Source organism: Argentina anserina, chromosome 3 (genome assembly GCF_933775445.1).
Source record: "Argentina anserina chromosome 3, drPotAnse1.1, whole genome shotgun sequence".
Classification (NCBI taxonomy): domain Eukaryota; kingdom Viridiplantae; phylum Streptophyta; class Magnoliopsida; order Rosales; family Rosaceae; genus Argentina; species Argentina anserina.
The window spans coordinates 3,268,725-3,322,069 of NC_065874.1; the positions used below are offsets into that span (position 1 = coordinate 3,268,725).

Consider the following 53,345-nt stretch of genomic DNA (forward strand, 5'->3'; position numbering starts at 1 on the left):
AAAAAATTTGGATACATCATCTGTTTCAGAAAAAGAAAAACTATAATCAACATTGTGAACACAAGACGTGAACCAGTAACATATAAAAATGATGTTCCAAATTCGAATGGAGCTGCAATGCAAAAAAATGGTCAGGATCTTAGTCATCTTACTATAGGATGGGTCGTGATGTTCAACTGCAACAAATAACAAAATTACGTGAGACTGAACAGTACCAAAACGAAGACGCAAAGGAAGACACAGTACTTATTGGGTTCGTCTGGGGTACATCGTTGTACACCATACAGCAGGTGTTGAATGGCTGACAAGGGCTGTCACGTAGTGGTGGTGGTGTGCTTCAGCAGTTGGATTTGCCGGCGTATCCCATATAGCCGCGTATGATAGAATTTTCCGTACTTATTTGCAATCACATAAAGACAGAAAAAAGGGCATACCGAATGGCTTCTTTGGAGCACGTGGCATTGAACCTGTTTCACACACGCTGTCAGAACAAAAACAACAGCAGCAAAACAAACTTTTGACACAATCTTCACAAAAACCTTTGATGTACACATGCTTCACAGCTACAATTCATGCAGTCTCACTTGAAGAACTAAAACAAAAGATTCAGTGACAAAACTGAAAACAGATAAGAAATCTGTGATCCATCAACAGGAATTTGCTCTATCTTACATGTATAATACTAGTACATAGGCCACGCGCGCTGCAGCGGCTTTTGTTTGTGTTTTGTGACTTTTGTCAAAATCCAACCCGAAAGGCCAACAGTCTAGTGGCAGAAACATAAAAAAAAAACAGTAATCAAAGTGAACAGTACTATATCTTTAGGCGAAATGATATATAGGAAATGTATTGCTTAGTGTTGAAGGGTTCTTATTCCTTTTAATTATCTCCCTACTGTATATAACAACAAGTAAACTACTAGATAGAAGATGTCTCTTCAGAAACACCTACTAGAAGATTCGTGCAGTATTTATACACATACATAAATTCATCAGTACTGTATATTTATGTCGTAGAAAACACTTGCACATAGAAAACTACACATTTTCTTTGTTTTTATCATATACCAGAACAGAAAAAAGTATTGTATTATTCATACCACTTGTATACCTTCTTCCGTATGAATGATAATCCGGAGACATTTGAATATTTGATCGATATATGTGATAAGGCTCGTATCATTAAGTTTGAGAGAAATTATTATATATACCCGCCACATATCTCATATAGTGTACTTCCTTAATGTTATTGGTTCATTTTTCATTGTGATTGTTTCTAATTAGTTCTTATATTCAAATAAACTTTTATTATTTTCAATGCGTGCATGTTAATTATACCATGACATAATATAATTAGTTGGGTACACGACATGACAGTGACACGTGGTGTGGCGGATACACATAATAATTACTCGTTTGGTCCGAAAAATAGTTCATTTATATATCGAACGAATATCGATTCTAATAAAAACGACTATCGATAAGCTAGATCAAAACTTAACTTTTTCGAGATATTAGAAATCCGGCCAATGCATGTGGTCCGGTAAAATGGTTGCAATATTTGGGTGAAACAACTAGCTTCTGGTATCAGCTGACATCTGCCGACGGACAAATTAAGCCTGATCGATGATCTGATATATAGCCAAGTCAATCATATCTAAACTCTATCACACAGCTTTCCTTGTTGGCCCCGGATGGTGGGACTTGTCCAGAAACTTAATTCGATCATGTTTTGGGATCGGAAGGAAGATGGGGACTTGCTCATCAAAGCCAGTAGTGTATAGCTTATTAGCTAGGCTCTCGCAGCTCTCGTTCGACCAAGCATATGCTGATGATGCTGTATGCGAAAAGAAAAGGTCAAACCACACTGTGATAAAACCTTTACAGGATGCCATTGGCACCATCTATATCTAATTAATCATTCTCTCAAAGAGAACAACATGCTTAAAGACATACCATATACCCACTTGTTAGGGCTAGTGCAGCATAGATTTTGTATTATCCTTTTGAATATATGGAGGAAAAAGCTATCCATCTATCTATCTTTGTGGGCACTATGATCAGATCCACCACCTTAAATGTGTCTTTTGATCATCATATTTGTGCTCTGCTTTGATAAATCTCTGGGGGAGATGGGGTGGTTTGGATCAAAATTTGTTTCCGATTTTATCCGATTAGCATTATATTATGGTCTTCTATCCTCTTGGAGTAATTGGGATTTAGGATTTTCTCGGGTCTTATCAGTTCTTTGGTGTTTCTCTTTCAGATGATTAATTAAGTTTGTGCCCTTCTCCCCTCTTTTGGTTGTACGTCCCTTTCCCCGTTGATGGAATACAAAATGTAGGACTGACCAAGGAGCTCTTCCAATATATGGACATGGTTGTCGAATTGGCACTCGTTCGGAAAGAGATTGTTTTGAAGGAATGATCGATTATCAAGGTTCTAGATGAAACTCATTTACGTACGTACATAATATCTGAAGAAAGACCATGCATGTTACATGCTGGATCATCGATTAGCCTGAGTTCTTCCCTAAAAAAAAAAGTCTGGATCATATATAATTAGGAATATCGATTTTACTGTAATCCTTTTTAGAATGGGATCGAAAAAATTTACATCCAGATCATCAAGTACTTAAGTCCCCACTAATTAACAGAACTAATTCCTGCACGATGGGGGATCCAGTGTTGATGATACTTAATCATTACAATTCATCTGCCGATCCAGAACCATGACCGACACTCGATAAAAAATGAATCATTTCACATTTTGATGATCTTATGATAGAAAGTATACATTAGACTGAAATTGCAGTCGTGCATGTACTCCAACAACCATATCACAATCAACTTGAAATTCTTATTCACTCAAGCAGTCTAGCTTATATGATCTAGGTGAAGGCGCATGTGTAGAATTGCTGTACTAGTCTCGTTTCCTTTATAAGCACTATTCATCCTCAAATAAAATGCAAAGCTCAGCAAGTTTAAAAACAAATCGCACACCCACTCTGATCAATGGAGTAGTACTACTAGCCGCTTATGGCCTTCATATATATATATATATATGTGTGTGTGTGTGTGTATATATATATATAAATCAATATCCATGAGATCCCACCCCTTGTTTTGCATTATTTTCTTTTCCTAATAGTTCTCAATCTTCTCATATATACAAAGAAAAGAAGTGATGGAAAAAGAAGGGGAAAAAAGCCAGAAATTTAAAGAAGTTTAGGAAGAATAGAATAGAAGTACTTCAGTTGCAACCCTAGTGGATGATGCACCTTCAAAATGAATCATAAGATAGAAGAAGATGGATGAACAATCTCACCGGCCGGTATGGTGATCGATATTATGACAGATCACTTGGTGACTCGCAAATACTCTCTAAGTGAGGCCTCCACACTCCGACACGTCCTCGCCGCCGATCCCTCTGCGTAGAAACCTTTTCCGACAGTATCTCACTCAAGTACTGATCCGATATCAGAAGGTTGGTCATGGAAATACTGTTCATGACGACGTTGCTGGCGTTGTCGTTATTTCCCGCCTGGACTTTTCTCTTCTTCACTTTGTTCGACTTGGTCGTCTTCTCCGACGGAACTGGCATGAGAAAGTAAATCTTGCCGCGCTGGAGCTCGGCTTCAGGAGGAACAATCACAATCTTAGGGACGACGCCGCCGTGATCGGAAGGCGAGGAAGAGGGCTTCTTGAGTACATGCTTGGGGTGAGCCTTCATAATATCGCTGGCGCGGATGGAGCCGCTGATCTCTTCCACTCGGCCGTTGCAGTGAACGACTCGGATCACGTCGAGAGCTCCGCATGGCAGAATGCAAGAGATGCAACATCGGATTGCGTTCTTCATCTCTAGCTGAAGCTGATGCAGCTCCTCTCTATCTTAAGGTGGTCTCTCTCATAGAGAGGAGAGAGAGAGAGAGAGAGGCTGAAGAAGAAGAGAGAAAAAGTAGTATCTTTAACTATAATAAGCCTTTGTATAAGCTATTAAGCTGAATGAAAGTGGAAATCAGTATCCATCGGTTAGAAAAAGGCAGCTGTTGATATTTACTCCGGATGAGAGTTCATGGACTTAAAATAGTAACATCAGTGATATAATATTTTAGACAAAAATGGACATTCTAAGACTACTTTTGAACAACTGGAATGATTGCAAAAGAGTTATTATCATCATATATGGTAATTAACCAATTTCGATCTTAGATGTGAAATCTTAATTAACACTACCTTAACAGCAAATGATATGATATAGCTTTGTTCTCTTGCTCTGTTTGATCATATATATCTCGGAGACTTGGATCGGAGGTGATGATCGCTACGAGGGAATTTTGTGGTCATGACTTGCTTAATATTAGGAGGAAATTCATGGCATTAGTAATTGCACATCACCCTGTACTTCACCCTTTTGGGGATTCATCATTTAGGGTCCCCCATACCTCTTAGCTCCTTCTCCCAATTCGATCTCGAATTCTCGATCACCAAGTTCAATAATTATTAGGGGTTTGGGTTTCTCTTAAAGGGTTCGGGGGGTCCTTATGGGGGGGCACATGTTTATCAGTTTATGCCACGATTGGGATTGCCAGCATGTAAAGCTTTTGATGGTGCCCTAACCCTAGCTAGCTCAATTTCTTCAGACAATGAGTTACACGTGTCGAGGCAACATTGAATATCTAGTTACTATTAGCTATATATGAAGCTGAAATTAATTAATTGTGTGGGATTTATTCTAAATAATAGTAATTGTGTGGGATTTGATTGACAAGGACAGGAGGGATCGATTGGCTTTGAGCTGGAGACTTGGAGTGAACTGGGAAGTCTTCTTTTGAGAGATCAGGTTGTTGTGTAATCACCCCTCCTTTTTTTACATTCAAAGTTTCAATCGATCCCAAGTAAGATCATGTGGGTTGTGGTTTTCATTGGAAAGTGAGGTGTGATGGCTATCTGGCTAGATAGACTTTAGGCCTAGACTTTATCTCTTTGTGGTGTTTTTGGCTTTGTTAAGCGGTTTGACTCTAGTATAGTAATCCACATTTGTATGTTTGCCACTTTTGCTAGCATCAAGGTGACAAGGTGCGAGTAAATTACATCATAAATATAACTTCAAATAATTTGATGTGATCATTTACACATGAACCGCAAATGACTTTCTAAATTTAGGGTTTTCTAAATGTGATTACACATTATGTCAGAATGCTAGCTTCGACACCCTATCCACCAAAAATATATTGAGATTTTAACTCCACTTAGTGTCAATAAAAATCAAACTTGAATACGTGAATTCCACACCCAACAAATTCTGGTCAGCTCAACCGCCATGTGGTTGTTAATCCAATTATCTAACTTATGATTGAACTAAAAGTATGTGAAAGATAGCTATTAAATGTAGCGAGTCCAATATTAAGGGAGATGGGGGCATGGAGGTTGTTTGGGAATTTTTGGTTGAGTGCATCTTTTTCTTAATTGGTATACCGGTTTAGATATGTAATTTAGAAATGCCGTTGCTCAGAGATAGTAAAATTCCGAGTACCAGATCATTGAAGCTCACATTCATATCAATCTAGATCCAAATACCTTGGTCAGTTCTTCTTCCCTATCATCATGTTTTAGACCGAAACATTCAGACGTTTACGATCGAGATATTATACAAAATGAAGTGTAGTTTCATGGTGATTAAAACAGTTGATAATGTATAATTTATAGGTGTTGAGTTTATGTCCCATCAACAACATGTCCCGCCCATTAAATTTGTTGAGTGGGAACCATGTGAGGTATGGAGGGGAGGGCCATCATGCATCAAAGGTTTTGATTGTTGTATTTGCAGATTCTGAAAATTACATATCCATTATATTCAGGGTTCACCATACATATATTATAAAGCTCCTTCCTCTGCATGTGAATGTGTTCTAAATTTAGTGGATTAGGTGAAATTTATATTTAGAGCCCACAAAAGTCTACCAGAACTTAGGAGAAAAGGAAGAAGAATACTTTTCCAAATGTTAGCTCTGGATCTATATCGTTGCTTATAAATGAGAAAATCTAGAGGAACAAATGGTGAAGGTCGAAGAGATGTATCCAAATATTATTAATGAGTTAGTTCAGGAAACCTCCAAATTTGCCAACTTAAGTTCAACTGGAATCTAAAATTACGGGACCTGTTCATTGATGCAATAGCCCACGACCAACGCAAAGCTGTTGATGAATCCATTTATCATGTTTAAGGGTAATGATATTGTGTTTGGTGAAGAATTATTTATTTATGGTGACAAGTTTTCTTGGGTTTTCTTTCAGTTCTCAATTGCTATGTAAGGCGTACAGAATATGCTTTAGATTATGGTCTCAGAAACTCAATCGTGCATTGAAATAGATTTCTGTATCCGTTTGTCTGGTTGGGGCTAAAGTTCATCATGGTGGTTAATCACTCGGCTGTGTTACTAAGGTTAACTAACATCTAAATCAAACAAGCAAAACTTTTAAGGAATTTTTTGGAGCACAAGATATATGACTTGCCAGGATAAAGCAGCGTCAGGCCGAGAGCTCGATGAGGCTTGAACCGAGGGGTTCCATAGGGCAGAGCTCGAAACCAGCTGCAGGTGTATATCAATGATCAGAGGAGCTTGTGTGACTGCGTCTTCTTCCTTCCTACAACGATAAGAACACTGGGTACGTTACGAAGGATTTGTATACTACCCTATTAACTTCAGATATAACTAAATTTTCATTTGATATACGTGACAAAAAGTTGTACAGTCTTAGAAAGGGTGGACAATGATTCTTAATTAGTGAATGCATAAATCAAACTAGGTCATTACTTAAGTACATTATTAACTATGAACGAAAGGCTCAATGCATGAAGGGAAGATGGTCAAATATTACAAAAAAGAAAGTTTGTCAATTGGTTAATATAGAATCATAATCTTAACACGTCAAATTATATGAACAAATCAAAGGGAATGGAAGTGTTATAGTGATACGCAAACTGATTGTCCGATTCGATCGATTTAAAGACCAATAGAGGCATTATAGGGCCAGTTTGCAATTCTGCATATAGTCACTGAAAGAGTGCTCCTCTATGTCTCTATTGAAAGAAATGCCGAACCACACATAACTTCTCTTGCCAAAAGGTCAGCATAACAGGACATGATTTTATTATGTTTTTCTCTTAGAAGAAACGAAAATCATTCAATCAAGAAGATAAATTACAATCTTTCGATCAATAACTCCTCTAAGAAGGAAGGAGGGGAGGCAAAACTATCACAATATGGTATATTAGTTATATCCCCTTTTGCAAAATGATGCAATATTACTCCCCTGATAGATGAGTCTAAAGTGGGAAGCCCAAGCTCAGCAAGAATTGAATAGATGTCGTCATATAACACTCAATTGAGGATTAGTACAATGAACATCATATAGCCCCTTTACCAGTTGTAAGCAATCTTCAGGTGGGCAGGTGATATATATAACTGATACAACAGTCAGAACAAAACCAGCAACATATAAGTCATTTCCATCAAGAACAACAATGTCTACCTCAAGTAGCACTATCCCGATCCATACAAATACTAATAAGCCAGTCTTGAGGTGCTTTTGCACCATCTAGTTTAAACTCTTGGATATTTCCGAGGTCTCACATGTTATGCACGAAAACCATTAAGCCTTGCGGTAGCACCCAACCTGACTTAGGCCCAGTTTGGGATTGTTGTGCTGTGTGCAGAATTGCTTTTGAAGCTGTTGTAGGCAGAATTGTTTTTAAAGCTGCTGCAAGAAGAATCAACTGAGGTGTTTGGTAAACTGTTTTTGAAAAGAGAATTGAGATTGAATTATTTTGAAGGGGCTTGCTAAAAATAGTATTGTGGTTGTGTATGATTACCATATTGGACATGAATCAAATTATAGTTTGGATAATTCCAACTCAATTCCAACTTTACACACTATCCAACCTTTTTTTTCTTTGAATAAACACTATCCAACCTTTTATGCACCAACAAAATGATCTTTAACTAAATTTTATAAGAAATTATGTCGATGTCATAGATTTCCAAGAACTATTTGATATTAATGAAATATATATATATCGTAAATTTTCATTAATATTTAGATTTACTATAATTAAGTTAACATTTATTTTTATTTGTAAATAAATACAATTGTCCTCTGTACACCCTTGCATTACTTCTTTTTCCATTCTAATTTAGTTGATATTCAAATCATGATTCTGGAACCAGCGGACCTTGGTTGTATTAAAGAATGAGAAGTATCCGAATTGCTAGCAAGTAATCAAACCTCAATTCAACAAATATCTGCATAACTAAGATTTAATCAATTCTACGACCTCTTTTAAAGGTAAGAAAGAGGCTAAATAAAAAAATACAGATTCAAATTCAAATACCAATAAATTGAAGAAACAAAAATTCACAGGAATGAGAATCAAACCCAAAGATGGAAATTTTGGGATTGCAATGAAAATAACAAAAACTCATAGCATATCTAGAATTAGAGCAATAGTGCAACGAAAAGAAAAGCTTGAATTAGAGAGAGTGAGGACATAGTTGGTAGTTAGGTTCAAATTCATTTAAATGAGTTACTGTTGCTTCTTGTTTTCCAAAAGCACCTCCAAAAACAACCAAATGGCAGCTTCTCAAAATCAGCTGTTAGGAGAAGCAATTCTGACCAAAAGCTGCTTTAAGAGATTTTACCAAACACCATACTTTAAGTCTGAAAGCAGAAGCAGTCCCAGAAGCAGGTCAAGAATCAATCCCAAACTGGGCCTTAAGGAGGCTGAGAAAAAATATCAGACTATATATACCAAGTCATTATTGGCTTTCCAAGTAAACCACATCGACACTAATAGTCCAGTCCAACTTTTGGGTAAAAGCACAATAGAACATCTTTGCATCCAAGAATTTCTCTAGGAATAAAGAGAATTGATTGAGTTAGACTACCCAAAACACCTTGAGTAAAACAACAATCCTTGAATAAATGAGTAGCATCCTTTAATAATTCTTCGTTGCATACAACATACTCGGAAGGGATATATAAGAACATACCTGTGCATCACTATACTATATAAGCTAAAACAAGACACTCTTATTCAACTACTACATTTTCGCTTACTTTTAAATAGAATCCAAAATATCTTCATATGATTTCGATCCAAACACGAATAAAAAAAAACACTCCAAATTCCACATTACTCTGATTTTTTATCCAAACACAAACAAAAAAAACACATCAAATTACACATTACTCCAAACAATCTTAAACAGGAAGAAATGGAAAAATGTCTTGAAACCCTTCTGCTCACCCCGCCCCCAAACTCTTTGGAGAGGGGGCCATCATATGAAAACTCTCTCTCTCTCTCTCTCTCTCTCTCTCTCTCTTAATTGCCACTACTATTAGTAGTCTATCATCCAGCACCAACAATAGCACAGACCAAGTCGACCATGATTGAGATTCTCATCAAGAGTAGAATTATCTTTCTCATAGTCAACCACAACTACCCGCATAATCATCTTCACCTCTTCGGCTACTGAGATCATAAAGAGGAGATGACTGTACATTGTCGTAGGAGTGACTGTACATTGTTAGGCCACTAGGGAGAGGCAAACGTTCTTCTTTGCTAGGTCGTCGGCGACGGTGTCAAGGTTGGAGTAGGAGATGGCGGTACATTGTCGACAATAAATCCTAGTTTAAGTTTATCTTATTACTGTATATAAAGAAACAAAATAGTGCTAAATAAAATACAGTAATTGAATTAATTCACCCAAAAATCTCAATGATCAGTTTAGTGAGATTTGATCTATAAAATGCATTTGTCTAATTCATCGTGGTGAAAATAGGGAAAAGCAAGTAGCCACCAGAGAGCTCTGTTCGAAATATCAGTGATATCGCCGATATTTCGAATCTGATACATCGTTTTCTCGTTTACGATGTCGAGCCTCTCCGTTTTCGCTTATTTTTTTAATTGAATCCGATACATCGATACCGAATAATTAAAATATAGTGTGTTATGTTTCTTGCGTCCTGAATTTCTGAATTTCATTGATTTGCTCGTGAAGGAAGAGAGAGAATCACTATTAATATTATCAACTTAAAATAATAATATAAGATTTAATTAATGAGCTCTTTGGTTACAGTTAATCATGGTTAATATGACCCCCTAAAGCAAATTTGAATACGTAGTAACTCATGTAAACGTAAAACACGTTGACTTCATTTTTTACAAGAGAACGAAAAACTTGGATAGCGCACACCTATTCTACTCAAAACTCTCTGAATCCCAAGAAAGAAAGAATGAAGAAGATAAATCTCCCCCGCCCCTAAATCCAGCGGACTCTGTAAATCCCCCAAAATCTAAACCTTCAAATTTAGAGAGAGAGAGAGAGAGAGAGAGAGAGAGCCACCGGAGTTAGTTAGTTAGGGAATTACAATGCCGGTTTTCAAGACCCCATTCAACGGCTACTCCGTCAAGTTCAGCCCCTTCTACGAGTCCCGCCTCGCCGTCGCCACCTCCCAAAACTTCGGCATCCTCGGCAACGGCCGCCTCCACGTCATCGACCTCTCCCCCGGCCCCGGCCCCGCCCCCATCACCGAGCTCGTCTCCTTCGACACTGCCGACGGCGTCTACGACCTCGCCTGGTCCGAATCCCACGACTCCCTCCTCGTCGCCGCCGTCGCCGACGGCTCCGTCAAGCTCTACGACCTCAACCTCCCCCCCGCCTCCAACCCCCTCCGCTCCCTCCACGAGCACACGCGCGAGGTCTCCTCCGCCGACTACAACCCCACGCGCCGCGACTCCTTCCTCACCTCCTCCTGGGACGACACCGTCAAGCTCTGGACCGTCGACCGCCCCGCCTCGGTCCGCACCTTCAAGGAGCACGCATACTGCGTCTACTCCGCCGTCTGGAACCCCCGCCACGCCGACGTCTTCGCCTCCGCCTCCGGCGACTGCACCGCGCGCGTCTGGGACGTCCGCGAGCCCGGCTCCACCATGATCTTCCCGGCGCACGAGTTCGAGATCCTCTCCTGCGACTGGAACAAGTACGACGACTGCGTCATCGCCACCGCCTCCGTCGACAAGTCCGTCAAGGTCTGGGACGTCCGCTCCATCCGCGCGCCGATCGCGGTCCTCAACGGCCACGGCTACGCCGTCAGAAAAGTCAAATTCTCGCCGCACCGGCCGAGCCTGATGATGTCATGCTCGTACGACATGTCGGTTTGCCTGTGGGATTACATGGTGGAGGACGCGCTGGTGGGGAGGTACGATCATCACTCGGAGTTCGCCGTCGGAATCGATATGAGTGTTTTGGTGGAGGGACTGCTGGCCAGCACCGGTTGGGATGAGCTCGTCTATGTTTGGCAGCACGGTACTGATCCTAGAGCTCCTTGATTAAAAAACCTGAAGTGAGTCTTCTTCCTTTCTTTGTTATACTAGTTTTCGAATTGTGAAATGTGATTGCTGCAATTGCTTTAGTTTTACGGAATAATGATGATGATCATATGTTTGGAACATGTATAGCGAAAATTGAAATGAACAACTAAGATTTTAGCTGTTTACTGAGAAATGAGACTGCTTGTTTGGTCATCTTTGATGTGTGCTCTCTCTCTCTCTCTCTCTCTCTCTCTACTGTGTGCTGTATCTGTGCTAGTGTTGAACTGCTGATGGTTTGCTTCACTGAGTGTTGCTTTGCTTTTGTTTCCATCTAGCTAACTATGAATGTGTGTATTACTTGGAGCTTTGCCGTAGAGGTTTGAGAAATGATGTGTTTAGAGAAAGGAACATTCCGACTAGGGAAATTCTAACTACTATGAATGTGTATTACTTGGAGCTGGAGGTGTTCGTATTAGTAGATGCTTAGCAGGCGGAATAAATTTGGCTGCTTAAAAACTGTGGCTAGTTGTCAATTTATACCATCGTATACTGCAACTGAATAGCTTAAGTCTAAAACAGATTCACAAAGAGTTCCTTGTTTTAGCTCCACCACATTAAATAGAATTGCTTCTAGAGTGATGAGAGTTCCTTTTCTGTGTTGGCTGAGTGCATATTTAGACATCAAAGTTTCAACTACTTGGAAACATTAAAGCTAAAATTTTACTTGGAGATATCACTCTACCTGAACTAATTACTTTTACATTTCCTGATGTCTGTTTACGATTATGCTATTTAATGATTAGATGTTAGGTGTTTAAGCTTGTCTAGGTGCATTAAGGATGGTTGTCCAAAACCTGGGGATCTTCACCAGGTGGATTGTTGTAGATATTATTCTGTGGAGCAAGATATTTGCAAATATCTCATTTATAAAACAATAAAAATAGTCAAATAAACTGTAGATATTATTCTTAAGATAGGTATGAAGATGATTGTTGAGTCCATGTGAACAGGAGTGGTAGTGACACTGGAGTCTCAAATAATATCTAACCTGTCAAGCACAACTCCCAATCAATTTAATGCAGGAGATTGTGCTGAGAAAACAAAGGTGGTTGTGATACAATATATCAGAATTATGACTTTATTATATGATATTTGTCTATGTGTATATCATATATCCATGAATTGCAGGATAAGATAAGATCATATGATGTAGCTAAATAAGGAAACCCTCCCTATACTAATAGTAGATGAACTCAACGCAGCTGCAAAGGTACAGGCGTAACTGCTCTAAAGCAGCTGCAAAGGTACAAACGTAACTGCTCTAAAGTTTCAACTCTTGTCCTTTGCCTGCTAGAGAGAGATTATTTTGTCTTTTCTCTATGCCAATCCACAAGCCCTTTATGTAGCATAACCAACATGGTCTCCAATTCACCAAGAAGAGTAGGAACAGTTCCCACCAAGCCTCAGGTACCCGATTATCAAACCCAGAAAACAAACCCATAATGGAGAGCTACCATTGCCATGCCCTCTTACCAAACCAGTGTGGTTCAAGCCTGGTCCAGACCATAAATGCACCGCTTCCTCTCGTTTGGTCAGTTCTTCGCCAGTTTGATAAGCCTCAAGTCTACAAGCAGTTTATAAGCAGCTGCAAGATGTGCGCTGGAGATGGAGGCATAGGAAGCATACGTGAAGTTGAAGTCCACACCGGCTTACCAGCCAAAACCAGCATGGAGAGGCTCGACAGGCTTGACGATGACAAGCATGTCATAAATTTCAGCATTGTTGGTGGAGAACACAAGCTAGTGAATTACAGCTCTACTACGACAGTGAACGAAGATAAGGATAGAAAGACTCTTGTGATTCAATCTTATGTGGTGGATGTTCCTGCTGGGAGTAGTAAAGAGGATACTTGCTTGTTTACTAATACTATCATACAGTGCAACCTTAGGTCCCTGGCTAAAGTTACAGAAAGGATGTCTGCTCTTGATAAACTAGTTTGTAGAATTGAAGGGTCTATAAGATAGTTAAGAGGTTATGAAGGTTGTTCCATATTTTTCTGTGTAGCCATTGTTTTAGCTATGCTGTTGTAGCTTCTTTTTGTGGTTGTAATATGCGCTTGCATTTTTATTTTATTTTTGGAATAAATCTCGCAGTCATTTTAATTACAAGAAATTTGTTCCGTACTTCCGTTACCCAGTTTTTGGTTAAATTGAAAGAAAAGAATAGAAAGCAACTTCCTTTGGTATGGTCCTGGCTTCTTGGTTTCGATGGCTACCAAGAAGACCAAGGCCGTTTCTCATTTCATTGATTTAGTGAAAAGATAAATGAAAGCAGCAGGTGCAACTGAAAACAAAGTGTTCCATGCAATTCAACTTCATTTGCACCTTTGGTAGTCATCTTCGATCAAAACTAAGAGTTGGCATGTAATTTAAAATGAAGGTACAGATTGCTCAGTGGCGATGCAGTTTTCTCGGAAAATTAAGATTCGGCCAACAATTATCATTAAGTTGGCCAGAACATAATACATACATGTAAATATGTAAAAACTTAGCAAATAGAGGGATCTGTCTTGTTGTGTGTTTTATCTCTTGGATTACAAGGAGTCCGAAACTTAACCAAGAGGGCAAGCACTGCTGAGCAACCGTTAACTGGTGTGGAAGCACAAGACGGGAAATTGATACCTTCAAACCCTTCCGCTGAACTGTTATAGAGCGGAAGGCTGGTGATTTGAATCCATGTCATTGTTGAATCAAAGAAAAGGGTTGGCTTTCCATAACTTGGTTCCGATATGGATCATGAGAAAGCTGCCTTCATATGCTGCGCTGTTTCTCTGGTGCTTTAGTAAGGCATGTCAGAAGAGAAGTTCATAGCAGGTGAGGATTTATTCTGTTTATTCTCTGTTTTTTTTTTTGAGAAAGCAGCAGTTGAGGATTATAATTTTGACTAGAAATTATAATTTGATTAATTCATCCCAAGTTACTAAAAAGATGAATCAGAACATGATGTTCAGATGTTCTGCAGAGTTGGCCTCTTATTTAGTACTTTTACCGTGACTTGTTTCATATGCTCAGCCTTTTGATATGTGTGATACAGTGGCCATGATGTGTGAGATTTGGAAATTTCTGAGATTAGTGTTTATATGAGGCAATATTGTGCCTGTTTTTCTGTTTTACTATGATGGGGTAATCTAGGAGCATATCAAGAAGGCTGATGAATTGATGTTCAAACTTCAAACAACAGGTGTGTATTCTATAAATTCTATTAGTTGTTGGGTTTATGTTGAATCTAGGAAGCACTGAATCTCAGTCATTAGTTAGAGAAACAAGAGACTGGTTTTGATCGTAACTTTAGAAGACAATGTATTCTGCTTATAATGCAATATGAGTCATGGTAACAGTTGACTGCATCTATCATAAGAATTGAGAACTTGTATTTCTCTTTTATGACATCAATCCGCGTGCTATGAGGTTTAAGGGAACACACAGATAGGGTTTAACTCGGGAACTGGAAACCCAAGTTCCAAGCATTCTAGCCAAATGCATTGAATTTAATCAACAACTGCATAAAGCCTCAATCTCTTGGTTCTTTTTGGCCTCACCAAAGTGAATTCTATGCCAATCTACAATCCCTCTATATAACCATCAGTACAATTGTCACCAACTATACCAACAAAGAAAGCAACAGCAGTTGTCACCTAAGCCTAGCTGGTACATGATCCAAATGAACAGCTACCATATTCATGCTCTCTTCCCAAATCAGTGTAGCTCAAGTCTGGTGCAGATCATAGATGCACCACTCTCTCTGGTTTGGTCAATCCTTCGCCAATTTGATAAACCTCAGGCCTACAAGCTCTTTGTAAAGAGCTGCATAATGTTCTCTGGGGACGGAGGCGCTGGGAGCATTCGTGAGGTGATAGTTTGCTCTGGTTTACCTGGTAAAACCAGCGTAGAGAGGCTTGACAAGCTCGATGATGAGAATCATGTCCTAAATATTAGCATCGTTGGCGGCGAACACAAGCTTGTCAACTACAAATCTACGACTACGGCGCATGTAGAGGAAGAAGGTAGGAAGACTATTGTGGTTGAATCTTACGTGGTGGATATTCCTGCTGGGAGTAGTAAAGAGGATACTTGCTTGTTTGCTGATACTATCATAGGTCACAACCTCCGGTTACTGGCTAGAGTTGCAGAACGGATGGATTGATTAATTATTATGTTTTCGTTTTACATTGGTTTGCTGTTTTGTGATTGTTGTTTTCCTGGTATGCTGTTTTTCTTGACTTCTTATGGTAGTGGTCAACTAGTCATTATGTGATAACTATCATACCTGCTGTATACCTTCTTAGGAGGCTGGTTTAGTTGGTGAGATTTTGCAATACTTCTCAGACTTTTCTAGGTAGAAGCACAGGGTTTACCATCGTTTTTTTTTTACTGATCTTGTAATCCTTTGTACTCCTCCGACCTCATGATATCAAATTCTATACCATCTCTGGGTTTCTGGCGTTTTCATGCAAAAATAACACGAAAAAGAAGTACAACAGACGAGTAATGTTCAACAACTATCGACCATAGTTGAGAATCTGGTACAAAATATCTGGTCACAAGGAGGGAAAATTTTAACAACAATACATGAAATATAACCCACTATTAATATAGGTGTCTCATGTTTTAAATCATTAACTTTGATACATTACCTTAAAAATTCTAATTATAATGTATGCATGCGGTTAATAAATCGTCAAATTTATGTTGGCGTCCATTGTTGTTAGGGATAAATTGGTAATATATTGCTCTCTCTAACAACCTCCATTGACTCCACCATCTTCAAGACATTGATGGGTTATGGATATGACTCATATGAGCCCAATGGGAAGCTTGAATTCATAAAGCTATTTAAGAAAAATATAACCTTATCGACATCGCCGGAACCACAACCCATCTCGCTCTCTCTCGCGCTAAATCAAACCCATCTCCTTCTCCCGACCTTTCTCTCGACCTTGGGCTCTTTTTCAACCATTGTTTTCGCTTACTCGTCGTCTATGGGGATTTCAGTGGCTTTCTGGTTTAGATCTTTGAGAAAGATGAACTATTGAATTAGATGCGAAGAAAGGATCAGGAGAGGATCTTCCTGACCGGATTCAGATCCTCTCCTCATGGCTATTTTCCTCACATTGTCTCATAGAGGTATATGGACCATCCAATTAAATTTGATGGCCATGATTATTTTCCTTCACTTAAAATGATATTTTCAGTTTTACTTCTTCTCTTTCTCAATATCTCCTTATATATATATATATATATATATATATATATATATATATCTCTCTCTCTCTCTAACATAGACTCTTCTTTCTTTATTTTTTTTCTCTCTAAACCCTACGTCTCTCTCCTTCCCTTTTTTAAAGCCCAGACACATACACCAAAGAAAAACCCAATTCCAGCAAATTGAAGCTCCTCAGGTACTGATTCATCCCCATTTCGACATTTATTTAATACCCGATGTTTGGTTTATTGTTTGGATCGAACTAATCATATTTTACCGTATTATGTTTTTAAATATTTATTTTGTTCGGATTAGTTTGTGATTCATACTCCACCATGTCTAATTGCAATTGATTTGAGTTAATATTTGTCATGATCGATCGAATCATGAACTTGGGTTAGCTATCCTAGTTCAAACTTTTGGGAAATAACATATTGGCATGCATGCATGGTTATTGTGAATGATTAGGAAGTTATATATTATTTTTCTTGCTTTATAACAATTTGGGTGATGAAGATTGTTTTTAGCTAAATTACTAATACACTCTTCCAATATTACTTGCTTTGTTTTGGTTCCTGCAATTGATTATTTTTGGCAATTTTGAATATAATTTCAGAGCATGGTAGAGTATGAGGAAGAAACAAAGTGTAATTTGGAGCAATCAAAAGAAGACTTGCTTTGGAAACCTAAATATGATATGGAGTTTGATTGTGAGAAAGCGGCATATGACTTTTATAATGAGTATGGACGCCATGTGGGCTTTAGTATTAGAAGAGATGGTTGTGGCAGAGGTAAATCTGGTGTACTTACTTCAAGAACTTTCATTTGTTGTAAGGAAGGTGAGTGAGGGAAGGATAAGAGAGACGATTTGACAAAAAACCCAAGAGCACAGAAAAGGACCAGATGTGGAGCGCTTATGGGCATTAAGTTGGATAGACCTACATGTAAGTTCTGGGTTTACCGTTTCTCTGAAGAGCACAATCATCCTCTTGTTAAAAAAGAGTGTGTGCATATGATGCCCTCTCAACATGGTGTGACAGAGTTAAATGGTGCATTTATAGACTTGACCGTAGATTCTAGAGTTCCATTGAAGTCTGCACTTGAACTAATGGGCAGACAAGCTAGCGGAAGGGAGTCATTAGGATTTACAAAGCAAGACCAGAAGAACTATCTTCGAACAACCCGATAAAAGAAAATGAAATTTGAGGAGGCTACCTATTTGTTTGAATATTTTTCAAAACAAATGTTGGAGAATCCATCATTTTTCTATGAGGTGCAGTTGGACGCTGAGGAAAAAATTATCAACGTCTTTTGGACAGATGCTAAAATGATTATGGATTATGGTATCTTTGGAGATGTTGTAAGTTTTGATACAACTTACAAAATTAATAAAGCAAATCGACCATTAGCGGTGTTTGTTGGACTAAATAACCACAAACAGCGGTTATATTTGGAGCTGCTCTGATGTATGACGAGACAACTGCATCCTTCATATGGTTGTTTGAGACTTTCTTGAAGGCGATGTGTGGGAAGACCCCACAAACTATTTTTACTGATCAAGATGCACCGATTATCAAGGCTGTACTACATGTGATGGCTGACACGTACCACCGTCTTTGTGTGTGGTGTTTGATGAAAAATGCCCTGAAAAAAATTGGCTTTTTATTTAAGAAATTTGATGGTGAAAGTGAGACCAATGTGCTCAATAGATTTCTTTATTAGATTGATGAAGAAAATGAATTCCTATGTGCTTGGAGTCCATGCTTGATGAGTACAATGCTCATGATGATCCTTGGTTGACTGCGACATTTGCAATAAGAAAAAAATGGGTTCATGCATATGTTAAGTGGACATAGTCAACAGGTATGCAAAGTACTCAACTTAGTGAAAGTTGTAATGCTAGCCGGAAGGGCTATTTGAAATCAAACATCCAAATGCCTGAGTTTTTCTTTCAATTTGAGTCAATGGTGTATGACAAGCGATATAAGGAATTAGAAGCCAAGTATGATCTACTATTTTGGATTGTTCACTGCAAATTGGACGTTGATATATTGATACATGCACGAGATGTTTATACAAAAGCGATATTTAAAGTATTCCAAGCTCAATTTGAAGCCTCTTTGAAATATTCCATTATGAAGTGTGATTCCAATGGTGAAAATGTTATCTTCGTAGTTGTTCGAGATGGATTCACCAAGGAACGGATAGTAAAAAGAGAAGGAGAATTCACTGTATCTTGTAGTTGCAGAATGTTTGAAATTGAAGGTCTCTTGTGTAGACATGCTATCAAAAGTCATGCTAGAAGGTAGAGAGACTACACTCATCAAAACAATTCCTGCTCAATATGTCTCAGAGAGGTGGAGCAAAATTGCAAGAGTTGATTATGTTGTACAAGATATGCATGGGCACCAGATTGTAGAGAATCCAAGACCATATAACAAATTTTGATATAGAAATTTATGTTCTAAACTCATTAAATTAGCATCCAGAGCATTTGAGAGTGAGAAAGCATATAAGCTAGCAACTACGGAAGCTGATAAATTAGCAAAGATGGTTGAAGATTTGTTACGTTTAGAAATAAATGGTGAAAAAGTTGTGGAAGACTCGGAACAAAATGTACATGTTGGTTGCTCTAACAATGTTAATATTGTGAAAGCAACAGGTTTTAAAAAATAAAGAAGCTACCCATCATGGAAAATGCAGAGCTAAAGGAGTCTTAGAAGCTGCATTAAGCAAAAGCAAAAAGAAGCTTGTGCATGTATATTGTCCTTCACCATTATGTTAATTTGGCTGATAATAAGCATTATTGAATAATTTATACAATGATAGGTAACCGGAGTTTCAAAACAGAGTACAACAGTTCACCAATCTCCTGTAACTTCTTCACATCAATCTCAGGTGACCATTTGCTATATTTGATACATTGTGGTTTTCTCTTTCTTATATGGTGCTAAATTTGGTAAATATATCATGATAGGTCATTGGAGCTTCAAACAATACTCCTCACAAAGATGTGTGCAATCAATCTTCGTTATCTCTTTCACAGTCATCTCAGGTATATTATTTGTTGACGATAATGAGTATACAAATATTAAGGGATTCTATGATTCACTATTTCATTACATCACTTAGGTACCTATCTGCTATCCTATGGTTGTTGCTAATGGTAACTACATGCCAATGATCTATCATCCATATAACGTAAGTGTGTGTTTGCTATATAGCTAGGCATGATATATTAGTTGTATATGTGGTTTTTTTTTTTTGCTATCTAATTATGTTACTGCTAATACACTATAGATGCATGACCGGAATATGCCAAATCAAATGTCTTGGATGCCTTATCAAGAATCCTCAGGCCAGCCAAGTTCACGAGAATATGTTCAATTAAGTATGATGGGATTTTCAGGATCCGTATTTTCATTTCCATTGCCACACCCAGGAACATCAAATGATTGGGAGAAATAAATGTACTCATATCTTAGAGAATTATGGGTTCGTAGAAAGTTTGCATATGTGAAAATTAGATTGAGAGCCAATTCATAGAACTCCCTTGCATTTGTATCAGTTGCTTTATTTTGTTTCAGTTACAATACTACAAGTGTTTGATTCTATAGATACATATTGCTAAATGGAAATAATGCACATTCATTGTTGACTTTTTTCCTTGCATTTTGTGATTGTGTTGGTCATTGGTGCTGAACAATATGACAGTACAAAGAGATATAAGGAGATATTGAGAAAGAGAAGAAGTGAAACTGAAAGTATCATTTTAAGTGAAGGAAAATAATCATCTCCATCAAATTTAATCGGATGGTCCATATATTTCTATGAGGCAATATGAGGAAAATAGCCATGAGGAGAGGATATGAATTCATTCAGACATTCCTAACCTTTCTTTATGATTGTGACACATATACAAAGTACTTCATCTGATGGTTCTTAATTTAGTCAGGTTCTTACTCCAATTTTTTTGCCTCTCCCCAGCTCTCTCAATTCTCACTACACTTCAACTAATTTTTTGTCAACTCTCTCTCCATCTCTCTCTCAACTTTCCAAGCTCTAACATGTTAGCTACTACTCCTCTCTTTCTCTCTTTGGTTGCCAGTCAAGAAATATTGCGGATTTTATTAAACCTTCCGTGTTTCTTGTAAAAACCAATATCATCTCTGCACCCAAAATGGATAGTTTTGATTTGAATTGTGAATTTGTATACTTCTTTATCTCATCTATGAGATGGAGGATCTCTATCAAGTTTATTGACATAATCCATAAGCTTGGAGCCTTGAAGACAAACCGGAGAACGACATACAAGAGCTAAACAAAGGGGTACTAAAGGAAAAAAGAACAAAAGAGAAGAAGAAAGAAACTAAAGTAGATGTGTTAGGGAATTATAGACCTTTAGTTGCATTGTATCCAAGTGTTGACATCTCTTTCCACCTCAAAGGTCAGGAAAAAGCTCAGGCCACAAAGGGTCAAGAGATGATCCTCTTCCGAGGAGAAAACTAGAAATGAAAGGGGGTGGGTGCTGCAAAAAGGGAGTCGGGTGCCTAGTATAATTTTAATAGACGAAAATAACCCTCAAATAAGGCCCATGACATCTTAATAACTGCTAGAAATGAAAGGGGGGGGGGGGGGTGGGTGCTGCAAAAAGGGAGTCGGGTGCCCAGTACAATTTTGATAGACCAAAATAACCCTCAAATAAGGCCCATGACATCTTAATAACGGCGTCATTGACGTCGTGTATGATTAGTGAGTTAGAATTCTAAATTTGAGTACTGAAATCTATGATTTATAACTTGATGTACCTAAATTATTAGTGAGCTATATTTCATGCACTATTTGTAAAATTTAGCCGGACAAATAATGAATATGCAAATGGTTGCACCAAGATGAAGTTGCAGATATTAGCCAATTTTTTTCTAATCCTTTTGGAATTTATCTGGGACAAAATGACAGCAACAAAACAAAGAAGCATAGGGGAAATTAGGGGTGGATTAATAGGTATACCAACATCATTTTTCCAATACCATGTACTAACCAACATATAATTGGTATGAAAAATTCACCACTTAAACCAATCAATAACGTTGGTATACCAACTAATTGGTATGGTTGGTACTCGGTTGGTACGGTTGGTAATGAGCTTCTACCAATATGTTTATGACCCAAAAATTTATAGGTCCAATCCAAATAAGTAATAGCAAATAACAACACAAATACAAAGTTTTATACAACTTTAACCAAATTACCAAGTACAAAGTCATAAATTAAACATGTTAAAGTCCAAAAATTATAAATTTAACAAAAAATTACGGTTGAGATTTATTTTTCATTAAATCTACGGCTGAAATATTTATGGATATATATAGTTTTTAAGAATATATATATATATATATATTGTTTTACATGAGTTGTTGTAATTGTAATGATAACTTAGTGGTAGTTGGCTTCTTCTTGCATGGAAGAATACCAAGTTAGACTCACCATGGATGCATATATTAGAGTTTTTTCATAAAACTTCTATTTCGGTTGGTACGGCATACTATGGTACACAAAAAATTTGTACCACCTACCAACCATTTTTTAAAATATGGTACGGTATATTGTACCGTATACCATGTACCAATTTAGTGGTATACCAATATATTTGGTACGGTTAGTATATAAATTGGTTAGAATAGAATTGTGTACCATTGCCACCCCTAGGGGATGATAAAACTTAGAAACACAAAGCTTTCATGCTCCAGACCATAATTTTAAGTGACAGTGGATAACTTATCTTTGGCAGATAAACTTTACATTATAACGATAAATTTGTGACGGTTTGGATAGTGTAGTAATTACCAATTACATTTCTTCGCAGCTGGCATAATCAATTTGTTCCAAGGCATTATAAGCATGTGCATTGGAATTGAGAAATAAAGTTGAAGGAGGAGAGAAATAACTAACGGATATAGAATGTGATAAAAGAATATCGTCTCCAGTAATTTTATCCATACAGTTACTGGTCCGCTTATTTTATACAAAGTTATACTAATGTCATCTCTAACAGTAACATTATTTTACATAGCTAAAATAGCTAAAAATGATGGTCAAATATCACTTTTAAGACGTGTATTCAGCAAAAATTATATTTAATTTTAAATAGTTTTTTTCTTGTCTAGCTAGATTTAGTTAGATTATTTAGCTAAAACTATATTTAGCTTTTAAATAGCTATTCTATTAGAGTTATAAGTTATCCTAAAAATTGTTAAATTTAAAAAAAAATTCAAAATGGCTAGGTTGTTAGAGATGCCCTAACAAACATGAAGTGGCAGATATAAATCAATTATGTCCAATCCTTTTGCTATTTATCTGGGATAAGATGACAGTAAGAAACAAAGAAGCACAGGGAAAATGTCAAATGATCAACTTTGAAACTAAGAAGTTCCTACTAGACACCAAAATTTTGCAGGACAGTGATACACTTTGGTCCATAGTAGAGATAATATGATAAACTTTACAATATTGTGATATTATTGGGTCTGTTTGAATTGTGAGCGGACTAGTAATGAACCAATTATATGTCCATTTCGTTTTTATATATATACTCTTATAACTAAAATTGGGCTTACTAGCCAAAATAGATTTTTTTTACTTTTTTATCCTTTAAATATTAAATAACTTTCAAAAGTTAAGGACAGTGAAGAAATCTAATCTCATTTTACAACACAAATGTCTGCTTTCCACGTTTATTTCTGACACACATCTACACTTTCCTCTCATCTCACGTTAATTGCTAAATTTTATTTTTCACACTCATAGGATGCGAGATAGTTTAATTTGTTCAAAGGCAACATGATATGTATTATAAGTTGTTGACTAGAATTGAGAAGTGCAGTTCAAGAAGATAACTGACAGATACTAGTATGCGATTAAAGAACACCGTACCATCCCCAGTAATGTTTTCTCTAAAATTGCTGGTCCACTTCGTTGATACAAAGTTATACTAACAAAGATGAATAAGAAACTCTTGTTCTACTCTGTTCTTGTTTGAGTTAGTAAGAAACAAGGTTCTAAAAAACGCTAGGTGTTAATCGGGCGAACAGTTAAAAACCAGCGCTTAGAGGATTAATCGGGGATTAATCGGCCCAAAATTGAGACGGTCAAAGATCTCCGGGCGCCTAGGCGGTCATAGGCGGGGATTTTTAGAACATTGAGTAAGAAGGTACATAACAAGAGCATCCCTAACGAATCACAAAAAAAATAGTAATATACATTTTTAAGTGGAAGCATCCTCTATACCCATCGGCACTCAACATTTTCACATACGCACATAATAGTAATTAATTAAATTCACTTTTTTCCCGACCTCAAAGTCTAAGGCCTTAATTCCTAAATCAAATCCCTACCTTAGCTCCACTCTCCACCACAATACTACCATCTTCCATTAACTACTCAAGTGTGGTTTTGTGGCGTTACTCGGCGAGCTCCCTAGATCGAATTGGAGATTTATAGTTTTTATTTTTATTTGGTAATCTCAAGTGAAAGAGGTGATGGAATTGGAATTAGGATTTAATTTTACTTTGTTTAATTATTTTGGTTATTCTGATTTTAAGTTTGGATTGAGTTGAATTCTAATTGCTACTTTTTGGAATAGTCAAGGAAGATAATAAAGAAGAAGCAGGTTTTTGTCCATCCACTTCATCGGTTCAAGCTGCTTTATTCATTCAATTAACATAATTAAGTATTTTTGATGTATGAATTAATTGAATAGAATTATAAATTCCCGGATTGTTTTGTGACTTTTGTGTTCTACTATTTTATCGAATTGTTTGGTTATATATGTGCACTTATCAATTTTGGTAGTTAGATGTCATGTCACATTGTTAGTAGTTGGCTAATATAAGTATTGTTTTTCAATGATTATAAGTTATTAGACTAAGATCATGTAATATCAAAACTTCAGCCAAAACGAAGCGTTCGAAAAAAATTACTTCATGGTTTTTAAACACCGTCCAAATTCTTACTATTTACTTCTTCTTCGATTTAGAAATTAGAACTTCAAGCATCCCCTGTGACTATTCAGGATCCGCCACTAATTGAGGGGTATCATTGATCATTGTTTTTCAACTGCATATAATAGATATTATAAAATGCATTTCTTTATCTGTTAAGTATACATTGAATTCATATATATATATTTTGATTGTCTATTCAATTCCTTTGTCTGATTTCGTTGGCCACATACAGTATGATTATCTGAGATATTGTTGGAAACTACTGTGTAGTATGAGCTAATGTTGCTGTTTTTGTCTCAGTATTATAGGGCTATGTTGGAGCAAATCTAATGAAATGGCTTTACAACAACATTGTGTTTTTCATGAATTCTTAAGTACAAGAAATTTGGTTAAATCATTCATCTATACTTGACCAACTGACTTCTCTAAAAGATGAACAAACTTCTATATTGTACGTCTTGGTATGGCCTGGTGGGATGTTCCTCCAGCGTTTATTTTATCATATTGTCCTAATGACCAATTGGGTTTTCCTCAATTTCATTAGTTTGTTGGCATTAGTCCTCCATCTATCCCTCTTTTGTTGTTTTTTTGTTCTCTTTAATAAATTCAAACAAGGGCAAAGACTGCGACTAGACCCTTATTTGTTTCCGCAAAAAAAAAAAAACCTTGTATATAAATTAATATGAAAGATTGTCAATAGCTTAGAATCCGAAGCAGACTACATGAAGTTTATTAGCATACACTACTGGAATCTCACACAATTAGTGGCAAGAAGTCAACAAACAGCAGCATAAGATTCAAACAACATGAACAATCACAAAATGGATTCAGCAAGTAAGAACTCTGAGATCTCAATAAAATGGTAATTATAATTATTTACCAGCCATCTTTTCTGTGACTTTGGCCAACGATCTCAGGTTACATCCCACAATAGTATCAGCAAACAAACAAGTATCCTCCTTGCTACTCCCCGCCGGAACATCCACCACATACGACTGAGTCACCACCGTCTTCGATCCACCCTTTTCTTCTTCACCGTCTTCTTTATGCAGCGTCGTCATAGAACTATAGTTTGCAAGCTTGTGATCACCGCCCACAATGCTGAAGTTCATGACATGCTTATCGTCGTCGAGCTTGTCAAGCCTCTCCATGCTGCTACTCCCCGGCAAGCCGGAGCTGACGATCACCTCACGTATGCTGCCGGCGGTGCCGCCGTCGCCGGCACGCATGGTGCAGCTCTTGATGAACTGCTTGTGCGCTTGAGGGTTGTCGAATTGACGAACTATGGACCAAACTAGGGGGAGCGGTGCGTCTATGATTTGGCTATGGCTTGAACCACACTGGTTTGGCAAGAGGGGCTTGTCATGGTGACCATCTTGCTTACTCATTAGAGAAGTTTGATGGATGAATATATTTTCAAGAAGGGATTCTAGTTTCTAGTTCTAAAACCAATCAACAACCAGGGAAAAACAAAAAATTTGATAGAACTTGGCAAAAATTAAGGCTTTGGAAGATATTTATATGAGCAAATATGATTGGTTTGGTTCTTATAAATAATCTTGGGACTTGATGAATACGATTCGATCTGATGCCTGGGCGGCATGTCTATCGGTTTTGATTGGACAAGGCGGCTCTTTTCCTGACTTGCTGGTCCTCACATGACCTGTAATTATCAATGAATATGAATTGCCGTAGTGGAGCCAACTCAGCCAAGTTGTAGGATGGATCAATAATAATGCAAAGTATTTTTCACATTTGGGATTATTGGAAAAATTATTTTATCGTCTTGGGATTAATAGTATGGAAGAATGCACAAAATATCAGATAGAATAGTACTCTATCTTGTTCGACACTGCTGAAATTAGTGAAAATCTAGAGTAACGACGTTGCAGACATTCTACAATTATGTAATTTCAATAATTTTAAATTGACACGTTTTTCATAATTTGAGTTTTGATTGATCTTCATTTTTTTTTGGCATCTAAAAGCCCTTAACAAAGAAAATGAACTTAATCAGCATAGCTGGTTCTAAAACTTCTAAACTTGGGAACTCCAATAATATCATCCAGCAAGGCTTCGACAATCAAAGCAGAAGGCTCAAGTAAAGTTCAAATTTGAATTTTAATGATCTTCATCCCATTTATCATCTTGTTCTCATATTTCAAGAAACAATGGCTGCAAGAACCTAGTATTGTTCAATCCAACCTAACTTTGATGCTTAGGAGCATAGGACTAGTAGATTTGAAGTTTTCAACTCTTTTTTTTTTGTTCCAGAAGTTTTCAACTCTTTTTGAATCCTTATCCACACCCACATCTTTCCACACACAGCCTACACTTTTTTTTGTTTTTGGTCGGTTAACCTCTCAAGTTTTAAATACAGCAATGAATTGTCCAACTAATACTATTCAATTAGCTTACACAACTCCATAAATGGGTGATGTCTACTGTTGAATATCTACTCCATAAATGTCGTTTTTTTTATAGAAGAAACGACAAATAGTATATAGTGACTTAGTGAGGCTCCATATCCATTTATAATCTAAAATGCACAAGGGCCACACATGACACACCTCTATATTGTGAGGTAAATAATTCTATAATTTCTATATGATATGTGATGCTGAGTTTTGAGAGTTGTATTAGAAGGTTCATATGGTAGGAGACTTACTAGCATTGTTTGTTCATGGCTGTCCACACACCGTATACCACCAAAAGAAACTATGGGACACTTTTGCTCCCATATCAAATGATCAGACATATCCTCTTGGAAAATGAAAAATGTGCTCCAAATATCTCAATTATTGGGCTTATGTGCGGGCCCTAATGAGTGGATCGTTAACGTGTTCATAACTTTCTTAATGAGCATGATAAATGGCGCGTTAACGTGTTATGGGTGAACTATTAACGAAATAGGTAGTTATAGGGTTTCCCAAATACAAACATTGGCCTGGCCCTGGCAGATTCATTGGTTATCGAAAAATATTAACAAACTATATAAATAATCCGTTATGGCTCAATATGCTACAAGTTAAATCCCGGTGTGCATGACCCGTTATTAGGGGTGGGTATAAAAAGTTGAAATTTCGATCCCGTCCCAAAATTTATAGGGATGAGATTGGACGGATGTCTAAAAAATTTGTATCATCATAATCCCGTCATGTTTCATAATAATGAGACGAGACGTGAGACGAATAATTTATATCACACTCGTCATGTTCCGTCTCGTTTTAAATTTCATTTGAATTTCAACCATCAAATATTTCATCATCATCATACATTTATAATTTATGAGAACACCTTAGATGCATTTTATAAGGAAATGACTAATTTCAAAGAATGAATCTTTGACCTTTGTTCATTTCCTAAAGATAAACAAGTCCCGGTTAATTTTCTCATTAATATATAGTTCGAGTTATATGATATAAATAAAGACGATTTGTATATTGAAAATTTATATGAACTTAGCAATCAGAACATATATAATCTTATATACAATATATAATTATATATGTTTCTCTTGTACAATAACACTAGAATTTCTATATACAATATCTATAATGCTATAATTCGAATGATTAATTTAATTTTATAATAATTAAACTCATGGTATCAAAGTAGATGATGAAGAAAATTTAGAACAATCTATATGTTATTCTATTACAATAATTTGTACTAAAATTTATAGTAAATTAAGTATTTATTATTTAAAGTCTGAGAATGTGGGATAAACTCAGTCACATCCCGACGGGATTGATCTTGAGTGAGACGAATTTTTAAAAACACAAATCTCGTCTCAATCCTGTCTCAAATTTAATGAGTGAGACATGACGCGGGATCCCGTCTCATCCCGTCCCGTGCTCACCCCTACCCATTACGACTTGTTAAGGTGAAAGGGTAAACGCTAGTAGGGTTGGCGGTACGTTCTACCCTGCTTGTAGTACCATGGGCCTAAATGTGAGGCCCATTATTCTATGTCCTATGTTTGTCGTCCACATATTGAGACAAGTCCATATTGATTTGGCCAATTTATTCGTCCACATAAGGAGGGTTGAAAGGTAGGTCACCTGCTTCTTCTTCCAGTCTATGACAGGCAAGTCAAAGGGTATGAACTGCAGACGGGTACCAACGTTCACCACTAGAACCACCTACAAATATTGGTACTTAACAAACAAAAAATATTAGCACATTTACAAGTTACAACAAGTTGCTTTCTCGTCTTTCTGGGATGATAATACACGATGAGACTAAAAGAACCAACAATGATTATAATACCAAAATTTGACTGGTAGGCTTGGATCGCAAGCTGGATAGTTAGTTGTTTCACCTTATATACATTACAATGCAGATGGATCAAATCAAACCCAACTTTCACCAGTGGAAAACCCTGTTTAGGAAGTCATGGGTTGCCACAGAATCGAACTAGCTCTTGCCTTTGTCATCTGTGCAGCACTAGCATGCTTGTGCTATAGTCTCCCTAGTGAGTACTCCATAGTGGGAAGTGAAACTGCAGTGAACTTTCCAGCTGAGGAGAGAGTGGTGGAGCTCTTCAGGTTGTGGAGGGAGAAACACAGAAAGGTGTATAAGTATGTTGAGGAGCATGAGAAGAGGTTTGAGAATTTCAAGAGGAATCTCAGGTTTGTGCTGGAGAAACACGCACAGAAAAAGGCTGCAGCTAATAAGCATGATACTCAGAAAGTTGGGTTGAACAAGTTTGCTGATTTGAGCAATGAGGAGTTCAGGGCGATTTATATGCCGAAAAAGATCCAAATGCCGATCAGCAAAAAGGAGAGACTGGCGAGGAGAATGCAGCAGCAAGAGAAAGCAGAGCTGCCGCGAGATGCTCCTTCAAGTTTGGATTGGAGGAAGAAGGGAATCGTCACTCCTGTTAAGGACCAAGGCAGTTGTGGTATGTTTCAATCACTAGTTTCAGTGGCTAGTCTATATATTTTGATCACTTAGTTATAAGAATTTATCCTTTCCTCTTTAGATTGATTTTATTGATTTTAAGGGTCTGAGGACAGATGCATATGCATATTTAGTGTCTCAAGAATAGGCACTGTCACATTCCTAAACTTCATAATGAATAATGAACAGCAAAGATTAACAAAAGAGGAACAGAAATTCTCAATCTTCCCCTGAAGGGAAGACTTTAAATTCAAGCAATTTAAAAAACTGGTTCTTAGAGAAAGCCAAAATTTTGATTGGTGTTTCGTCCTTCATTGACTTTTTTCTCTGTGGAAGGTTTCATTGATTCTTTTGGTATCTATCACTTCCGACAATCTATTCATGATCAGAAAAATATGGTCAGATTCAGAATGCTAAAATTGCTTTGGATAAAAAAATTCTAAAGAATTTTATGTGTTTGAAGAAGATAAAAATGTCCTAGACACCTAGTAATACAAGATTACAAGGTCATTGACAACGGAGAATATAGCTTTCAGTCCTGAAAATATTTGGCAATTGACTGGTTTTGTCTTTCTTTTCGGCCGTCTCTACTGTTATATTGAATAAGTAAATTTGTTAGTCAAGTAATTGTGTCTAATGTTTTAATCTCTTCTTTCTTTTTCTTTTTCTGTTTTTGAGAAGAATCTCTCTTTTTTTCTTTCAATTTTTCAGGAAACTACCAATTATAGTTGTCTAATTAATCAGCTAACTCTCTTATGATCTGTTCACAGGAAGTTGTTGGGCATTTTCTTCCACTGGAGCCATTGAAGGAATAAACGCGCTGGTCACCGGAGACCTCATTAGCCTTTCGGAGCAAGAACTTGTTGATTGTGATACTACCAACGATGGCTGTAGTGGTGGCTACATGGACTATGCTTTTGAATGGGTTATTAGCAATGGTGGCATTGACACAGAATCTGATTATCCTTACACCAGTACCACAGGGTTTGATGGTACCTGCAACGTCACCAAGGTTAGCTTATTACTTTGCATATTGTAGTTGTCTGAGTCTCTGAGACATTGCTTCATTCATTTTGCTCTGTTCTTATTTGGGTGTTTCCTTATATCAGGAGGAAACCAGCAAAGTTGTGACCATCGATAGCTATACAGATGTTCCAGAGACAGAGGCTGGTCTTTTCAGTGCTGTGCTTCAGCAACCAATCAGCGTTGGTATAGATGGCTCTACTTGGGATTTTCAACTATATTCAAGTGTAAGCCTAATTTCTGTTCATCTCACTTCAATTGTTGGCTTTGATATCTGATGTGTTATCAAAGACATTGTCTAAAATTCAATATCGTTTAATCAGGGTATTTATGACGGTGATTGCTCCGACGATCCAAATGAAATTGATCATGCTGTTCTAATAGTAGGATATGGCTCTGAAAGCGGTGAAGATTACTGGATTGTAAAGAATTCATGGGGAACTAGTTGGGGGATAGAAGGATACTTTTACCTCAGAAGGAACACTGATTTGACGTATGGGGTTTGTGCAGTCAATGCCATGGCTTCATATCCTACCAAAGAGTCATCTGCACCCTCTCCTTATCCATCCCCAACTCCTCCACCACCACCTCCTACACCTGCCTCTCCACCACCACCACCACCTACCCCAGTAACACCACCACCACCACCACCCTCTCCTTCACCAAGCCAATGCGGAGACTTTTCCTATTGTCCGGCTGATGAGACATGTTGTTGCCTCTATGAATTCTTTGGCAACTGCTTCATTTATGGTTGCTGTCCATATGAGAATGCAGTTTGCTGCACAGGAACTGAATACTGCTGTCCAAGTGACTACCCCATTTGCGATGTCGATGAAGGCCTGTGTCTTAAGGTATGGAGATACTTATGTCCCTTTGATGCAATACTTGAAAACTATGTAGTTTGCAGTACATAGTAGATAGTTATTAAAAATCAGCCTCTGGCTAGTTGAATAACTTGGGGCTCTCTTTTTGTTATATAGAATGGCAGAGACTACTTGGGAGTAGCTGCCAGGAAGAGAAAGCTTGCCAAGCACAAGTTCCCATGGACTAAAGTCGAGGAAACCGAGAAGACATACCATCCTCTACAGTGGAAGATGAACCGGTTTGCTGCAATGCGCTGAGAATGGGCACCGTAATTGTTGTTCGGTGAGGATTGAAGGTTGTTGCTACTCTTCCCTATTTAAATTAATGTCAACCAGTCATTTGTTGATACTGCTTGAGACAGTGTACTCGTGGACATCGATTCATTGAACATATATGCTGTAAGAAAAAACCAGAAACGGAAACATATATCAAGGGAAAATGATTTTCTCATCATGGTGCAATCGACAGAATAATTTGATTGATTACAGCAGAGTTTGGTGGATTCTTTTCAATCTTGTACCAGGAAGTTGAAACTGGTTGTTATCATGTCTGTGTAATATACTGGAATATAAGTAAAATCTGTTCTCATTTCATAAATAAAAGTAAAATCGATTCTAGTAAGACTAGAGTATTCATTTGAGTCATTCCCATTCTTCTGACTCAACTAAAATACAGACCAAAACTTTAAGCAAACTGCTAAATAAAGCTGAAAAGGGACTGGTTCAAGTGCTTTTATATACAGCAAACTTATATGTGACTAAGAACTCCCTGTTGGAAAACACCTTGGACTATGTATCAGTATTACCTAAATGTATCAACTAAATGGCTTTGATTTAATTCGGATTTAATCAATAGAAATACATATGTGAAACTCCCGTTATTTAGTTCGGGTAAATATCACCTAATAGACTATTAGGTGGAGAATTATCAGTGAATGAACCTGATTAATCTTGAGAATATGTGATAAACGTCTAGCCACCTATCTGGAAAACATCAAGTTCAACTCGCCTTCTATCTGCGCAGAACATTAAGCATTTCGTCACATTCTGAGAGTTATAGTAGCATAGCATTGAATATTTGCTGTGTTGCCGTGTTGGTGTTGCAGCGGAGTGCTGTAGGCCTGTGGTACTGGCTGTATTGCGTTGGATCTCTAGCTACTAGAGTGAAGTGTAGCTGTTGAATCAGAAGAAGAGATGGTAGGAGTTTGAAGCTAAATTGATGAAGTATGATCACTTCCTAGAATCCTAGTCCAACTAGGAAAACTTAAAACTCCTTTTTTTTTATAGAGAAATTGATATAGTTCATCGGGCAAGTCGCCCATATGACCGAAGCCTATAATTACCGGTAGTTATACAGGAGAAAACTCCAATACAAACTATACACCTGGTCAAGCGAGATATAAACTTATATTCAAGCTTAATCTAGACTACTACGCTTAGATCAATAAAAAACAACATAAAGTAACCTAGTAGTATATTTGTCTAAGACCTCATTGATGTACATCAATACTAGTGCAATGAGTTAAATCATGTGCTACATAAGGAACAAATATACAAGACAAATGTCCACTAAACTACTAAACTAACCTGCAGGTAGCATTATTAGACAATAGATATAAAAAAAAGTAAAAAGGCATAAGGGAGTTAGCCCATGAATGGAAATCCACCAGGCTCACAAAAAGCAACCTTAGACTAACCTCAATCCACACGCCGACCTAGCTTATACCGCCGCCTAACCGACACTACGAGCCTCTTATTGCTGCGTTGCGGCCAAGTTTTGCCACTATTGCCGCCATTGAGCTTTGCACCCTCACCGCGAGCTTCGCAAGATCCCACTATCGGGAGCCCGCAAGCCCCCACCACCGAGGACTCAACAAAGGACGCATGCAAGCGTCCCAAAAACCCTCCTCGATGAGTCGGCAAAACTTGTCATTGAACCCAACTAATACAAGCAGGAGCGGATCTAGGGCATTGGTAGGGGGGACTCAAGTCCCTCAAAGAATTTGGGAAATACTTACCTAAGTACATGCAATATATTCATATGGTGTAGTTTTGCATGCTTGGTTTTAAAGTTTTGTTAATATCAAGCCCACCTAAGATCAAATTCCAATAAATGCATATTTGTGTGTCTATTTTTCCATTTACTTCCAATCTTTCTTGATTTCTTCAACATGTAATTAATCTATTTTATTTTCATTGTGTATTAATTTTGATTAAGGTTTTTGATCAAATCTAAAAATTTCCTTTTGCAATAATTGACTAAACTTATGATAATTTTGAATGGATTGCTATTTTCACATCAACAAGGTATACATTTATTATATTATAGTTGAATATTTTATGCACTATAAAATTTTATCACTTCGGCCGTTGAGGAAAAAATTCAAGTCCCCCCGAATTGTGAATCTTGGATCCGCTACTGAATACGAGCCCCCACAACACCGTCTCCACGAGGTCAGAACGAGATCAGAGATCCAAGCGGAGCCATTTTTCTATGGACGTTGAAAGGATCCCTCACATAGCCCATTTGAGAGCTATTTTAAATGAATCCCCGTCCGGCAAACAAACCACTTGACATTGGTGAGCTATCTTGTCATCGCTTGGGTTGCTACCATACGAAGCTATCTGGTCTAAGAAGGAAACGCCGCCTCTATGTGGAGAGAGAATTCTCCCTTGCTAGGGTATTGTACACGACGTTTGAAGCATTGGGAAAACTTAAACTTGATTTTGTAGTTTCTGCAGAATTGTTTTATGTGCTTTGTGACATATATGGTCTTTATCTTTAGCAGTACGTAACGCGATCCTTTCAGGACTAACTCTCCCTGCAGGCAGATTGGGAGTTCTCACCAACGAGCTGCTGCATGGAAATGACCCGAATCACCTGATGGTCTTATTTCACAGATGCAGCTAATGCAGGTAGTGGCCAAAACCCAAAAGCCCAAACCTTTTGAAGGCCTTTTGAAGCTGAAACAGTAACTATACATCTGAATCCAGATTCCAGAGAATAGTGGTGATGCCTATGATAACCTGGTCTCTATGTTCAGCAATGTAATTGTCGCCCCCCTGCTACTCTACTAAGTCTGATTTTACACGAAGCTCAAATGGAAATCGTAGACTTTTGTTCACAAGAAATACAGAGATAGAAAAATTTAATTATTTTGCTAACACAAAGGCATTGGAAAATGTGATGCCCCATATCCTTTGTATTCTATACCTTGTTGCCAAGGAAAATAGTCGACACAAGTCAAATTGCCCCAATAACACTATCATAGCTTTTGCATGTCATAAGTTTGCTGGTGCTACTGCTGCTGCTGCTACAATAATACAGTAATAGGGGAAGTAGGGCAAGACTTTTAGCCGATCAAAGCTAAATTATCATATAGACCACAGACTTTGCCGACAAAAAAAAATAGAGAACATGCCTTTTATTAACAAATTGTTCGTCCGGGATTAGGTGTAAACATAGTTTTTATAGAGCAAGGTGCAGAACGAAATAAAATATGAGAAATTCCAAATGTTCACAGCCATACGCAGCAAATCTACTGTACCCAATATTATGAGTTGAGAACACCTAGTTATGAGAAAACAAGTTAGGCACCGGACCTGCTAATTAAGTTCCTAATGAACCTCCTAGCTAGCCTCTTGCTATTATGAGTTGCTCTTCTAGATTTGAGTTGGTATTATGAGTTTTTGCTTTGAAGCAAACTTTTTCAGTTTCCACTGTCCAGATTCCCTGAAAACCAAAAATGTATTAGGATTATAGGAGGACTGAAAGCAGCCTAGCTAGTTCGGTCATCTCCTGTTATAAATTAAGCTAGCTGTATATAATCTTGTAACCTACCTTTATAACTTAATGAGAATAGCCACAATGTAGCCTTCAAGCCTCTCATGCTTTTTCTGTGATTCCATTTCATCAAAGCTTAATGTTATAGCATATAACCGATCAGCAACTGGGAAGAGTTTTCATTTTCCGTTTTGGTTTTGTTACCATGAACTTAGATTCTGGATATGAGACTATTATCTAATGATTCTAATCCCTTGTCTCGTGTGTGAAAACACTAATCCGACCAATGAATCAGTTGCATTAGGTGATTATATGAAACTGGTAGCTCAAAACCATGAATCATCTGGCATGATGATGTGACAAACTCTGATTATTCTTCCATGTCTTGAGGAATTTGTACAAATACAAATAGTCCAAAGTGCAGAGAATAATCATCTAGTGTCAGAGGCACAAAAGGCCTGAATCAAAGCATTATCAGTCAATCAAGGTAATCAGAACAAAATAACAACCATTTTATAATTCGAAGGTTTGTTATTTTATAATTGTTGCACCTAGCTACAAAAATGGAAAAACAATCAAGACTGGCTTTCAGGATCGAATAAAGCTTATAAATGGGGATCCCCGCAATTAGAGGGGCACTTTATAGGAAAGCATTCGTGTTATTTAGTTGATTGACCAAACTTTTTTTTTTCCCCTTGAATAAAAATGACCAATCTGAATATATCGGGGGAAATCTCAATGTTTCAATCTTTCAAATTCTGCAATCTGCGGAAGAAAATCTGCAGTCCCTTTTTTTCCATCCCCTTATTTGTTTCCCTTTCAAAATCTGACATTTGACATTTGCATCCAACTCAACTTAACAGCCTCTAACCCATCCTAACCCCGTTTAACTATAGAGTTAGGCTAATCTAAAACTCAACTCTAACTCATCTCTAGTTTATGATTTTAATTATATTATATAAAAAAAGAATATTAAAGGTCGACCTAATCTAAAACAACGACTCAAAACGTCGACCTAGTTGGAAAACAAAGACCGTGTTCCTCTTCTTCGTCTTCCCCTATGGATGAAATTATGTGTAATGCATTTGAAGTTTGAGAGATGAGAACCAAGTTGCAAAACAGAATTCCTCTTCTTCTTTGTCTTCAATTTTGTGTTTTGTTCTTTGTATGAACATTGCCGAATGTGTGTTTAATTATCTTTAATTACTTTTACTGAATTTTATTGTTCTAAATGTTATCAAAATTCAGCACTCATAATTGATTGAAGGCAAAAATATCGATTTGCACCCTAAACTTGGCTGAAATTGTCAATTTGCACCCCGAATTTGCATTTGAGTCAATTTACCTCCTCAACTTGGTAAAAATTGCCGATTTACACCCCGAACTTGTATTTGATTCAATTTACCTCATAAACTTGGTAAAATTGCCGATTTGCACCTCATCCGTTAAATTTAACTGTTTTTATCCAATTTTGCGTCACATGTCATGCACATGAGGGGTAATGTTGTCATTTTCTATTTATATTTTTCTTAAAAACAAATAAAAATATTCTTTAAAATGAGGATTATTTTGTTAATCAAATTATTTATTTACATCTTTTTTTCTACCTACTTAACCCTACTTTGAATTATATATTCAATATACCCACCCATTCAAATATAGTGTGTTGTGTATAAATATATTTTTATATGTACACATTGTTGGAGGATGAACAAAACGAGAATAATAACGACGTAATAGAACAGAACGTAATCGTTTATTGATTGATAATGAGGCCAATATATAGGCATTACATAACCACAATCCCGTAGGATTCTGAGTCCTAATCTATTACAGAGATGCGAATCTATCTCTAACAGGAAACCTAATAAGGCTAAGATACACACAATGGTAGAATAGTAATTCTCTTGGAACACACATTTATTTTTAATTTTCAATGTATTTATTTATTTATATTTTTTCTAATATCTTTTAACATACCATATCACATAAAATAATAAATATATAAATCAATAACATGTTTCGAAAAAACAAACATTGTAGCAAATGTTCCTCTTAAGTAATTTTATTAATTTATTTCATTATTCAATATGAATAAATATATAATGACAATATTACCCCTTAAATGCATGACATGTGACGCAAAATTGGATAGAAACAATTAAATTTAACGGATGGGGTGCAAATCGGCAATTTTTACCAAGTTTAGGAGGTAAATTGACTCAAATACAAGTTCGGGTGTGAATCGGCAATTTTTACTAAATTTAGGAGGTAAATTGACTCAAATGCAAGTTCTGGGTGCAAATTGACAATTTCAGCCAAGTTTAGGGTGTAAATCGGTATTTATACTTGATTGAAATGGATCAAGGAGAGTGAGTCAAAAATAATCAGCAGTTCAGCACATGCTAATGGGGCCAAAATGCTTCACTTTCACAATCTCTTTCATGAGACCTTGCATGCTTTTCCTTAATTTTTTTCACTACTTAGCTTAGACTCTTAATCCCACTTCGTTAGAAAACAATCACAGTCTAACCATAAAATTGATTTAAAATGATTCACAACTAGTGTGTGGAGATGGACTCGTGGACTTAAAGTCTTCGGGGAAAAATCATTCAGTGTAATCGATACGTTGGCTGAATCATTCAACTCAAATGCTATTCTGTATCAAGTTCGAAACAATATATTCCAAAGATATTTGCATGCTTTATAATTGATATGTAATGTCTGATGATAATTAAGTGAAATATCAATGAGAAAATATATATCATTTAAGCAAAAGTCTCAAAAACATGATAAATAGATGAGTTTTTGGTCCACCAAATATGTCAGATCTGAATAGTTTAAGACCTTGGATCAGCAACCGTCTTTGTACTCCCAACTGTAATGTCCGTGACAGCACCTCAATGCCCTCAATAAATAGGACTTTCATAAATAACACAGCAAGAATCAAAAGGGCAGATAATCCATTGCTAGAAAGAAATAATCAAAATGGGACCACACTTTGGTAGAATTAGGAAGCAAAATGATGGAGGCTTTCCTCTGCAACTCTGCATGTGTTTGGTTTTTGGTAGTGGACTCAAGTTAAAAAGAACACACTGAGCTTCTTCTTCCATCTCTCTCTCGGCTTTCCTTTGTCTCCACTCATTCCCTTACTCCACGGCTTCATTCTTGGAGTCAAGCATCATCAGCAACAGTACCCCACCTCTCTCCCCATAGCTTGAGAGGTATGCCCTTTTATTTTCTTCTTCTTATTCCTCAGTTAGTTTTGATGATTTCATTGATGGTGTTGAACTGTTGATTGTACATGAAAGTTTGAGCTTCATACACTATTTGGTTTGTGGGTGATTCTGGGTTCTTCTGGAATTGCATTCTGGTGGTTGTTCTTTGTTCTGAATTGGGGTGGTGTTAAAATGAGGGTAAAACCAATTTGGAGTTCTGAATTCTGTTTTTGTTAGATTGTGTTGGTGGGATTTTGTTCTGAAAAGTATGAGTCTTTTGTTGAAAAGCTTCAATCTTTTGTTAACCTGGAGTAAATCTTAGGTCTATGGCAATTTGCTAGAGTTTGTGAATCTCAGCTAGCCTAGTAGATGAGGTGAGATGAGATGAGATACACCAATTTTGATTTCACAATTTGTTAGATTGTATTGATGAGATTGTTATGAGAGTTTCAGCTTGTTGTTGAAAAGTTTCAATCTTTTTAACCAGGAATAGTAAATCTTTGTTTATGGCAATTTGTGAAAGTTGGTAAAATGAGCTAACCCAGTAAATGCATTGCTGTTAGTTATTTTGGTGTAGGCAAATTCACTCTCTATACTTGCTTGGTTTTTGAAAACATACATGCTTGGTTTAATGGAGGAAGATAGAAGAAAAGAAAGAATATGAAAATTCTGTATTTCAGTTTGGATTTTGTCTTCAATAACATCTTAAATAATGAACTTTTCGAAAGTGTTTTCCTTTGCTCAAGAACAAAAAATGCTTATTTGAGAAATTGGGTGACCTTTCTAGTAATAATGTGTTTTCCATTCTGGTACTAATTCCCATCAAAGTTTTGGCACGTTTAGAAATCTAATAACGCATTGCTAAATCAATAAAAAGCAGATTCTATGGTAATTAGTAATTACAATCAACTAAAAAAGCTAATTGGCCATGAGGCCATGATCGTTTCAATTTTTATACTTGGACACCTCATAGATTATCCAAGCAGAAAATTCATATTTGACTTAATGGAATTCATTTCCTATTTCAAAATGAATTCTGAAACTTGTTTGTGAAGTATTTGGTATTTACTGTCATGTTTTCTGCCCTGTTGTCAAATATTGTATTTTGCCTCACACTTGCTGAACTTTGAATGAATATAGAGAGGTCTGCAGAGTTGCTTGAAACCGAGTTTGGACATGGAGAGGAGGAACCTCAATTTTAGTGCACCACTTCTATCAGTGAGACGAATTACTGCATCTCCAGTGTCCACAAGTTCAGACTCTGGGAGGGTGACTCCTAGGTTGGCTAATGGAAGACATACACTTCCTCTTCCCAAATCAGATTTTTCTTTGCAGCAGGTAACGAAACCAGTTGCAGTTCCTTTTCATTGGGAAGACATTCCAGGAAGATCAAAGGATGAAGAACCAAAGATTCAGTCTCGAGAAGAGCCTTCTGTTACACCAAGACTTCCCCCTGGAAAGCTTGTAGAAGTTAAAAAGAAACCTTTAGGAAAAGAGGAAGCTGATCAAAAGGCTATGAGACCCTCCTTGAAATCATTTTCTTCGAATGAAACTGCAACAGAAGCCAAGTGCTCAAAAGAGGGAGGGAATGAGAGAAGAGCCTCAAAATTTGAGGATGAGAATGACGTTTATTCTGATGCACATGAGACACTGTCCCCGCCTACTGAGTCTTTCTCCATGAACTGCAGTGCAGCTGGCACATGCCAATCTCATTCTGCAAATGTGAAGCCATCTATTGATCCACAAACTCGAGACTTCATGATGAAGCGATTTTTACCTGCAGCCAAGGCAATGGCGTTGGAGACACCTCACATTTCTATAAAGAAGCAACAACATACAGTACCACATGAACAACCAAGGAAAGTCACAAGGGTGATCAGACAGGATACAAGTCCCTTACCTAATCAACAACGGTCTCACATGGAACTAGTTCAGTATGGCCAATACAAAGAGGAAGAAGAGAGTGAAGCAGAGGAGGATGAGTATGATGACCCTGGTTATATTGCACCAAAGGGTTGTGGCCTGTTTCCTCGTTTAGGCTTGAGAAATTCTCTGTGCCCTTTACCTGTTCCTGCGATGAAAGCTAGGGCCCGGGCTCTCATATCTTGCTCTTCTAATGCTGCAATACCAGGAAAAACTACTCATAGTCGGTCTCACAGTCAACCACTGAAGCAGGGTATGAAGATTACCAATAGTCAATCGCATAGCCAACCACTCAACAAGGCTATTAAGCCTGCTAATAACCAGTCTCATAGCCAACCACTCAACAAGGTTATAAAGCCTGCTAATAGTCAGTCTAATGGCCAACCACTCAATAAGGTTATCCAGACAGTCTCATTCAAATTTCCAGTTTTATTTTTTTCATTTTTCAGTTACTAGAAGAAAAAAATTGATTGCTGACAGGGTTTTTTGTTTTTTGTTTTTGTTAGCGTGATCAGGATGCTGCTTATTATCTCAAAGCAGACCGTAGATGTTTTTCAGGTGAATTACCAAGATTGGTGAACAATCAGGCTGCTCACTCCAATCTGTTTAGGCTCTCTGGTGAGCAACCAAAAGGTAGGGCATCTCCCTTCAGGCAATCAAGAAGTCCTTGCATATCCCCTTACCGAAATGAAAGACCTAAATCTCCCTTTACTGGAGGGGGGTTTCTTGGTGTTCCCAAAGAAGAGAATGTCAAAGTCAGTAGTAGTAAGTTCAATATGAATGACAAAGTTGGCCCCAAGTCTCAGGAGGTACTAAGCCATCAAAGAAATAAACAAGGGTCATATACTGTGATCCCTATGATTGAGAAGACACTGTATGTTGATACTGTAAATACTACCAAAAAATCGTGTCTGAATTCAAGCTCTTTGTATACCAAAGAACGAGTAGACTCTGCTGTTGAGGACATTCGGACCCTATTAAAGAGAAGTGGGATGGAACAAATGTCTACAGATGAGTCTTTGTTTCAAGATATCAAATGCCTGACTAATTTTGAGAGCAATGGCGTCTCAGAACCTGCAGTATTGGAGTCTGTTGAAGATAGTTCATCTTCATTTTCTGACATATCCCATATCAAAGGCCAAGTAGTTGCAGTGGAGGACTCCCAGCTAGGAGTTGATACAAGGAGTGATGACATTATAAAAGAGGATCCAGGAAATGCTAGCATTATTGTAATACAGTCTCCTCTTCCCCCACCTTTACCAAAATCACCTTCCCAGTCTTGGCTCTCATCGACACTCTCTTCAACTCCTTCAAGCAAACCAGTCTCCACTGGTACCAAAAGGCATTCTAAAAGGTCGAGTTCCAAACCTTCCTCTGCTGGTACCAAGTGGGAAACCATTGTAAAGACTTCCAATTTGCACCATGATCATGTGCGCTTCTCCGAGGTAATCACAACATCCTTATTTGCCACTTTATTTCGCCTGCGCTAGAAGTCATTTGTGACATAAAGGAGCTCTAACTTTTCCTCCCCTTTACAGGAATTAATCACTCATGTTTGTCAGCAACCTAAGAATTAGAATGTCTCAGTTCTTCAAAGCTTCTTCCCACTTCCTGAATAATAGGGTATGGCCTTACTCTGGAGATTCTTGTCCCCTAATCGTTTTCGCTCATGAGATCTCTATAGAGCAATATATTTTGGTGTTCTTAGTTTTTGCTTACAACTGATACAGCTTATAGAGTTATAGGTAAGAAACAGATCGATGAGCCAAATTTTAGTGTAATTGGCATGTATATATCTCAATAGTCAATTCTAAATTGTTTGGCTTCCTCTGATGCTAATGAGAAAAGAATCACTTGTTATTTTCTTATTGATATGACATTATGTGGTGTTGAAACGTTGGTAAGGTTCAGATACATCGCACCAGAGATCCATCATAAAAATGTTTGTGCAATATGCAGTTTCAGATCAGCAACATTAGGGAAAGGTTACTTCACAGCTTCACTGCAGTCATAGGACTTAGTTTCTCAGTTTCAACTCTGAATTCGCTCTCCATAGTACATACAGAAGAAATTTCAGTAGGATTTTGCATGTGAATTTGGTATGCTAGGACTTTCTGAATCAGTATTATCAACCCCAAGACGGCTGCTACTGAGATTTTTGATGAACCGTTTTAAGGCCATCAATAAAACCCTGTAGAAGATAGTATAGTGTAAGTAAGGGTATCGTTATAGGCCGGGGATTGAGGGTACTCTGCAAGATAGAGCATTAGAAAAATAATAATAATTTACCGATATTCACATATTTACAACATATTTACAAGAGATAAATTGTTTGAGAGATGTGTTTATTTCTAAATTCCTACGAAAACAAAATATACTTATGTACAAGTGACCCTCCTTATTGCACACACACATATGTAAACACAAAACAATATTACATTATCTCAATCCTAGCAACCTAAACATGCAAGTTTAACGTCGAATCAACTCCTTAGATAAAGACAGCCAACACAGCCAAGTAATTATCTAAATGCTTCTAAACCCTCATAAATATCAGTCGACACAGCCAAGATACAAAGAATATTTCATATAGAAACAGCCGACGCAGCTAAGTAATTACATGAATCATTAAGCACGAAAAATATAAAGTCGAACATACTAATACAAGAGTATAGCCGACGCAGCCCAATACCCTATATTAATATGCAATTTATGATTTCCCTACCCACTTATGTTAACCAACGCAGTCCAAACACAAGCAAGGTACATATGTATGAAGAACAAGAATCATAGATCAAAAACCAATAAACAAGCATGAATCAAATAGCTAGAACATCATATGATAACGTAAGAACAATAAATCACACATAAACATTGACTAATAATCAAAATAAAACAGGAAGAAGGAGAATAAGATGATGAACAATATAAAGATTGAATTAAAATAAAAATAAGAATTCATAGAGTTACACTTTTTGTTCGTCGAAACTCCGAGCACAACTATTATGATCACACAAGAGGGAAATCACTAAGGAGAAAGAAAAAACCTAAACTATTATGGAGTATAGAAAGAGGGGCAGGAGATGGAGAACTGCTGCAGCCAAAAGGAGATCCCCCTAATTCATTTATTAAGTCTCCTATATATAGGGAAGAAACCCTATAAAATTGAGCTAATCTTGGCCCTTCTTTTTTTATGATGATAAACTGATCCAAGGGCATCAAATAACTCAACTTTCTATCCATAATATATGCTCAGAAAAACCCTAATAAAAGTCCAATTCAGCTGACACCTTATTTCCTTCCTTAACTAGGATTGCTTCATCTTTTCATTCTCGGACAGTTTGACCTCTGCTTAGTAAATCAAGCATAATTTACTCCAGAAATATGAGATTTCTGTGATTCCAACGGATATGAAAACTAGACTCATAGGGCTTTTCATCCATATATTATGCATAATTTTCGTCCATATCGTTTGTCCGCTATAATCCGTCGAAGTTGACTGTTCTGCAAAGGCAAAATCCTGATTCCGGGTTTTATTGCTTCTTTTGATCCTTTCAACACATCTTTTTCTTGTTTTGTTCCAATAAACCTAAAAACAGTAAACTAAGTTAAAATTAACATTATTAAGTGAATAACTAAACTAAATGAGAAAGATGATATATTAAAAACGTCGCATTATATGCTCCTATCAATTTTCGAGACAATTCATCAAACCTTGTGAATTTTGAAACCCAAAAACCACAGAGGGTTTCTAAGACTCGTATAGACATAGTCTTGCTTACTGTCTTACACTTGAATTATGTTCCAATTAAGTTGCAAACTGAACTTTATAAGTCCTGTTTGTTACCACCAAAAATTTAGAATTAGAATTAGAAACTTCGATATAAAATGGGTGCATTGGACTTGTAGGATTCTTGGCAAAGCATGGCAACATTGCTGATTCATTTTCTCGGTTATTTTTTTAAACACCCTAAACGTAACACAAAAAATCGTAGTATGGATGTATGATGGATAAATGAATCAATGATACCATGACAAACCCTACCTTGTGTTACAAGTTAACTCTACCAGATATCTCGCTCATACCCCGGAGTCTCCGACTATACTTGCTACCCTTAGCTAGCGTAAACAATTGAAGCTGAATGTAGATGGGATCTTCCTAGCTACCTCCCATGAATATTATTGGAGGAGTACTACAAGATGAGGACGGCCATTTTCTTTGCTGGAATTGCTAGCCTGCTAGGTGCATTAATTCCATTTGCTACATGCATCAGCTAGCTAATCAAGTGAAGCTAATGGCCATAAGGGAATAGGAGTAGAGCTGCGCTGCAGGCTACGCATGTTGATCGATAACATGCATTATTGTGGAAAGTGATGGTCTTATATTACGTTGGTCCCTGCCTACTCAGTTGAGTAGTATAATCACGCTCCAGAATTAATTGTGGATACACCAACTCACTTAATTGGCCAGAACGAAAAACATAGAGTAATAGAGATATATAGCATAAGAGTTATACTTTCATAACAATATTTAGTTGAATAGCTCAAGCTAGGTTGTTTAATTACATTTATACTTTTATGATTTTGTTTGATTATTTCAGCTATGTAATATGTTGAGGGATAGTCGACAACTTGGGTTGGGGCCGGGTGACTACTAATAATTAAAGAGAAAGGGAAAGCTTGGTGCTAATAGTTTCTTAGCTTGTTTGCTATTCATGTCCTCGAATCGATGATCTTTGTAATGGTGTAAAGTCTCTATAACTCCTCGCGCAGTTACATAAGGTTCTTCAGCATGACTAACCGTCTGATTATGCTGAGCCTCGTCATTGATCTCCTTCCCCTTACCAACTCTTTGGCTTTGCAGACCCAACTCCAAATCAGGCATCCATTTCATGTACTTCAAACTTTTTCCTTCGTTCCACTGAGAAACATTAATCACATCATTCAAGAACAGCCTTAAGATGTGTGTGTATAAAAAAGTTATACTATTTGCATGATAGAGAAATGCAAACCTCAAGCCTATATGGCGGTTCGGATTCTTGTTTGTAGTTACTGGATTTGCTTTCACCTTCAAGGTTCCAACGCTGTAGATCATGATCTGTTGGTCTTGTACCTGGTCTGTTGCTAATCATATGATGCACAATATCGGATCGGGATGAGCAATTATGATTATTTGACCTGTTGAAATGGTTGGAAGCAAATCTTCTGCCTCTCCAGCTTTTGCTAATGCTTTGTAATGGAGGCCACCTCTTTTCCTCACGTAATCTGCTAGGGTTTATGGGAGTGCTTGTATGATGCAAAGCTTTGTCCAAATTGTTGCCTTGTACGACATCGATCTTTGTCTGAAAACTTGACCTACATACAACAGCATTAGAGACAAGCATGCACATATATATACGTACAAGATAGACATCAATTAGAATGAGGATATCTAGATTAATGCATGCATGCATGTGTATATATACCACGAAACGAAGTTAGGTATGTGATCCCCTGAATCCCCTTCATCCATGTAGTCGTAAGTTGTATCAGATACTACTGCATATTCATAAAGCAAAGTTGAGTGAAACGTAAAGAACACAAGAAGAACAATAAAATCATACCGGCCAGCAAAGAGGGGCTTAGTCGATCGTGATGTCAAAACACTCTATATGACTATATGTCACAGCACTCTTTTTCGCTTCAGTTAGAATTCATGAAGATTAAAAATCAGGTACTAACAACTACAATATATATGGCCAGTAAAAGTTCATTAGAATTTGCCGTCTTGCCGATTTGATAACCAACTATTTTAATTATGTGTATATAAGTGCAACTCTTTGTTCATTTTTTGTGCATGGGTTGATCTTTATGTCTTAAAGTACGTCATATTCTTAATCTTAAGAATGTCTTTTTTAGAACTTGAACTCCAAAATGATGTATTTTATTTTCAATTTAAGAGTACAAATGCAACAGTAGACTGGAGGAATACGAGAGAGATCAAACGTCACCTTGACCATCTGCATCGAGCTTCTTACTTCGATACATCTGAAAAGGATAATACATGAATATTCATAGAGTTAAGCTGGGAATTCGAAAATGAAGGGAAAATTATCATAAAAACCACCTGCAAGTGACTCTTTACGTGGGAAATGCTCAGTCCTCTCACATTCATGAGCTGAAGAATTAACTTGGGAGTTGCTCCTGTATATATATGTATGACCACCAAAGGGAATCCATGTAATAATTAAGAACGGCAAGTAATTAATCTTTCAAATATGCAAATTAAGTAAACTTACTCTCTTGCCCTCCTAGTAATTCCACAGCATGCAAAAAAGAGAGATGGAGTTGGGGTGTCCACCGGAGCCGAGGTAGTTTGGATCGTACATATGGCCTTGCTTTAGCCCTAGAGCTAATAATACTAATATCATTAGCTGCATTACTACTAATGTTTTCCTGCTCTAGGGTTCCTCTGTCATCATTTCTAATTGTATTAGGTTCGTGACCAGCCAGGTTAACGTTGGAACTACTAATACCATTGTCGCTGGTATCGCTAGCTTCTTCATTTAAATCAAAGGATGACCATTTCTGGTAAGGCCCTAACGATATGCTTTCTGCTTGTTCCTCACTAACCTGGTCGGTCTTTCTTTTTTTATCATCAATTGACTCCATCTCATTGATCATGGCACGGCCTGGGGTGCAACTACACGACTTGTATATAATTCCCAAGACACACAGAATGATAAGTTTTTCCTTCTTAATCAGCTCATCAGCTGGGTTACAATTGCTGAAAATGAAAAAGATTAAGTACGTTATCACTTATCAGTAGATCTTATCACACTAATTACAACTCAATTATTGTGAAATCTATGTTATGATCGATATCCCTACTCTACTATAGGTATACCGATACTGCTTCAGCCATGGCGAACTTATTAATTATTGGTAAGATTGTAAAAGAGGCTACATACCAGAAGACATTTAGATTTAATTGCGAACCACTGAAAAAACATATATATACTTGATGAATGGAAAATATTCAAAACTCAAGAATGGAATTTATCCTTTCAAAGAAACAAAAGTTCGTTCACCAATATATTATACAAAATTAAGAAATCGATTTCGTATCATCTGTCAGTTTCACGATGGTCGGACTACCAATGGTGGCCGGATCGATAACATGAACTTAAAATTATCTTTTATTGTTTCAATTATCACTACAATTATATATACGCTTTAGCAGGTGAATCTGAATTGAGAGAGCTGGAGGGAAGAAATTAGCCCTAATTGATTTGATATAAGAAGAATTTCAATAACATAGCTGGATCGAATTTCAGAGATGATCAGAAAATATAGCAATATATCAATTATCAAGGGACAGTTTCTTATTTCCCCAGTTAGCTCAATACAAACCAGTAGGGGTGATAATACCTGCGTGCCTAGCTCAATCCTTGCTGCAAGTGATCAAACATTTTGCTGGCCAACCCAATTCTTCCATGCGGTACGTACACGTACAGCTGATCGATGAGAACGAAATCGATCGGTCAAGATGGAGATAAGGTCTATATGTTTCTTAGTAGCTAGCTACTAGCTAGGTTTATTGTTGACAGGGTAAATAAAGTCCTCATATTGCAGATACACCCTATGACTTTGATGGTATAATTATGAAAAACCAAGGAACTTTGGTGCTCAAAGTAAATACCAGCATGCAAACTGAGAAATATACTCACATTATTTTTGGTCTGTATGGGTAAAACTAAGATCATATTGTTGGAGATCATGTGACCACACCTTAGCTTTAATTCTTCATCTTCTCCTTCTTCTTCTTCTCTCCTTTTCAGTTTTCACACTTGAGTTGTCCTTTTAAGAACCTGTATTCTCTGTCTCTGTGCGTATAATGCTCGTGATTATCTTAATTGTTTTGTCCTTGACCACTGCGGAGACTCCTCTGCAATCTATTGGTTTACTGTATTGTTTTGAGCAGCAAGTTTCTTTCATCTTAATTAGTGTAATGATCAAATTAACAAAGAGTAGGGTCTTCTTTGTCATCTCTCCTCTCCAGTCTCAATTTCTAATTCCCAAGTGGATTTTGTTTTTGTAATACCTGTTTTTCTGTACCCGTCTCAATGATTTTTAATGATAGAGCAAATTATTTTGTGGTGACTCTAGCTACTCTATGTCAACGTCTACTTCTATATCGATTCTTTTGCACATTACAAAGGCAACTTCCCAAAACTACGGTATGAAATTATTCATCATTCGTTTGAACATATGTAAGTATCGATCTTTTATTTTTATTTTTGTTATTCTTTTCTTGCAAGACTTTGTTTTGTTTCTTTTTAAATAATATTTGGAACCGGATAGGAGTTGAGCCTTCCAACTAAGCTGGGTTAGGTTTGGAAAAAAATGTAAGTATTGTATTGATATGGAGGAAAACGACTTTGTATTCCTTTGTTTAATTTTTTTGGTAAAATTCAAATTTTATGTACTTAAATTCGATACATGTACAGAATAATCACCAAAAATTTCTTCATTTCGATATAAGATGTTTCAACGAGGCACTAATTTGTGTAGGGCCAATATACGCATGATTGATCTTGAGTGTGAATTCTTGAAGTTGATTATTCTCGCTCGAGAAAGGAAAAATTCTGTGAAAAGGATTAGTCAATTTTGGTGGGACTTCGTCTGCATGGGGTACCTAATTATTTACTATATATAAGAAATACGTACGCATGGATCATTCTCATACTGTCATATTTAATTAACGTATTTCGAACTGCAAGCTAGGGCAAATTATTGATGATTTCAGACTCATCTGTCTCAAGATCAACCGATCATACAAACCTACCTTACTAGCTACCTAGCTTTAAACGAAATGAATGATCGAAGAATTACATATTGAACAATTTTATGACTCAATTTGGACACGTACTTTGCTATACTACGAAGTAAAAGACAGTAGTAGTCATACTGCTCTATATATATGTAATCGGAAAAAAATCATACTGCTCTATATAATCGCATTTCATGATCATCATGTGAGACTGTGAGTCTGATATAAATGACACCTAGCTACCAATTTGACTAACGGCACTAATTCCTCTAAGAAGACATCTTAATCTGTTCGAAGCATTATAACTACCAACTGTGTTGACTAGTTACCCCAATTAGGCATTTCGTTTGTTAAAGTCAAATTTGTCCCTATTTCGTATCTTTAACGTGCGAGAACCAATTCTCGTAGCATTTATAAATGAATCACTTACATGCAGATGGCCAGGGAACAGGAACCTTGTCTCCAATAAATTTTAAGAATACTTGTTCTTTTAACCTTTGAAGCTGCTTAGCACGTATCTTATGCAACAAGTTCTATTCACTATAGCAAAAAAAAAAACATCAGTCCGTGGAAATGCATTCAGCCGGGGCTGCATATTCCGCCAACCTATACATGAAATTGCATTCAACCAAAATTTAGAGGGTGATCGAGAAGAAATAAATCAATAGCTCACTCAAACCCAATGGCGGATCCAGGATCCCGTACCCGTCTAGACTAATGATAAGTGCTAAAAAACATTCTTCTATACATATATATTTTTGAAAGGCCTAGAACCTAACGGAATGATCATGAGAGGAATTGAAGTGTAGAACTATATTATAAGGAAATATTTTAGTTTTTTTGTTCTACTAAATGCTAATAAAGAGTAGAAATATAGAACAAAAATGAGAGAAAAATACTTTAACCAAAAGAGGAAGAGGAAGAAAGGTTTGAAAATGGCAAGAGTTGTACAATAAGGAAGAAAGAGATGAGAAAAGGGATAAAATGAGAAAAAAAAAGTTTGCTTCTAGGAGGATTTGAACATCCCACCAGGAAGGTACATGTTTGGTTATATGGCCAATGAACCAAAGCTCCAACACTCTATACGTAAGCATTTAGAAATATATAACATTTTCGTATGGGCTTAAACTCATATAGCCTCCACATGCATCCGTCACTGCTCAAACCCTTATCTTCTCGATCGTATGCATGAGAAGTTGACAATTTCAATTTCTTTTTGAAGTAGGAATTAAGAATATTTCGATTACTATTTACTAGTTCTCTATGATTATTCAACGTATAATGTAGACGTCCAACCTATCTAGCATCTGATCACACTATGCAAGATCATGGTGTTTGCAATCAACTGGGATAGATTATAATTAAATTATTTAAATAAACGGTAACGACCCCAAAATTTCGAGCTTAAAACTCAAAATTCTAAAGTCGTTAAACACAAAATAATCTCAATAAATCGAAATCATTAAAGTGAAACAGCGGATCAATTTTGAGTTCTCAATACAACTCAGACAACCAATTATTACAACCCAAATTTATAATCCATACATAAAATGGAAATGTAATAATCCTCACAAATCACTCACAAATCTCGCAATAAAATTACACAAATTCTCACACACAAATCCACACTAAAAACCTCACCGCAAGTAGGATATGAACGACTTCGAGCCTCTGTAGTCGTCACTCAACCTCCACTAATCAGCACCTGCGAAATTATCCCCTACACCATCGAATTGGTGCACCGGGATTGTAAACACAAACCCGGTAAGCTTATAGCTCGTATGAGTAAAATCAAAATATAATTCGCATATCAAAATATACGAAATATCACAAAACAACAAATATAAATGCCCTCATGAGTCAATGGACAGCCCATCTGGTTGTCCCAAAGAATATGAAATGAAACGCTCATGAGAAAATTAAGTAACCCTTATGGTTACCCAATGCATTTATAATACGGGTACCAAGAACGCTGGTACACATCTGTTACCCCTCTCGTAATACACCGCTGATATTGGATAGCCACCCGCTACCCAACATCCAAATAAACTGAGTACCCATGAGCAGATAACCACCCATTACCTCACATGCAGTACTAAGGCAGACAGACTAGAGCTCTAACTGTATCGTAACTTTCGCCCGGCCAAAGGCTAGGTTCCGACTTGCCAAACACGTACAATAATCTCACATCATATTGTACCAATCACGTCCGAAGACAAATCAACATTTTAACAATCTCAATGTTAAAAATCACGTACAATAATCTCACATCATATTGTACAATCAAATCACATGCTCAATATAATCACAATAAAATCATAACAGTATAATATATAACAAACTATATATATTCGTACTTATTTACCATTTATACAATATATATATAGTCCACTATATCTTATACATGTCATATTTCACAACCCATGCTCAATACACAATCTTCCGTCATCGAAATGACCATTTCTAATGAATTAATAACAGTATATAATATAATGAATTATATATATATGCACTTATTACCATTATACAGTATATATATATAATCCACTAAATTGTATACATGTTGTCATTCATTGTTAAATACTCTTGCAAAAATCTTGAATCACCGCGAGGGTAGATTCGTAAATATGTGAGATTTTACTCACCTTATCGACTCGAGCGTAATTCCACAATTCCCGATGATAATTCCTTTCCTCGATTTAATGATCACCTTGAAAAGATAAGAAAAGAATTTAGAATCGTTTCGTAAACCTTTAAATGCCGAACAGTAATAATCTGTTACTGTTCAGCAATTTTCGGTTTTACGAAATTACTGTTCAGTGTTACTGTTCACTGTTACTATTCACGGTAAACTGTACATTTACACAATTAATACGGATTTCTGTACGTATAAATACTATATACGTATTTCTGTACGTATAAATATTATATACGTATTTATGTACGTATAAATATTATATACGTATTTCTGTACGTATAAAATACTATATACGTATTTCTGTACGTATACGTACCATTTAAATGTAAATACAATCTCAGTAAATAAAATTTACTAATTACCTTTTACAAATTACTTTTTACATTTATTGAAAGTAATTTATATTTACATTTACCGAAGGTAAAATTTAATTACATTTACCGTAGTAAATAAAATTTACATTTACATTTAAGTAAATTACCAAAATACCCTTCTGTCAAAACTATTCACTCTGCCGCACGTGGCGGCGCGTGTGACACACGCGTCATCTCCGACAGGCCGCGAGTGGGGCCCACGCGCCGACACTCCCAACAGCGCGTGTCACACCACCGCCGCCCCAAATCTCTCCCCTTCCTTCCTCCGCCCTTCCCACGGCCTCACGCCGCCCCTAGGCTACTCCACACACTCACACGCGCCGCCTAAGGCGGCGGTGCTCCACTCTCCTCCACACCTCCGATTCTCCTCCGAAACCCTTCCAAATCAATTCCTAAATCCTCCCAAATACTCCGAATCATCATACAATCACACACAAACGTCAAATTCATCAATTCATACCTAGATTAAACCGTGGAGGCTTCGATTCGTCGTTGGTGATGCTTGAGGCCGACGACGTCGATTTCGAGCAGAGGTGAGGCCGCGCGGTGAATGGAGGTTCAGCCCTTGTCGTGGAGGGCTCCGGAAGTAAGAGAAAGAGGAGGCGTGCCCTCCTTGAGCACAGAGTCGGCGAAGGAGCTCGGGGCGAGCGATGAAGGTCTCGGCGGCGAGTTCGTGTGTCGCAAGCTCGGGGGTTGGAGAGGGGAGCGGTGCGGTGCTTCCTGGCTAGGCGGTGACGATCACGTCTCCCTGTGAAGGGAGATCAGTGGTGAGGCCGAGAGTAAGAGGGAGAGGGATCGAGGAGAAAGAGAGAGAAAGAGAGAGAGGGAGAGGGAGGCGGCCCGAAGAGAGAGAGAGAAGGGTTTCCACAAATGGAAACCCTAAAACAGAAAAGTTCTTTATATACTCGTTTCCAAATCGGAAACTAACTTCCGACGTTAATAACTTCTACATACATCGTCCGATTAGAACGCGTCACATATCCACGAACTCGTATTGACGAGTTCTACAACTTTCGTGAAGGAAGTTTTCGCAAACGATCGACAGAATAAAAGTCGATATAAACGTTACGGAATTGTAACGTTTTTCAATTTAAATGTTCCGAGA

The 53,345-nt window shown here is 37.2% G+C and overlaps 8 protein-coding genes across 9 annotated transcripts; 5 read left to right on the forward strand and 3 right to left on the reverse strand.

The window, feature by feature from the left end:
* Nucleotides 1–3,188: 3,188 nt before the first annotated feature.
* On the reverse strand, nucleotides 3,189–3,909 carry LOC126786153 (uncharacterized). The gene has a single exon (XM_050511892.1). The coding sequence runs from the start codon at nucleotides 3,855–3,857 to the stop codon at nucleotides 3,348–3,350; it is 510 nt and encodes a 169-aa protein (XP_050367849.1). The 5' UTR covers nucleotides 3,858–3,909; the 3' UTR covers nucleotides 3,189–3,347.
* Nucleotides 3,910–10,209: 6,300 nt separating this feature from the next.
* On the forward strand, nucleotides 10,210–12,766 carry LOC126786144 (peroxisome biogenesis protein 7). Its single transcript, XM_050511882.1, has 2 exons — nucleotides 10,210–11,407; nucleotides 12,638–12,766. The coding sequence occupies exon 1, from the start codon at nucleotides 10,434–10,436 to the stop codon at nucleotides 11,391–11,393; it is 960 nt and encodes a 319-aa protein (XP_050367839.1). The 5' UTR covers nucleotides 10,210–10,433; the 3' UTR covers nucleotides 11,394–11,407; nucleotides 12,638–12,766.
* On the forward strand, nucleotides 12,667–13,548 carry LOC126786156 (abscisic acid receptor PYL12-like). The gene is made up of 2 exons (XM_050511895.1): nucleotides 12,667–12,777; nucleotides 12,816–13,548. Exon 2 carries the CDS (start codon nucleotides 12,878–12,880, stop codon nucleotides 13,397–13,399), a length of 522 nt encoding a protein of 173 aa, XP_050367852.1. The 5' UTR covers nucleotides 12,667–12,777; nucleotides 12,816–12,877; the 3' UTR covers nucleotides 13,400–13,548.
* A 1,526-nt stretch (nucleotides 13,549–15,074) lies between these two features.
* LOC126785733 (abscisic acid receptor PYL11-like) lies at nucleotides 15,075–15,578 on the forward strand. The gene has a single exon (XM_050511359.1). It carries the CDS (start codon nucleotides 15,087–15,089, stop codon nucleotides 15,576–15,578), a length of 492 nt encoding a protein of 163 aa, XP_050367316.1. The 5' UTR covers nucleotides 15,075–15,086.
* Nucleotides 15,579–25,306: 9,728 nt separating this feature from the next.
* Nucleotides 25,307–26,177, reverse strand: LOC126786150 (abscisic acid receptor PYL12-like). The gene has a single exon (XM_050511887.1). It carries the CDS (start codon nucleotides 26,026–26,028, stop codon nucleotides 25,513–25,515), a length of 516 nt encoding a protein of 171 aa, XP_050367844.1. The 5' UTR covers nucleotides 26,029–26,177; the 3' UTR covers nucleotides 25,307–25,512.
* A 2,803-nt stretch (nucleotides 26,178–28,980) lies between these two features.
* LOC126786136 (low-temperature-induced cysteine proteinase-like) lies at nucleotides 28,981–31,880 on the forward strand. Its single transcript, XM_050511866.1, has 5 exons — nucleotides 28,981–29,546; nucleotides 30,316–30,557; nucleotides 30,655–30,795; nucleotides 30,892–31,419; nucleotides 31,549–31,880. Exons 1-5 carry the CDS (start codon nucleotides 29,039–29,041, stop codon nucleotides 31,687–31,689), a joined length of 1,560 nt encoding a protein of 519 aa, XP_050367823.1. The 5' UTR covers nucleotides 28,981–29,038; the 3' UTR covers nucleotides 31,690–31,880.
* A 6,261-nt stretch (nucleotides 31,881–38,141) lies between these two features.
* LOC126786134 (uncharacterized) lies at nucleotides 38,142–42,497 on the forward strand. 2 transcript variants are annotated; one of them, XM_050511864.1, is made up of 5 exons: nucleotides 38,142–38,439; nucleotides 39,574–40,752; nucleotides 40,863–41,801; nucleotides 41,895–41,979; nucleotides 42,316–42,497. In XM_050511864.1, the coding sequence occupies exons 2-4, from the start codon at nucleotides 39,610–39,612 to the stop codon at nucleotides 41,931–41,933; spliced, it is 2,121 nt and encodes a 706-aa protein (XP_050367821.1). In that variant the 5' UTR covers nucleotides 38,142–38,439; nucleotides 39,574–39,609; the 3' UTR covers nucleotides 41,934–41,979; nucleotides 42,316–42,497. The 2 variants fall into 2 exon arrangements, with proteins under 2 accessions (XP_050367821.1, XP_050367820.1); XM_050511863.1 differs by lacking the exon at nucleotides 42,316–42,497 and having other exon boundaries at nucleotides 41,895–42,269.
* A 2,346-nt stretch (nucleotides 42,498–44,843) lies between these two features.
* LOC126786142 (uncharacterized) lies at nucleotides 44,844–48,103 on the reverse strand. The gene is made up of 8 exons (XM_050511878.1): nucleotides 48,066–48,103; nucleotides 47,767–47,852; nucleotides 46,635–47,122; nucleotides 46,463–46,539; nucleotides 46,347–46,383; nucleotides 45,822–45,894; nucleotides 45,369–45,711; nucleotides 44,844–45,277 (listed from the first exon to the last, which is right to left on the reverse strand). The coding sequence occupies exons 3-8, from the start codon at nucleotides 47,017–47,019 to the stop codon at nucleotides 45,011–45,013; spliced, it is 1,182 nt and encodes a 393-aa protein (XP_050367835.1). The 5' UTR covers nucleotides 47,020–47,122; nucleotides 47,767–47,852; nucleotides 48,066–48,103; the 3' UTR covers nucleotides 44,844–45,010.
* Nucleotides 48,104–53,345: the final 5,242 nt, after the last annotated feature.

Coding starts and splice junctions, on each gene's coding strand:
- LOC126786136 (XM_050511866.1), top strand. CDS start 29,039: ATGGGTTGCCACAGAATCGAACTAGCTCTTGCCTTTGTCATCTGTGCA. Junction 29,547..30,315: donor TAAGGACCAAGGCAGTTGTG/GTATGTTTCAAT, acceptor ATCTGTTCACAG/GAAGTTGTTGGGCATTTTCT. Junction 30,558..30,654: donor GTACCTGCAACGTCACCAAG/GTTAGCTTATTA, acceptor TCCTTATATCAG/GAGGAAACCAGCAAAGTTGT.
- LOC126786156 (XM_050511895.1), top strand. CDS start 12,878: ATGGAGAGCTACCATTGCCATGCCCTCTTACCAAACCAGTGTGGTTCA.
- LOC126786134 (XM_050511864.1), top strand. CDS start 39,610: ATGGAGAGGAGGAACCTCAATTTTAGTGCACCACTTCTATCAGTGAGA. Junction 40,753..40,862: donor ATGGCCAACCACTCAATAAG/GTTATCCAGACA, acceptor TGTTTTTGTTAG/CGTGATCAGGATGCTGCTTA. Junction 41,802..41,894: donor ATCATGTGCGCTTCTCCGAG/GTAATCACAACA, acceptor TCCCCTTTACAG/GAATTAATCACTCATGTTTG.
- LOC126786150 (XM_050511887.1), bottom strand. CDS start 26,028: ATGAGTAAGCAAGATGGTCACCATGACAAGCCCCTCTTGCCAAACCAG.
- LOC126786144 (XM_050511882.1), top strand. CDS start 10,434: ATGCCGGTTTTCAAGACCCCATTCAACGGCTACTCCGTCAAGTTCAGC.
- LOC126786142 (XM_050511878.1), bottom strand. CDS start 47,019: ATGATCAATGAGATGGAGTCAATTGATGATAAAAAAAGAAAGACCGAC. Junction 45,895..46,346: donor GCTCGATGCAGATGGTCAAG/GTGACGTTTGAT, acceptor ATGAATATGCAG/TAGTATCTGATACAACTTAC. Junction 45,278..45,368: donor AACCGCCATATAGGCTTGAG/GTTTGCATTTCT, acceptor AATGTTTCTCAG/TGGAACGAAGGAAAAAGTTT.
- LOC126786153 (XM_050511892.1), bottom strand. CDS start 3,857: ATGAAGAACGCAATCCGATGTTGCATCTCTTGCATTCTGCCATGCGGA.
- LOC126785733 (XM_050511359.1), top strand. CDS start 15,087: ATGATCCAAATGAACAGCTACCATATTCATGCTCTCTTCCCAAATCAG.